Source organism: Muntiacus reevesi, chromosome 2 (assembly GCF_963930625.1).
Source record: "Muntiacus reevesi chromosome 2, mMunRee1.1, whole genome shotgun sequence".
In the NCBI taxonomy this organism is placed as follows: Eukaryota; Metazoa; Chordata; class Mammalia; order Artiodactyla; family Cervidae; genus Muntiacus; species Muntiacus reevesi.
This window is the reverse complement of record NC_089250.1, coordinates 264,979,872-265,040,819: the sequence shown is the minus strand read 5'-3', so window position 1 is coordinate 265,040,819 and position 60,948 is coordinate 264,979,872. Positions and strand designations below refer to the sequence as shown.

General features: G+C 53.7%; 2 protein-coding genes across 4 annotated transcripts; one reads left to right on the top strand and one right to left on the bottom strand.

Moving 5' to 3' along the window:
• Positions 1-261: 261 nt before the first annotated feature.
• On the bottom strand, positions 262-30,426 carry MARK4 (microtubule affinity regulating kinase 4). Of its 2 annotated transcripts, XM_065926304.1 has the most exons (18): positions 30,143-30,426; positions 25,162-25,362; positions 22,853-22,906; positions 22,708-22,756; positions 21,924-21,989; positions 21,771-21,841; positions 20,594-20,650; positions 17,488-17,724; positions 14,070-14,189; positions 13,517-13,616; positions 12,065-12,174; positions 11,798-11,957; positions 9,137-9,354; positions 6,717-6,820; positions 4,232-4,510; positions 3,997-4,076; positions 2,984-3,028; positions 1,382-1,591 (listed from the first exon to the last, which is right to left on the bottom strand). In XM_065926304.1, the coding sequence occupies exons 1-18, from the start codon at positions 30,191-30,193 to the stop codon at positions 1,527-1,529; spliced, it is 2,067 nt and encodes a 688-aa protein (XP_065782376.1). In that variant the 5' UTR covers positions 30,194-30,426; the 3' UTR covers positions 1,382-1,526. The 2 variants fall into 2 exon arrangements, with proteins under 2 accessions (XP_065782375.1, XP_065782376.1); XM_065926303.1 differs by lacking the exon at positions 3,997-4,076 and having other exon boundaries at positions 262-1,591.
• Positions 30,427-34,507: 4,081 nt separating this feature from the next.
• EXOC3L2 (exocyst complex component 3 like 2) lies at positions 34,508-56,969 on the top strand. 2 transcript variants are annotated; one of them, XM_065926300.1, is made up of 12 exons: positions 34,508-34,642; positions 38,753-39,291; positions 42,220-42,853; positions 44,440-44,551; positions 45,554-45,655; positions 45,739-45,839; positions 46,032-46,142; positions 47,610-47,745; positions 50,590-50,712; positions 51,179-51,334; positions 52,118-52,239; positions 54,457-56,969. In XM_065926300.1, exons 2-12 carry the CDS (start codon positions 38,769-38,771, stop codon positions 54,728-54,730), a joined length of 2,394 nt encoding a protein of 797 aa, XP_065782372.1. In that variant the 5' UTR covers positions 34,508-34,642; positions 38,753-38,768; the 3' UTR covers positions 54,731-56,969. The 2 variants fall into 2 exon arrangements, with proteins under 2 accessions (XP_065782372.1, XP_065782373.1); XM_065926301.1 differs by lacking the exon at positions 34,508-34,642 and adding an exon at positions 37,806-37,942.
• Positions 56,970-60,948: the final 3,979 nt, after the last annotated feature.

Here is a 60,948-nt window from a genome sequence, read left to right as displayed (position 1 = left end):
ATGCTGAAACTACCCGCAGTTCTCTGAGCTATAGCATGCATTCCCTCTCCCAGGCTTGTGCCCAGGGGATGCCCAGTACCTGGTCAACTCCTACTCATCCTCCGGAGCTCAAACGCAGCATCGGTTTCTCTGGAGTGTCTTCCCCAAACCCTCTCACTTTCTCTTCTGGCCCACCCCCCTCCAAAAAGCAATGGTTTCTCTAGTGTCTATCAGAACACACGTCCCCCATAGACAGGGGCTCCCTGCATCTCCGTGTCCAGCACTGGGCCTGGCATGGAGTAGGCACTGGTCAATGATTGTTTATTGAATAAATGTACTACTGGAGTAAGAAGTGGCTTAAGAGTCCAGTATAACATGTGGGTGAGTATGTGAGTGGATGAACAGGGGTCCAATACAGGAACTGAGGCCTCGCCTCGTGGATGAGGCCAAGTCCCTTCCTGCCCTCTTCCACAATCACCCTTGACCCCACACCCCCACTGCTCCCATTCTGCAGATGAGAAAACCGAGGTTCAGAAAGGAGAAACCACTGGCCCGAAGTCACACACCTCCTCTTCATCTCACTTGCAGGTGAGGGCAGGGAAGGAAAACCCCAGGGTCAGCGTGGGGGAGGGGGGACTCTCCTAAGTTTATTGGGCATCGGGCTGCAGGTGTGGGGGCTGACAGGAGGGGGGGGGTGTAATAACTTAAAAACCAGAGGTGAGAGCGACAGCTCCTCCAGAGATCTCTGCAGAAGGGAGGGTGTGGGGGTATTTACAAGGATTTGTACAAAGTGCCCCGCGCCAGCCTGGGGCAGGAACGTGGGATTCGAGCAGGAGGCGAGGGGCAGGGGAAGGAATCTGCCTTTCTGACCCCCACTCCCGGGCCCCCCCACCCCCAATTCTTCAGTCTTTAGGCTCAGCAAGTCTTCTTGTCCCTGCCCAAGGCCTGATTCTTGAGCTGTCAGGGAATGGACGTTTCCCCAGTTTTCTTTTCTGCCCCACCCTGCCCCCAAGGTCTCCTCAGGTGCCCCATGGCAGGTGAGGGGGACCGGGTGGGCTGGGGGCTCCAGGAGGGTGCCAGCTCCCCCCTGCGAAGCCCCTTTGCTCTTCTCTCCTGCTCAGCGGGCCCCGGAGAACACAGAGGGGACAACCTCTGCCCCCAAATCCATTTCAGGGAAACGGAGGTGATGACAAAGGGAGAATCCCCTCCTTGACCCCCTTTCTCTGTCGAAGTGAAGGGGGCGAGGAAGAGGAGGGGACTCGGGGCCGTGGCGGCTTAGAGCTCGAGGTCGTTGGAGATGCGGGTGACGAGGGTGCGGAAGGCCAGGGCAGTGCCCGCCACGCGGCGGAAGAGAACTCCCCGCAGGCCCGGCCGGGGCAGCTGGCAGACCTCCACTTCGAAGTGGGACAGGGGCTCGGGCCCGCCCGCACCCCCGTGCAGGCAGGCCAGCAGGAACGGCTGTGGCTGGCGGCAGCGGCAGCGGGCGGCCGCGGTGGCCTGGCGCAGAGCAGCCATCAGGGCCTCGGGCGGGCGCGAGCTGGTCAGTTTCACACTCCAGGGGAATCGGAGCAACCGGGGGGCGGTTTCCGTTTGATCCCAAGGTAGATGGCAACTGAGGTGGGAAGATACGGTGGGTTAGAGATGGGAGAGAAGAGGAAGGTAACCCACAGTTCCCACTTTGGGACAGGCTCTCCTAGACGTCTTCTCAAAACCTTTTTCTCCAGGGACAGTCTTTCCACTGTACAATTAGCTGTCCATTTGGAGACTGTATTTCCCAGCCTCCCCTGCAGCCAGCTGTGGCCTCGTCTCCAAAGGCCTGGATGCGCGTGGACGTGACCGTGCAACTCCGCACCACCTCTTTCAAAGGAAACTGTATGCCCTGGACTCTCCTGCCCCACCTCCTGTGAGGCTGCAACACGAGCTAGCATGGACTGTGAAGACGACAGGGCTCTAGGAAGAGGATGTAGGAGCCTGGGTACCCGAAGGATCTCACATAACAGAGTGGCCCTGCCAGTCTGGCCTGGACACACGGCTTGTGTGAGAGAGAAACTTATTCCTGTTTGTATTTTGGGGTATCCTCCCTATAGCAGCTCAACTTGTTTCCTAATACATCCTCCTTCTGGTAATAATCATTTTTCGGTTGGAGAACCAATTCTCACTCTAGACTAGGGATTTCTCACACCTAGGAGCAGTACTGTCTTCCAAAGGACATTAGTAAATTTCTGAGGACTTTTTGATTGTCAAAATGTCTTGGGAAGGGAGTGCTGCCTGCATTTATCAGGGTGGGGGGATGGTTCAGGAATGATACACATTCTGCAGTGTGTGAGAGGGCCCTGCCTGACAAAGAAATGTCTCTCCTAAAATACCAAGAGTGTTCTCCTTGAAAAGCATCGCAGATCTAGTCTTTCTGGTTTAGGTTGGGCAGCCTCAGCTCTCAGCGCCAAGGGTGAACACGTGGCTCACTTCCAGGCAAAGAGAGCATGCCACACCTCTCCCCCCACTCTGATTGGTTCAAAGATGAGCATGTGACCAAGTCTGACCAATCAGAGTACTCCACCCTTCTGGTCACAGGCATTGGTTTAGGGATGGACATGTGACCCAATTCCAGCCAGTAAGATTTGGTCCTGGGACTGTCGGCCCTGCTGGGGAGGCTCCCTATTTCCACTGAGGTTTCTATACTGGCCCAGGGTTGTTGTGGCAACCGTTGTGCCTCACTGGATGAGGGGAAAGGTGGTGTGGTGTCAACAGGGGGAGGAGTGGGTTATAGATGGGAGAAGCTGAAGTTAAAGATGGTCAAGGGATGATGCTCAGGGATGGAGGTGGACATGAGAGGAAATCAATGTGGGGGTGCATAAGAGGAGGTGGCAGAGAAAAGAGGGTCGCAGGAGCATTCCAGGAAACTGGCCTTGGAGGATGAGGCTCAGGCCCCAACCAGGGGCCTGGTGGGGGTGGTGAGAAGTACTTACACAAGAGGGGTATGAGGCAAAAGGGGAGGCACACTCACCTTGTGACCTCAGGTCCCCCGATTCTCTCAGGTTCGTCTGTGACCCTACAGGAAGGGTGGGGGGATGAGTGTCTAATATGGACATAAGCGGCCCCCCCCCCCCCCACTCAATCCACTGCCTCCAGGACGCAGGGCAGCCCTTGCCTCAGCCCTGGTTCCTCCCTGAGGGCTGGAGCTGGTCTGGGGGTCAGGATTTGATCTCCCTCTCCATACCCAGAAGGGGAGCCCATTCAGAAATGGTTAGTGCAGGTTGGAGGAAAGATACTGAAGAATTTGGAAGACAAAAGAGAGGCGGGGTGGGTAGAGACACACCTACATATAGGAGACAGAAAGACAGACAAACCCCTCCTTCAGCCTGTGCTCAAATGACACCTCCTTAGTGAGGCCTGCTCCATTTAAACTGTACCTTCCTTCCCCATACCGTGACACGCACATCACCACCACCACCACCCCATCCCAGTTCCTTGCTCTATTTTTCTCCTTAGTACTTGCCACTACCTGATAGTCTATATATTTTATTTATTGTTTACTGTCTGGGTCTCCTAGTAGAATGCCCTGGGCAGGGATTTTATCCCTCTCGTTCACTTTATTCTGGGCTCACGATGGTGCCAAGCACACAGTAGACACGCAAATAATAAAAATGATAGAAAACACTTTTAAAGTATTTTCTGAGGCAACATTCAAAGCTCAGTCCATGTATCACCTCACTTAGTCTGCACAACAACCCTATGAGGAAGATACTGTTATTACTATCCCCATTTTAGGGAAAAGGAAAGTGAGGCCCAGAGAGGTTGAGTCATTTGCTTAAGGTCACTCAGCAGTGCTCAGGGTCTGAACCCCGAGTCTGGCTCCAGAGGCCATACTGTTGTTTACTATCTGAGTGAATGAACAACCAGAGCCCACATACAGACCCCTACCCAACTCACAGTGCCCCCTCCCGCCAGGCCCGCGCACGGGTCAGACATGCAGACGGGGAGGCAGGATGGGTGACAGCAGAGGTGGAGGGGACTTACTGATTTTGGATCCCTGTGGCAGAGAGGCGCCCGAAACGCAGCGGTTAGAGTTCTGCCGTTTAGAGGGATCGAGGGTAACCCTGTAGTGTGAGGAGGGAGGTGAAGGGTGATGGAGGAAGAGGAGGAGGAGGAGACGGAGATGTCGGGGTACAGGAGGCAGAGTAGAGCAGAAGACAGGTTAGGTCCCATCAGCCCTCCATCCTTCTCCCTGCCCCCCAAGTCCTATGGGGCTCACCTTCGGGTCAGTTTGGAGGTCAGCTTGGTGAAGAGGTTGGTGGTGGGGCGGGGCCGCCCAGTGGGCAGGGGTGTGGCTTCGTGGGCCAGTGTGGGGGAGGCGGGGGGCCCATTCTGCACGCCCCCACCTCCCCCGCCCCCTGCCCGCCTGTCTCGGACCTGGCCACCGTGGAAGGTGCTGCGGATGGTGGAGCCGCGTGCCAGGCGGCTCCGCTCCCCTGATGGGGGAGCCAGGCTGTGACTGGAGGGGGAGGCGGGGGGCACCCGTGGGGTACCCGAGCTGTGGGAGAGAGGTACAAGTTAGGGTGGAGCCTTGAGGCAGGCCAGAGTCCTCAGTCCCTCTGATTCTTCACTGGTCTCTCCTGAGATCAGAAACCTCTACCAGTCTGGAACTCAGAGACAAGCCTGCCATGTAGAGTTGTGCAGGCTGTGCATATACAAACTTAGCATTATTTTTCTGACCCTTCTCACCTCCTAAATCATTCTTCCTTCAAACCATCCTTTCTTCAAGCTTTGTCCCCTCCAAACCATCCCCTATCCCAACTCTCCTCTCTCCAAACTTGGCAGTTGAATACATTCAGATATACTTTTAAATGAATCCCCTGATACTTGCCATCCAAACCTCAGGAACCACATCAACTGTGCAAACACTTCGCTATCTGAACTTTCATTATTCAAACGTGGGAGAGGAATAGATGTGAACATCAAGGAAACTTACCTTCATCATGAAAATTTTCAACAGGTAAAAATAAAGAGGAAGGACCCCTCCCTCTAATTCTCAAGATTCTGTGTAGGCAGGGGTGGCTCCATTATCCCAGGACCTTCCCCAGGCCCTCTGACCCTCCCAGTCCTCACAGCAGAAGTGAGACCTCCAATTAATATCCTTCTAGGGACCCCAGGACCAGCCAGATCTCAAAGAGGGAGCCCTGACTGGCAGATACCATTACCTCTCACCCAGAATCCATACACTTTGTTTTACTCTTAGTAACCAAACCCCTGAGAGTATAAACATTGCACATGGCCAACCAGCCAAAGACTACATGTCCCAGCTTCCTTTGCAGCTAGGGATGGTCATATGACCATGTTCTGGCCAATAGGATGTAAGCAGAAGTGCTCTGGCCCATTTCTGGGTCATGCCTTTGAACAGAAAAGCAGTTTGCACTCCACTGTCTCTCCACCCATTTTGCTGGTTGGGAAATGGTGGCCACGGGTGCAGTGGCCTCAGATCCAGAGCTGCAGTCTCATGTTAAGATTGGTCCTGAATCCTTGGAGGACCCTGCCTCCTACTTCTGGATAGTTGCATCACAGAGGACTAAACCTCTACCTCACCTACTGTGCCTTAGGGTCTCTTCACTCCTGAATCTATAACCTAACTATATGCTATCTCTTGGCCAGGACTTGGAGGTCATTTATTATAGGGATTAAAAGTACAGACTCTGGAGTCAGTCTGGAATCTTTGCTCCCTGACTTACCAGCTGTGTGGCTTTGAACAAGTTACTTAACCTATCTCTGCCTCATTTCCTCAGTTGTAAAACGGAGATACAGGATTGATCTCACAGAATTGTTAGGGGCACTCAACCAGCTGATGTACACAGGCCCGGCCTACGGTTACTGCTTGATAAATGTTGGCTATTATTATTTTTATTTAGTAACCCCCAAATAAGTTCTGACTCATCGAATGCCTACTGTGTCTCAGACCCTGTGTGAGGTACAGGACACACCTGATCTCCACCGGGTCCCTCTAAAGAGATTGGAGGCAGACAGAGAACATCGGCTCCATTTCACATAGGAGGAAAGGGAGGCTCAGACACCTGCCGATGGTCATCTTGCTCGAGGAGTGCAGTGGCAAGATTCGGAACTCAGAGCTGAATCACTACTTCCAAACACTCCATTACCCTGCCCCCACCAAAGAGTGACATCTGCATCCCTTTATTGGGTGTTTCCCAGAGTGCACCTGGGTATCACGCCCTCTAGCCCTGATGGGTGGGAGTGTCATGATCCTGAAGCCCGCCCCACTCTGGGACTTGAACTGTGATGTGAACCAATTCATTCTCTTTGTATGCTCCAGGCAGCCTGCACTGGTTTCCCTCACTTGCCAGCTGAAGGCGCCTGAACCAACTCAGGCAAGTAAGTTTGAAATCCCGCCAGCTAGAGGATGTTGAAGCTGTGACATTCTAGGGCTTCTCTCCAACTCTAAAAATGGATCATTCAAAAAAAAGAAAAATGAATTCAGGTTCCCCAGGATCGTGGGCAGAGAGTGGGGCAGACTGCTTTGCTGCTGCTGCTGCTGACTAATTAAGGGGGGAGGATTTTTCAGGGGGGTCTGGGACAGGGAGGACATGGGTATATTCTGCCAAAGGAACGGCAGACATGCAGACTCCCCCGTCCCCACACCACCCCTCCCCATATGTCTAACATCTTAGATCAGGAGGCCCTGCTCACCTATACCACATCTCTCCTTCCCCGTTGCTGCCCTCCCTTCATACCTGTTTTCTTTGCCATTTGGCAACAAGGATGGGCGTTCAGCCCCCGGGCGTTCTGTGCAAACGTAGGTGTTTCTGCGGGTCATCATGCTGGGAGGGAGGTTGTTCTGTAGGAGACAAAGCCAGGAGGAGAGTGAGGGGGCAAAGGGACACTCCTTAATCCCTTTTACCCTCTCTGGCCTCCCTCATTAGGAACGAGGCAGGGGCCTGTGTGTGAACCAAAAGTGAGTAGGTTTACTTTGGCTAAAGACATGAAAGGTCAATGGGTCATGCCAGCAATGCAGGCTGAGAGTTGTGGGGGGCCTTGGAGCTGGGGGGAGAGAAGGTCACGGAAAGTTTCCAGGGGGCAGCCTTACCCACCTCTCCTCTCCCAGGCCTCCCCCACCTCTAGCCATATCAAACTTTTAAAAACATACTTATTCGGGCCATGTTGAGAGGCACGTGGCATCTCAGTTCCTGGACCAGGGACTGAACCCAGGCCCCCTGCATGGGAAGGCAGAGTGATGACTGCTGGACTGCCAGGGGAGTCGCATCTCTCCTCCTAAAGGCCTTTGCACAGGCTGTCTCTTCTGCTTGGGTCTTCCTCCTACCTTTCCCTCTGACTCACTCCTAGGGATCTCTCAGGTGTCAGGTCATAACATATCCCCGCTCTGGGCCCTGGTTGAGTCAGCTGCCTTCTTTGTGCTCCCATCTACAGCCTTGTATTGTATTGGCCACATTACTTTGTACTGACTGCATCTGTTCATACATACTTCTCCACCCTGCATTGCACTGAATTGAGGACAGGAATAGTGTATCAGGATTTTGTTGCCTCATAAAATGTGCTGGGAAGTGATCCTTTATTCCCTCTGGAAGTCTGCCTAAGATAGGCATTATTTCTTCTTTCGATGTTTGGAAGACTTCCACCAGTTTAGAGCCATCTGGGTCTGGCATTTTCTTTATGGGGAAGTGTTGAGACTGTTCAGGTTTTCTATTTCTTCTCGGGTCAGTTTTGGTGTGTCTCTAAAAGACATTTGTCCATTTTGTCTGAACTGTCAAATTTATTGGCATAAAGTAGTTCCTAGTACCATCTTTCTTTTTATGTCACAATGACGCTCTCCTTTTCACTTCTGATACTGGTAATTTGTGCTTGCTATCTTCTTTCTTCTTCTTTTTTTTTTTTTTAAAAACTGAAGTATAGTTGATTTACAATGCTGTGTGCTTTTTTCTTAATTAGTCTTGCTAGGGGTCCACTGACTTTATTAATGTTTTCAAAGAATTAACTTTTGGCTTGTTGATTTTCTCTAGTGTGCATCTGTTTTCTCCTGTATTGATTTCTTCTCTTTATTATTTCCTTCCTTCCATTTTTTGGGGGTGGGGGTAATTTGCTGTCCTTTTTTAGTGTCTTGAAAGTGTGGATGTATTTCAACAATAACAACAGCTTTCATTCATTGAGTGCTTACTGAGTCAGGCACTGTGTGAAGATGGCACAAGATCCTCCCGACAACCCAAGCTCTTTGATGAACTCATTTCTCAGGGTGGCACAGAGAAGCTCAGAGAGGGGAAGTCACTTGCTCGAGGTGACAAAGCTCATCAATGTAATGCACACACTGGTCTATGCAGCTTCCGCATCCTGACCACCTTCCTGTAACCAGCCTCCACCTCTGTCTCCTGACATTGAGGATATTTTGGTTCTCTCAGCTTGTGTTATAGCATTCTAGGGAGCTGCAGAAGCAAGAAAGCCAAATGCTACATTCCCCAGAAACTCTTCGCAGCCCAGGTTCTGGGTATGAATGGGATCTGGCAGCCTCTGCTCTTGTGGAGATCTGGGAGGTGGAAATGGGGTGGCAGCCACCTTCCTGCCCCCTCTGACTTCTGCCCACACAGGCAAGACAATGGGATGAGGGTCTCCGCTTCAGCAGGGCAACAGTGCTGGTTCTCCAGACCTCTGGGCAGCAAGAGGTGGAGGATGACGTTTCTGAGGCTTGCATCGTAGCCCTGACTGTATGTTCTTGAGCTCAGCAGAGCTCGAGGGGGCCTCAAAGGCACGCGCTCCCTTGGTGGGTCAGCTCTGCCGTGGTAAGGTGTCTCCTGTAGGTCCTGTCCCGGGCCTGCTCCTCCAGCCCTTCCTACGGTGGTTTAAGCACCACAGCTAATTCTCCATAGTAAATCCTTCAAGTTGAAAGCACAGAGAAGTTCTTTTGGACACTGAATCCTAACTTATACACAAGAATCGAGTACAAGCTCAGGCAGAGAGCGCACTCAATACACGTGTGTCGAGTGAATGACCGAAAGGAGGTAACAGAACCCTGTGCGGTGGTCTGGTGGACCAGGAGGAGTGGGAAATGACGGAGTGCGAGAAATGTGACCCAGCTGACAGTGACAGGCTGGGCCACAGGCGGGGGGCGGCCCGGCTGCCATCCCCCCAGCACCCCCCAACTCACAGGGGTGCTCGTGCTGTCCTTCCGCCGCTCTGGGATCTCTGCCTTGTTGGGGTTGTGGGCGCTGCTGACCATGGGGCTGGAGGGGGGCAGCCCGCGGCTCCCACTCCCCGCAGCACTGCAGCTCGCCTTCCGGCCTGGCAGGCGCTCCTCCTTCAGTTCCGCCTCCCCCGTGCTGGTTGGGCTGCGCTTGGGGTGCAGGGGTGCAGGGGATGGGCCACCTGTAGAGGGAGGGGACAGTGTTGTGCTGGTGTCAGCAGAAAAAGCAAAAATCTACTCTGGGTGATCCTTAGAACCTCAGGATTCCTCGTACGGACCGTTCTGACAATGTCTAAGTGACATGTAGTCACAGACTCAGAGGCGCCACATAAATGACGCAACACATGTGCAGGTTATTCACTAAATCCTACTTCTTTTTTCTTTTTTTCAGGCCAAAAGATTGGCAACAGCCTGAACACCCCTTAATATGGGAATAATTATATAAGTCAAGATATTGCCACCCAGTGGAATACTATGCAGCTATAAAAAATGTTCACATACAGAAAGATCTTCAAGATAGACTGTGAGGTAGAAAGGGCAAGGCTAGGTATGAGGTCTACAGTGGGCTATCATGTGTTAAAAAGAGGAGAAAGTATATACCTATCTATATCTATTTATCTGTACTTGTTTATAATGAATGTTGCCCAAAGACTATCACTTCTATTAAAACAGGAGAATATCTTTATGGTATATTAATATATTAACATTGTATTTATACATCTTTATGCATTTTCATATCTTTCTCCTTCTTTTCACGTCTGTCTCTTTATATATTTATATATGAATAAAACTTCTCCAAAAGAGTTCATATAAAACTGGTAACAGTGGCTGTTTCCAAATGGGGCTAGGGGCTGGGAGAAGCGTGTAGGACAAAGATGTTTTTACTGTCTGTGCTCTCTGCACTATTGAGTTTTGAAGGATGTGACTATTAATTTCAAAAACAAAACAAATTTAGTCCCTTTAAACATCTTGGAAATTTATGGTTTTAGAACCCAGGGGTTAAGGAGTTCCAGAACTTCAGAGAGTCAGAACTTCTGTGTGTTAAAATTCAGAAAACTTAATGCTCAAAAGCCCCAGAACCATAACAAGCTCTACAGTGACAGACACAGGACACCCATCAACCATCTTTCATCCTACAGACCCTGGAACCCAGAAGGTCTCCATGTGGATTATTTTTAAAGGTTACCATGTTCTAATCACAGATTGTTGGAATCACAAGCTTCTCAGGGTCTTTCTGGGCCAATCTCGGTATAGTATAGGTGGGGAAAAGGAGACCCAGCGAAGAGGACTGGCTTGACCATCCAGGATACTTCCTGCTCAAAACTAAGCTTCCCTGACTTCCCTCTTCCTGTACTAGTGCCCGTCCCAGAGTAAGGAACTTCACTCCCAGGAGAGAAGTAGGGATGCAAAAATAATGGGAAGTTGGAAATCACCTTGGCAGTTATTTAACTATTAAACATAGAGTTACCATATGACCCAGCGATTCCACCCTTAGGTACACACCCAAGAGAAATGAAAACAAAGAGCCACACAGAAAATTACTCACAACAGCCAAAGGTGAAAACCCAAATGACCCTCCACTTATGATGCATAAATAAAATATCGTATATCCATGTGATGGAATATTATTTGGCAATAAAAAAGTGGATCTATGATATGGATGAATCTTGAAAACATGCTAAGTGAAAGAAGGCAACCACAAAAGGCCACAGATTGTATGATTCTAAGAAAGGTCCAGAATAGGGAAATCTATAGAGACAGCAGATTAGTAGTTGTCAGGGGTTGGGGGCTGGGGTGGATCATAGATTTGAAGTCGATGGCTAAGGGCTGGAGAGTCTCCTTCCAGGGTACTGACCATGTTCTAAAGTTGGCTGTGGCAAAGGATGCACAAATCTGTGAACACACTAATACCACTTAATTGTATATTTTAAATGGGTGAACTGCACAGTATGTTAATTATTTCTCAATAAAGCTGTTAAAAAATATAGTGAAGATGATTAAGATCAGAGTGTAGGTAGAGACCTCTTTAAAGTTCCCATGTCTCATTTATGGTGGCAGTGGTCGTGGGTCTATTTTCTGCAGGAGATGAGATTTCTGTTAGTTGAAGAATGTAGGGTGCAAGCAGGTGTCTCCCCAGCCCCTCCCCACTAGTAAGTGTGGAAGAGAGGCAAGAGGGCAGGCTTTCAGCAGCCTTTTTGTACAATGTGTCCTCCTGTGTCCCAGTCAAGTGGATTAATTCCGACTGGACCCTGATATCAAGTGGATCAAAGAGATTTCACCTACTATTGAGCTGGCCTCTAAAACTGAGTTGTAAGAAGTTAAGAGACTGGGGAAAAGGTAAGGCAGGATATGAAGAAAAGAAAGGAAGAACCAGATGAACAAAGCAGCAGCAAGACACAGAGTGTCTGTTCTAGGGTTGGCTGCTTTTCCAGTGTCTAATCCCTTCCTGAGCCTGGCTGCCTCCACATCCCATGCAATGTCCCTGCACCTTTATAAGACGTTTCTCCCTTGGTTGCAGTTGGCTCGAGCTGGTTCCTGCTGCTTGCCAGCCAGAGCACCCTGACATCATGCAGGTCGGGGCCTTGGGGCCAGGCAGGGATGTGCACGTGCTGGGGCGATACTCACAGAAGTCACTGTGCCTGCGCTGGCGGTGGTAGGTGGAGGAGGAGCCCCGCTGCCCTTTGCTGTGGCTCGTGCCTTTGCTGGAGCTTGTTCCATTGGTGGTGTCGCTGGGCGCCCGCACCCGTGCCAGGGCCAGCCCCGGGGCACCCCGGTCCCCACCCTCCTGCAGGAAGATGACAGACGAGGAACCTCAGCCCCTCCCCCTCTGTCCCAGAGGTCTCCCTCCACCCCAGGTATCGCGCATCCCGAATGTCCCTGACGCCTTCTGACCTCAGTCTTCCTGCCCAGCAGGAGGTAGGTGGCGGTCACTTCGTTGTACTTCTGGCTGGTCAAGGCCTCTTTGATTTCTTCCCGCGTGTAGCCCATACCCACCATCACCTCTGGGAGAGGGGGATGGAGAGGAGGTTCAGTCTCCCCAGACCCTTCCCTTCCACTCTTTTCTGCATCACACAGTAATGCCTGCACTTTGGTCTGTCCAGTAATCATTTCCCCTCTGCCAGCAGCACCCTGGTTTTCCTTGGAAGAATATTTCTTCCCTGCTCAGATCCCCCAGCTGACTCCTGCCTGCTCCAAACCCCAGGGGCAGGCATATTACTCAGGTCTGGCCAATCAGAGTGTTCCATCCCCAAGGCCACACTGATTGGCTCAGGGTGGGCATATGACCCACTCCTGGCCAATAAAAGAGTGGTCCATCCCCAAAGTCAAACTGACTGCTTCAGGCGTAGCCAATGGGTCCCACCCTACAGCTTCCATTGGAACATTAGGAACGTGGCTTCTCCTCCTGCTGAGGTGTCTGGGCCACTGGGATATGCTGCTGTCAGTTTGCTCCTGCAGGGAGAGCTGCCTGGGAAAAAAGTCACCACTGAGAAGATTCCTAACAACTGTCTCTGAGCACCCGGATCCAGCTGTGCCTGAAGGCAGACATATCATGGCCTTTTCAGTTATGTGAATGAAATAACATCACTATTAGGTTAAACCACATGAAACTGCTCATACTGATATTTTCTGAGCTATGAAAATGGTGATTTCATATGGATCAACCAAATATTATTTTCTGGTTGAAGCCAGAATGGCTTGGGTTTTCTGTTACTTGCAACTGTGAAGTCCTGATTAACACAGCCAGATCTGATGGTGGCTTCAATTTCATCAGCTGCAGAGTGAGGGTTTACTAGATGGTTCCTAAGGGGCTCTTCCAGGGCTAATGCTTTAGGGCCAAGTGTTCGTGGGCTCTGGGCTGAAGGGGTTGGGACTGAAGGGGTGGTGAGTGAGGCAAGTGCCAAGGTGGGAGTTTTTCTCAAGCATGCAGATTACTGATGGCTTTGTCCAAACTCTCCTGGAAGTCACCTGTGAGTTCTTGTGTGTTAACAGTCAAAGCTAACACAACAGTACTTATTACATGCCTACTATGACACAAAGCACTTGTTACATGCCTAATGTAAGTGCTTTATATAAATTCATTCATTTAACATTCATAACAAATTTACAGGACAGGTTCTATGATGATCTCACTTTATAGACAAGGAAACAGAAGCACAGAGAAGGGAATCCACTGGCCCAGGGTCACACAGCTAGAAAGTAGCAGGGCAGGGACCAGAGCCCAGGCTTCTCTGCTCTCCCCAGGTGCCTTGCAAAGTTCGCTGACGGACTAACCAAAGGGGTTGGTGCTGGGAAGCTCCCGCTCCGGGCTCCACAGTCCCCGGCCCTGCTTCCCCTGACCCTCACCGATTCGCTTGGTGTCCCCGAAGTCCTCCTCGGGTTCTGTGTATGGCTTCAGCTCCTCACCCTCATAGCCGATGTTGATCCATTTGTCTTTCATGATTTGCTGCAGGATTCGGGAGCAGGACACGGAAGGGGAAAGAGAGAGATGTCAGAAGACACTGGGATATAAACATAGCTCCCAAATGGGGCTCCTGCCCTGCCTTGCCCCCCACCTCCAAGGCCCAACACCCCAGAATCAAGGCCATCCTGAGAACTAGCACCTCTTCTCCCAACCCCCAGCCCCCATCTGGAGCCTGCCGAAGCCACCCTTCCTCCTCTGCATCATCTGGGCCCCCAGCACCCTGTAATCATCCTAGGAGCTCATTAGCTAATTACTGGCATGTCGGGGAGTGGGCGAGGCTGTTGGGGGGGCAGTGGCATCAGGATGAGTCTAGGAGCCTTTTCCTGGGCTGCCCGTCTCCCATCACCTTCCCGTGGCGGATTGGACAGGGGAGAGGAACCGCGTCAGGCAACAGGGCTTCAGTGGGAGGGGTGTGGGCCTGGGGGCTGAGCTCACCTCGAGAGTACAGCGCTTAGCTGGGTTCAGCACCAAAAATCTCCGCAGGATGCTCTCACAGTCTGTTGACATGTAGAAAGGGACCCGGTACTTCCCTCTGAGGACTCGCTCCCGCAGCTCCTGGGGGGATGGGGTTACTGGGGGAGGGGTCCACCCCACCTCCCCAACCATCACACACACACACACTTTCTCTTCCTCTTTCTCAATCGGCCGACAGAAGTGACAAGGCCTCTAAGTCCTAGCCCTGAGGTGGTGGGAAAAACCCCACCACTTTCTCTCGATCTCGGTTCCCATCTGTAAAATGGGAACACTGTTACAGATGCAGCAGTTTTCAAATAGGTTTTTTTTTTTTAAAAAAAAGCAATATAACTTTTCACTCTGAGGGAATCTTACAGAGTGGGTGAGTTCTATGAGCCAGATAAGAGGGGAGATGGGCCAGTAGTTGGCCTCTGGGGCCTTAGTTTTCATATTTGTAAACAGGGACCACAGCGCTCACTTTCCAGGCCAGGGGAGGAGTGAGTTTAGAGAAGTGAATGCCTAGCACGAGTCAGGCCCAGAGCAAGTGCTTTTTAATACTAGGTTTAGGGAACTTCTCCAGGTAAGAAGCTGCTTTCCAATGCAGGAGACGCAGGTTTAATCCCTGGTCTGGGAAACTAAGATCCCACATGCCACGGGGCAACTAAGCCCACTTGTCGCGACTAGAAAGCCTGCGTGCTGCCGCAGCTGAGCCCGCGCTGTGTGTAGTCTGCTCTGCAGTAAGAGGAGCCCGTGTGCCACAACCAAGACCTGGCACAGTCAGAACTAAAAACAAAGGGAAAGACTAGGTCCACAAAAGGGGACGAGAGGGGGCATCCTGCCCGCCCCCTGCACCTGTCTTTCCAAAAGGCTATGAGGCCCTGGCAGTCTCCAAGAAGGAACTCTGATTTACATGCTGACTTTTTTTTTAGGGCTTTTTAGGAGGGCCCTGCCAAGGGTACAGAAGAAAAAAACAAATACCATGCTCCATGGCATGGCAGACCGGGGGGAGCACCTACCATCCTGAACAAAGAACTGGGAGAGAGAGAAAATGGAGTGGGAGGTGAAGGGAGGAAGGGGTGTCTCTGGGTGGAGCTCTGTGCCAGGGCCTGGGCTGGGAGTTCCCTCGGGGTGCCTTCTCCTAACAGGGCGGGATGAGGCCTGGGCCTGGGGAGCCTCCTACACTGCACATTATCACAGCCCGGAAGGTCGTGAATATTTCATAGTGATAAGTATCACTTTCAGAGCCCTCATCATGAGCCAGCTGCGTTCTAAGCGCTTCACACGTATGATATCTATGCTCACAAGGATGCTGTGGAGCAGGGTCATGACACCCATTTTCCAGAAGAGGAGACTGAGGCCCAGAGAGGTTAAGTCACTTGCTCTGGGTTTGTGCAGCCAGAAAGTGGGGCCAGGGTTCAAAGCCAGGCAGTCGGGCCCTGGAGCCTGTGCTGTGTAACCACAGCTCCACACTGCCTCTGTCGTGTGATGCTGCGAAGTAATCAAAGGGGCACTGACCCCTCCACCAGGGCAGCTCCCAGGGGTGACACTGTGGCCTGATGCCAAGTCCTGGTGAAGGGCCTCACACACCCAGTCTGGCTGTAAGTGTCCCCACAAGGAGAGGTTCAGAAAGAGACTTGTACAAGGTCACTTAGCAAGGAAATGACAGAGCAGACATGGCTCCCAGCCACATGCTTCCTTCACCCAGCAAGGCCTGGGGAGCCTGGTGGGGAAACCAGGACAGCAGGAAGTGATGAGAGCCTGGGGTGGGTGAGATGCTGGCCTGGCCCTTTGGGAAGATTTCCTGATTTCATGCTTGGGGCTCAGAAAGATTGTTATCTGATCTCACCAAGTCCTCACTCCGCTGCTATGAGGCTGGTGCTTCAGGGTCCTCACTGAACAGAGGGGGAGACTGAGGCTCGAAGAGGTTGGCTGATTGGCTGACGCCACGGTGACAATGGGCCCCTCCGACTCATCACTCAGGGCTCTGCTGGCCTGTTCTTGGCAATGACTTCCCCGATCCCCTGACTGCTCCTCACGGCCACTTTGAGCAGGCCTGAGCATTCCTGCCTGAGTTTTGGAATTCCCACCCGAAATGCACCACCTGGATCCAATCAGGAAGAAACGGGGCAACCCAGACCGAGGGAGGCTCTTTCTGCAAGATGACTGGCCTGAACTCATCACTGCTGGCCGCAGAAGACAAAGAACCGCCGAGGAGCTGTTCCAGATGAAAGGAGACTAAAGAGACAGGACAACCGAACGCAATGAGGGCACTCGAGGGGACACTGGGGAAGGAGGAAAAAGTAGCTGCCGAGGATATTCTTGGGATGACTGATGAAACCTGAGCACGGGCCGTGGGTTAGAGCTGGGGACTGCATCAGCGCTGGATTTCCTGAGCGTGATCGTGGACGGAAAATGCCCCATCTCAGGAGATCCCGGCTGTACGCAACCTTCAGAGGGGGAAGGGATGTGGTGTCTACAACAGACTCCCATGTGTTCCATCGGGAACTGCAATGGCAGGGACAGCACGAGCGTATGCAGACACATAACATGCAGCACACGTGGCCACGGGCTGGCAATCAGCGCATCTCCCAAAAAGGACCACTGTCCTCTGTTCTAGTCTGACAACTTCTCTGTTGATCAGCAGGTTTCAGAATAAAAAATTCAAAGGGAGGAAAAAAAAAAGAAACAACCCAACACTACAACTCACCCCACACTTCCCACCCCCTTCCATAGAACTGGCCAGCATCTAATGTGCTATATATTTTGCTTATTATTTTATTTTCTGCCTGGCTCTGTTGCAAGAATGTCAGCATGAGAAGGATTTTTTTTTTAAGTGCACCATTCAGTGGTTTTTCAGTACATTCACTGAGCTGTTGCAGTCATCACTCAAATCCGTTTTAGAACATTTTCATTACCCCCAGGAGAAACCCTGTCATCCAACTCCCCCCGCCTCCCTCGTCTTAGGCAACCACTGATCTGCTCTCAATCTCTGTGATTTGCCTGTTCTGGACACTTCACAGGTATGGAATCTACCACGGGGGGCCTTTTGTGACTGGCTTCTCCCACTCAGCCTGTTTTCAGGGATCACCCAGGGAGCAGCATGTCTCCTTTGTTCACCCCGTGTCTGCAAAACTTAAAATAGAGCCCGACTCGTGGATGGTAAACAATAACTATATACTGAGTGGATGGGTGAGTGAACAGGATTTGAATCCAAGCTTGCCAGCTGCCAAGCCCACTCCTGAACCCCGACGCGATCCTGCGTGACCCCCGTCTTGCCTTGAGAATTCGGCCCCGCCCCTCCAGGCCTCTGCAGGGGAGGGATCTGGGGGATGGGGGCTGTGAAGGCTGGAGACCCCCTCCCCAGGGGAGTCAGAGCCCCTGGGCCAGCCCCGCCCAGCACCTTGAGGTTGTGCCCGTCGAAGGGCAGGGAGCCGCTGACGAGCGTGTACAGGATGACGCCGAGGCTCCAGATGTCCACCTCCGGCCCGTCGTACTTCTTGCCCTGGAACAGCTCCGGGGCGGCGTATGGGGGGCTCCCACAGAACGTGTCCAGCTTCGAGCCCAGCGTGAACTCGTTGCTGAAGCCAAAGTCGGCAATCTTGATGTTGGCCTCGGCGTCCAGCAGGAGGTTCTCGGCCTGCCAAGCAAGGAGGGCAGAGGGCGGATGTGCGCGGCACCAGAGCTGGCCAGCCTGCAGCGGCCGCAGCCTCGTCCCTTCTTCCTGTGTGACCTCAGGTAGTGACTTTCCTTCTCTGGACCTAGTTTCCTCATCCATATGACAGGGACAATCAGGACCTCACAGGGACGTGTGAGAACTAAGTGACTTTATCCGTGCAAAAGGCCTCAGACAATAGTTCGTGCCCAGTAAGCTCTATGTAGCGGGCTTCCCTGGTGCTCAGCAGTAGAGAATCCACCTGCCGATGCAGGAGATGTGGGTGCCATCCCTGGTCCAGGAAAATCCCCTGGAGAAGGAAATGCCACCCCGCTACAGCATCCTGGCTGGGAAATCCCCTGGACAGAGGAGCCTGGTGGGCCACAGTCCATGGGGTCGCAAAGAGTCAGACAGGACTGAGCAACTAAATAACAACAAGCGCTACATAATGTTAGCTCTTATTCTCCCATGTGGCCTGCAGGTCTGAAGGTCCTCAAGAAACCCCCTGCCACATGTATATTATCTATGGTGAAACAGATCACCAGCCCAGGTGGGATGCATGAGACGAGTGCTCGGGCCTGGTGCACTGGGAGAACGCAGAGGAGTCGGGTGGAGAGGGAGGTGGGAGGGGGGATCGGGATGGGGAATACATGTAACTCTATGGCTGATTCGTGTCAATGTATGACAAAACCCACTGCAATGTTGTGAAGTAATTGGCCTCCAACTAATAAAAAAAAGTTAAAAAAAAAAAAAAAAAGAAACCCCCTGCCTGTCTCTGAGTCTCAGTTCATCCAGCAGAAGAAAAAGGAGGATGGGCTGCTCAACACTTATAAAAATGAAAATCATTGTATACAAAACTTATTATGCACCTACTATGCACTGGGCTTTTAGACTATCCTTTATGAAACTAGCTACATAATGCAGGGCTAAAGTACAGATTCTGGAAGAACCCTAGCTTTGAATCCCAGCTCTACCACTCACTGGTTGTGACTTTGGGTGGATTACCAGCCCTCTTTGTGCCTCGGTTTCTGATGTGCAAACTGAAGGTCATTATAGCACCAGCCTCACAGGTGGTTTTGGGGTTCACTGAAAAGTGCTCATCACAGCACATGGGACAGAGTCAGCACTCAATAAATACTTTATATGCTATGTGTAGGTTTTTGTCTATTTTTGGTGGCAGGTGTTTGTGTATTTGCCATTTCATAGGCGAGGAAACTGAGGTTCAGGGGGGCTACCTCATGCCTCCCTGAGAGCATGAAAGTAGCAGAGCTGGAACCCAGAAGAGGCCTGCCATTTCCATAGCCCGAGTGTGGAAGGAGCCTCCACCATCCCTCTTCTTCTGGTGCGCAGACTACACAACGATGCACAAAAAACCCACCCTTCAGAATGCTGCCAGTGCCTGACCCCTGCCAACCTCCGCCCTTCCCCAACCCAGCGTGTGGGGCTTCCTCCTGGTGATACATTTCAGTACCACCCTTCAGCACCTCTGACCCAACAAAGGGACAGAACCCACACAGACACACAGCGAACCTCAATCCAGGGGCACCTCCATCTTGCTCAGGGGTGACACTCCCCGTCCTGGCATCTGAGGCTCCAGAGTTCAGCCCCACCCTCACTTCTGGGTTGCTCCTCCTGGTGGGTCCCCTGGGTGCACTAACCGGATCCCCGAGTCCCCTTTCAGCCACTTCCAGGACCCTCCACCAGGGGGCGCGCGTCCTCCAGGCTGTTCGCAACGGCTCACTCACACCCCTGCAGGGCAAACTCCCGCCCCTGAGGAGCTGCCTCAGGGGGCTGTGTGGGGGTTTCAGCAGCACAGAGGCAGTGTTTCGAAACTTCTACAGCAGTTTGACAGAACTTTCTGTTGTTTTGGTTTTTTTTTTTTACTCTAATAATAATCATCTTAAAAATCAGGCTTGTATTTTTTCTTCTATTTTTTTGGTCTCACTGGGTTGCATGCAGGGATCTTAGTTCCCTGACCAAGGATCGAACCTCTGCCCCCTGCGGTGGAAGCATGGAGTTCTAACCACTGGACCACCAGGGAAGTTCCTTGGGCTTGCGCTTTACACATCTCTTTTTCCTTTAATTTTTATTACACTTTACCCAAGTCCCTGTCCACAATGGCTTGGGAACTGAAGCCACTCAAACAAACCCAGGATTCTGCGGTGGAAACCGTGAGAAGCAGTTCCTTAAGTACTCAGCCCAGGGCCTGGGACACAGCGGGCGCTCAAGAAATCACCATCACGACAACAGGCAACCTGATTCGGACCAGACACATGTTTCTTTCTCCGGTCTGGGACGAGCACTGCTGAGAAAGGAGGCTCTCTCGGCGGGGAGGTGTGGAGCGGGGCCCTGGGACACAGCTCAGCCCGGCGGTGGGGCGGAGCAGGGGAGGCCCTGCTGAGTCTCCCGTCCCCGCCAGGCACTCGCCCTCCCTCTCAAGTTCAAAGATGCCTGTGACTCCGCTACCCTGGAGGCCGTGGGGCTCTGGGGCTCTAAGATCTCAATTCTCAGGCTTCCTGAATATTCTGAGGTCTCCGGAGACTCTGAGAGTGACGTTCCTTACTGGGTGCGCTCAGCGACCTCACCGGGACACGTGTCGCTGTCCAAGGCCGCTCGGGGACACTTTAGCTTCTTTCCCCTTTGTTCACTCCTCCTGTCCCCGCCCCCACCTGCTCCCTGCTTGGGCTGGCCTTGCTTTTTGCCACAGAAGCCTGGGGAAAAGTCAAGGGGTTCTGGATGCTGAGGGAGCAGCATGAGGAGGGAAGGAAGGGAGACGTGGAGGGCACGGGGTACCCCGGGGGACCGCGCGGGCCTGGGGACACGCAGGCGTCTGTGGGCCGAGCTGGGGGCTCACCTTCAGGTCCCGGTGCACGATGTTTTTCTGGTGACAGTAGTGTACAGCCGATACGATCTGCAGGGGAGCGGAGAAGAGGGCAGGTTGGTTACTGGTGGCCCCCAAAGCTCTCAGCTTCCCTCAGAGACCCCACGAACCCACCTGCGACCGAGCTCTGGACTCCAGGCCTCCCCAAGCACAGGCCGTGATGCTGGGTCCCCACTGAGCGCTAACTCTGACCACTCCCCACTCAGTCACGGCAGGAAATGAAGAGGGAGCTGCACCCACACTGCCTCCACCCAGACACTTGCACATCCCATACTAGACACTGGGACACCCTCCTGGCAGGGACATCAGCACCAAGGCAACAGGACTGGCCCCTCCTGACTTTCATGTCGAGAAACACACATGAGAACATCATACACCCAAACACAGACAGGCAGCCCCAACATACCAGGGCTTGAGCCCTGCGCACCAGTATAGCTGCGTCCAACAGCTGGACAGTCCCGGATCAACATGCTCGCTCTCTTCACCCACCAAACCCTCTTACATACCTGAGCATCCTCACTGCCACGCACCTGGACATCCACACTCCTCATCCACCTGAACATCCTCGTGCCATATACTCTCTGGCCCATCAACCTACATGCCCAGCCTTGAGCTCCCTCGCACGTCCTTACACACCCGAGCACCCTCACTGCCACACAGCTGAAACCACACAGCTGGGCACCCATATATATTGTGCCCTCTTACCACGAACTTAAGATACCCCCACTTGGGTTCCCCTCACCCATACACCCCAGCTACCATATGCACTTTTACCCAAAGAGCTACACACCTATATACCTGGACACCCATACTCTTACTTACACACCTCAGCACCCTGGTACCTGCGTGCCCTCTTAGGCACAACTCCTATATACTGGGCACGCCTTCACACTCACACACCGGACACTCGCCTCCCTGGGCACCTTCATGCTTGGTCCTCTCACCCACCCAGCTAGGCAGCTGCACCCCTCCATCTGAATATCCTCACACCTGGGTCTCTGCATGCCCATGGCCACCCAACTGTCCACCTTCACCCCCACCCCGACTTAAGCCACGCCCCCAGGTCCTTCAACAGCCCAGACTCACAATCAGACCCTCATCCCTGGGGACTGGGCGCCCCTCCCAGCCCGCCCGCAGCCATGACCCTGACCTGTCGGAACTTGGCTCGAGCCTCCTTCTCCTTCATGCGGCCGTGGGACACGAGGTAGTCAAACACTTCTCCTGCAGGGCAGAGGCCGAGTGGGTCAGGCGGGGGATGGGGGGGGGGGCGCAGAGAGCAGGGCAGGGAGGGGAGAAGCCTCACCAGCACTTGCATATTCCATCACCAGGTACAGGGTCTTCTCCGTCTCAATCACCTCGAAGAGCTTCACTGCAATGGCCAGGGGGTGGTGGTAGAGGGGTTAGGCGAGAAGAGAGCCCTCACCTTCCACCCGCACTTGGTAACTGCGCATGTGCTGACCACGATGCCCCTTACTCAAGAATAGTCAATGGCTCCCTACTGATGGCAAGATTTTTCCAAACTCCCTGACCCCACTTGACCACCGTCTCCATTTCCTCACAAGAATGTCAGCTCTGTGAGACTGGGGACACGTGCTTGTTGTATTCACTGCTGGGCCCCAGAGTCTGGCACATGAGCAGCCACTCAGGGAATACTCACTGAGTACATGAACAAACGGATAAATAAATGTTGCGGCCACATTCAGGCCAGGCCATATCCAGCTTCACTGGTAAAGACCTCACCCTCTCGGCTCTGACTAATGACGACAATGACAATGGATGTTGCTGATGACAATAATCAGAGCGGCTCCCACAGCTTAGCTCCGAACTAAGTGTTCTGCATGCACGATCTTATCCAGTCCTCACAGTGACCTTGAAGTAATAAGCCCTCTTATCACCCCCCACTCCAGAGGAGGACACTGAGGCTCAGAGAGGTTGAGTGACTCACCCAAGGTCACACAGCCAGGAAGCAGGGATATTGCTAAAACAGGTCTTTCTAACTACTATAGCAGCCAGTTCTCTCTTCCCCCTGATTCTCTTTTCCCAAGTGCCCTGGTTGGTATCCACTGAACCCACTCCCTTCTCCTCACCGATGTTGGGGTGGTTTAGGCCCTTCATAATACGGACTTCTCGGAACAGCTGGAAGAAAGGAAAAAGAGAAAGATGAGGATGCGGTGTTTCAAGGACCCTCTCCCCAACCTTTCCCCCGCCTTGCTCCCACTCCCTGGGTCTCACCTTTTGCAGGCTGCTGGGGTTCAGCTGGGTTTTGTCGATGATCTTGATGGCGACCTGGAGATGGAAGGGGGAAAGGTCAAGGTATCACAGGCCCTCGAGCTGGGAAAGGTTCCCTCACCCAGACACCCTAGTGTGTCCCTCCTTTGTCCCCTTTCAGAAACAGCCCTCAACCCGGGCCATTCTTAGTAGATGGGGATTGGAACCTCAAGGCCTTGGCATATGCTGTTCTCACCATGTCCAGGGAAGTATCCCCTATTCCATCATGGGGTCTGGTTGGGGCTGCTCCAGGGGCCTGTCCAGAGTGAGGGTGACCAAGACCCTGAGGGGGCCCCTTTAGGAGGGCATCTGACCATTCACACGGTGGAACAAGAAATAACAACCAGAGCTCACATGTCCCACATAGTCACAAGAGCCAGGCCCTGGGCTATGTGCTTTACAAATGACAATTCTTTTTTTTGGCCACCTGGCATGTGGGATCTTAGTCCCCCAACCAGGGAGTCAGCCTGCACCCTTTGCACTGGAAGCAGAGTCAACCACTGAACCACCAGGAAATCCCCTAAGTGAGAACTCTCTGAATCCTCCCAACAACCCTGTGAGGTTATCCTCATTTCCACAAATGGGGAAACTGAGGCACAGAGCTGTTCCACAACATGGCCAAGGTTATACGCCTGGGAAGTTTGTGGGCTAGGGTTTGAACTTATGCAGCTTGACAGAGTCAACCTTTAACACACTTAAAATCTATAGCTAGTTTTGAAAAGGCTTTGGGATAGTCATCACTGGGGAAAAATCAAAATGTTATTGAAGCCTCTTTATACTTATCTTGCAGTTTAGCTAAGTCTTTATTTTGAATTACACATTAGGGTACAACACTTCAAAAGTCTTAATCCAGCTTAGGTCTTCAGTTTTCTCAAAGAGTTTTGGGGTTACCCTCAGTCACCGCAGATCCACTGGATTACAGAACTCTTCCCCTGGGAGGTTCTGTTCCCTAAGAAACCCCTGGAGTCATGTTCAAAACTCACGTGAGGGGAATAATGCACTTTTTGTGGGGGAAGAGGGTCCCTAAGCTTCCTTTATATTTTCACAAATGGGTTTTTAATCTCAACAGGCACATTTTATGCCAGTATTGAGATGATCATATGGTTTCTGTCCTTGAATCTGTGAATGTGGCAAAGTACATGAATAAATTGTCAATTTGAAAAGAACTGTGCATTCCTCAAATAAACCCAGCTTTGTCACCACACAGCTTTCTTTAATTGATATGTCAGCGTCTATTTGCTAATATTTTGTCGAAGATTTCTGTATCTATATTCACACGTAAGACTGGCCTGCAGTCTTACGTCTCGCCTGGTTTCACTGTCACTGTTGAACAAGCACATAAACTCAGCAGCGGAAACTCTAGTCTCTGGAAGTAACTGGCACAAAACTGGAATGTTTGGTACAATCTGCCCATAAAACCACTGGAGCCTGGTATCTTTTGTGAGTGTGGCATAGACAGAGTGAGAGCAGGAGAAACTGCTTCCTGTCGCCTTCTCTAAAACTGAAGAGGTGTCCAGGGGTTATAAACATACCCCCTATCTGTTTTTCTCCCCCACTGAGGGTGAGTTAGAGACTCCTCTCCATTTCTGCAACACTGTTGCCACACCCAGTGTGTGTATATATACACACACACACACACACATGCCCACCTTAGAAGGCCGGGTGGGGAGGGGGCCTAAACATGAACAAACTTCTTGCATTCTCAATCAAGATCACTGGAAGATTCCATTGAACCAAAGTCCCCCATTAAAACAGGGAGGTGGCCTAGGTGTAGGGGCTTCCCAGATGACAGCAGGGGCAGAGAACCCGCCTGCCAATGCAGGAGATATAAGAGACATGGGTATGATCCCTGGGTGGGGAAGATTCCCCGGAGGAGGACATGGCAACCCACTCCAATATTCTTGCCTGCAGAATCCCATGGAGAGAGGAGCCTGGTGGGTTACAGTCCACGGGGTCGCAAAGAGGCGGACACGACTGAAGCGACTTAGCATGCACGCACGGCCTAGGTTTAGGCACAAAAGCCACGTGACTTCGAAGGGACCCTGCACGTGGCTTGCCTGTGATCTGACTGAGATGATCCCACAATTCCAGGGATGCCTGAAACTAGCTCTCTTCTCCTACTTGGGTTGTTCTGGAACAAAAATCTGAGATGTTCTGAGAGTCAGAGATTTACCTACAGTCACAAAGCCAAGTGAGGGCCAAGCCTGACCTCCTCCCACCAAGCACCAGGGCTGCAGGATTCTGCCCCCAGCCCTGCCCCTCCCCTCACTCACCTCCCGACCAGTAAGGATGTGGCGGGCCAGCTTGACTTTGGCAAAGTTGCCTTTCCCGATGGTCCTCAGCAGGCGGTAGTTGCCCACGTGGGGTTGCTCCTCGGGACAGGAGGCGATGGAGTTCCGGCAGCGGGCACCCAGGGAGCGGCTGGACCAGGATGGGCCCTTGTCCGAGGAGCGGCCACTGCCCAGGGTGCCATGCTGAGTGGGGGAGACGGAGGATGAGTGGCAGGCAGTGCCCGTCCAACCCGCCAGTGTGCTGGGGCGGTTAACTCCAGCCATGGCCACTGCCCGCCCTCAAGGCCCTTTGCAAACCCACGGGAGACAGAGGCCTTTGGTTCCCCTATCCTTCTCTCCAAAAAGATGTCTCCAAGAACAAAGATGCTGGGGGCCCCCCAATTCTTAGGCACTCGGGACCCCAGACATCAGCTGTCTTCTTCTTTACCCCTCCCTGTGATCAGGCTACCCCTGCCTCAACTTCCTTTCCTAATTACTGGGACCTCCATCAGCTCCAAGATACTTTATTCTAATGCTGCAGCCCTCAACCCCCATATCTGAACTCAACCCTCTACCCCAACCTTCACTGCTCCCAACTCTCCATATTATCTATCTGTCCCCATCCAGCCTCTCAATTCCATGGCAAACCCACCTATCAACATTTCACTCCCAGTTTCCTGCTCCTAATGTTTTCTTCTGATCCTTACTGCCCCCAGTTCTACTCCAAACACTGTAACCAACCGTCTTTCATTCCCCCTGACACTGTAGGTCACACCCTGAACCTTCCTCCTGTAGGAAACTTTGTTGCCTCCTCGATCCGCCCCCCACCCCCACCACCGCCCAGTCAAACACTGCAGCTCCATCGACACCCGGACCCGCGGTCTCCCACGCCAGGCCACAATCTGTCCCTGACGTTCTGTTCCTGCCCTCCTGTCCCTCCTGGGCCTCTCCCCCCGCAGGTCACCTGCCTGCTCCTGGCTGCCCTGCCCTCATTGTGAGCCCCAGGGACTGAGACTCCCTTTCAGAGCTGGGGCCCAGGGTGGAGGAGACAGAGGCCCCAGCCAAGACAGCTCAGCTCAGGTCCTGTGCTGTCCCTGAGCCCCTCCCAGGGCTGGGGGATGGGACTCAGGAGGATGGGGAACTGAGGAAGAGAGAAGGCTAGATATGCGACAAAGAGGAGGGCCCAGGGCAGTTCCTTGCAGGGACTCTGCCAGGCCACTTAACAGTGACGGGGACCAACATCTAATGAGAACTGGTCATTAAGGCATCATCCCCATTTTATAGGTAGGGAAACTGAGGCTCAGGGCTGCGTGGGTGGCTCAGATGGTAAAGAATCTGCCTGCAACGCAGAAGACCTGAGTTCAATCCCTTGGTTGCAAAGATCCCTTGGAGAAGGGAATGGCTACCCATTCCAGTATTCTTGTCTGGAGATTTCTGGGACAGAGGAGCCTGGAGGGCTACATATAGTCCATGGGGTCGCAAAGAGTTGGGCATGATTGAGTGACTAACACTTTCACTTTCAACTGAGGTTCATAGCTGGGACCTGAACCCAGACCATGTACCACAGAGTTGATGTCTTCCCCTTGGACACACCGCACTGCCTCACGCTCCTGTCATTTTTATTAAGTGGCCTTTACTATGGGCCAAATCCTGGGCCTTAATGCACCTCATCTGCATTTAACCCCCACAGCAGCCCACTCAGGGCGGCACCAGCACCCCCATATTCCAGAGGAGAAACTGAGGCTTGCAGTGAGATGCTGCCTTGTCAAGGTCACACGGTTCATTCATAAGAAACAGGGAGGTAATGTTCCCCGTGAGGGACAGACAGACAGCCGCAGTGCTGGAGCCCTAGCCACCTGCCTGCAGCCCACCGTGCCACGACCCTGGCCTCCGAGGGGGGCCCAGTTATGATCCGCACTCCCTACACGGGGACCCCAGGGCTGAGGCACGGTCAGGACCTTGCCCAAGGTCACAGGGCAGAAGGAGCAGAGTGCCTAGGATTTGAACTCAGCTCTGCAGACTCCTGAGCCCCCAGCTCTTTCCCACATCCCCCGCTGGGCTGCTCACAACCCTGGGCCTCCTCCCAGGGGAAGGTGGGAAGGGAGCTGGAGATCCTGGCAGATAACAGCTCTGATTCTCACCCAGATAAAGGCTTGGAGAAGAATCCCCATTAGGTGGCACCAGGGGAGCCAACTGGGGCTGGGCTGGCATCCCACTGAAGGCAGCGTGGCTGAGGGACCCCTGCAAGGGACCGCTGGGGCAGTGGGTGATAAAGCCCCCAGGGGCTGGGGGCGGGAGCTAAAATTGGCCAGCACCAGCAGCTGGCCCGGCTCCCTCCCGACCGACCGGCTGGCGCCCCAACACTGGGCCTGTTGCTAGGGAACCTCCAGAGGCTGGGTGGTAGGGGGCCTGGAACTTGGGCATGACCCCACATGGCTGTCATCATGGGAGGCGGTGTCACGTCCAGGTGGCAAAGGAGGGGGGTATGACCTCGGATTCTAGGAGAGAGGTGACCCTCTGCCAGGACTGACAAGCAGGCCTTACAGACTAGAGTTGGGAGGAGAGGGGAGAATTAACCATCCCTGAAATTCCCCACACATCTGAACAAGAGGAAGAAGTGCTTGTGTGAGCCCTGTTTGCCGGATGAGGAAACTGAGGTTCAGAGAGGTGAGGTCACTTGCCCGAGGTCACACAGCTAGGGCGGGACAGAAACTAGATGTGAACTTATGCTTCTCCGGATAACCAAAGTCATAACAACAACAACAATAATAGCAGCTACAATAGGCCTGGCCCTATGCATCTTACTCACATTATCTCTTTGGCTCCTTTCACAACATCCCTAACAGGGAGGTGCTACCATCAATCCCATTTAGAGACGCTCCCTGGTGGTCTAGTGGTTAGGATTTGGCGCGCTCTCTCTCCCATTTAGAGGTGAGGAAACTGAGGCTCCAGGCAGGGAATGTGCCTGCAAGCCTGCACAGCAATCCATGACAGGCCTGCACTGAGGCTTCACCGCCGTCTGACTCGCACCCACAATAGCTGCAAACACGTGTGGAGCGCGTCCTGTGTGCCAGGCTTTGCCCCTATCATCTCGACTAATCCTCTGAGGAATTCAAGTGATCACCCCCATTTTGCAGGGCGGGAAACAGGCTCAGAAGGCGAGAACCAGCTATCTGAGGTCACAGGGCAAAGCGGCTGGCAGAGCCAGGCCTGTGGGCTCCCTGTCACAGCCTGGGGTGACCGGGGGAGTGGTGGTTCTCATTGGAGACTCTAAATCAGAGTCTGGCCCGGAGCATGATGGCTGGTGGTGGCAGTGGTGATGGTGATGAGGAACAGTTTTCTGAGGCAGGGTCCTGCGAGGCGAAGGGACAGAGACAAAACTCTCTGGTGGGCATCTAGGGTGAGGGTGGCTGGGGATTGGCAGGGAGCTGGCAGAACGCCCTGAGGGGAAAGCGATGAAGAACCCAGCTGGGGAAAAGTCTGGCATTGTTTGGTGGGAGAGTCTTTAGAAGCGCTGAGAGTAATCAGAAATCAGGGAAATGAGGAATGGGGGGAATCTCCCTGGGGTTGTTCTGGGCTGTGGTGTAGGGGCAGGGGGACCTGGGAATAGAGGGAAGGGTCCAAGCCATGGGACAGTGGAAGTCAGTGGCCAAGGATACCCGAGCCAGGGGCCTGGGTCTTGAGAAAACTCCTAGAAGTTAAAGAAGAGGGTTTCTAGGAGCAGTCCCTGGAAGCAGAGAAAGGTCCAGGGGCTTGAAATTCTGGGGAAGGGGCTTCCCAGACAAGCGGTGGATCCAAGGAACAAAGGCTGAGCCTGGTGGGAGGTCAGGGGCCTAGGAACCTGGGGAGAAGGCTCCCAGAGGACAGACCCCAAGAGAAGAGGGCTTAGAGCAGGGCAAGAACAGAAGCTTCAAACCCAGGAGTCTTCTGGAAGAAAGATCTGGGGCCAGGCCTTGTGAGCTGAGGAAGGGCTCTGACGCTGAGGAGGGGGCTTCCCTAGGAGGCCAGAACCCCTGGCAAGGAAGAGGGAAGCCCTGGGGACAGCGGAAGGGATGGGGGCCTGGAGCCTAAGGGGTGAGGTAGTATCCTGTGAGGAGGGGGGTCACAGGGTTGGGGGCTTGAGGAGGGGGCTTGCCTGAAACAGAGGAGTTGATACAGGAAGGATGAGGCCTGGAGTCAGACTGGTTCAGGGCCTAGAAATCTGAGACTGAGCTGGGGGGGGGGGGTGGCCTGGAAGTTGGAGGCCAAGGTTTCCTGGGAGAGGAAGAGACCAGCGAGGGTCCGGGGGCATCTGTGGGGATGGGAGGTGCTGAGGATCCAGAGACAGGGCTGCTTGGAAGATGGGGACCAGGCCTTGGAAGTGGAGAGACCTTGAACAAGCTAGCAAGGGCCCTCGGCCCAGGAAAGGTGGAACTGGCTTCCTGTGAGGGGGTGCCCACAGGAGCCAGGAGGATTCTGGAGGGCCGGAAAGCTGTGGATGAGAGGAGGGGATCACGGGGAGCCCGGCACCCAGATCCTGTCGGGGAAGGCCAGGGGCAGAGACAGCACCGGACCAGGCCTTCCTGGGTTGGGGAACGGGGCCCGGGCTGGGCCTTGGGGTCAGGAACCTGGCAAATCCGGGAGGGGGCCAGCTGTCGGATGCGGGCGGCCTGGAGGGGAAGGGGCTTAAGAACACGCCGGAGAAGGGAGGGGCTCCTGCGACGCAGGGGAGGGGGCTTCCTGGAGAGAAGAGACCCGGGCGGAAGCGGTCTGCAGAGGGACAAGAGAGGGGTCCCGCGAGGGAGGTGCCCCCAGGGGTCGGGCTGGGCTAAGGAGTGAGTGGGGGAGGGTCGAGAGGCCTGGAAGTCCGGGGGGGGGGGGTCGGGGGTGGCGGGCCGGGCTGGGAAAACGAAAGTAGGGGCTTGTGTGGCCAGGGGCACAGCAGGACGAGGGGTTCGGCGGCCAGACCCAGCCGGGGCTCCCCAAGGGGCCGGGCCCCACTCACCGTGTCCGAGTTCCGATCGTTGCCCGGGGCCAGCGCCGTCCGCGAAGACATCTTCTCCGAGTCCCGGGAGACTGGGCGGCCGGGTCGGGGGGGGCGGGGGTCCCGGGGTCCCCTGTCGTCCCCTCCCCCCCCGCCGGCCTGGGGACGCGAGCTCAAAAGCTGGGCGCCGCGGACACCCGGGTTCGCGCCGTGGGAGAGGGGGCAGGGCGGGGGAGGGAAAGGGATGCCGAGGGTCCTAGTGGCCCCGAACGGCGGGGGCCCGGGGCGCCATGGGGGCGGCGGGCAGGCGGGAGGGCGGGGGCCGGGGAGGGGGCGCGGAGCCGGCCCGGGCGGCGGCGGAGGGAGGCGGCGGAGGGGCCGGGGAGGAAGGGACGTCAGGGGGCGGGGCGCGCGGGGCGGGGCCGCAGAGACCCCGCCCCCTGCCGCCGGCACTTAAAGGCGCAGGCCGGGGCCGGCCGGGCGCGCTGGGGGCTGAGGCAGGTCTGGGCGCGTCGGCTCGGAGCAGGTTCTCACCGGAGAGCTGAGACTCACCGGAAGAGAAGGAGTGAGAAAGGCCGAGGCACGGTGCCAGAGACGCAGAGAAAGATAGTGAGAGGCGCAGAGACGGGGAGGCCCAGGAAGAGAGACACAAAGAGATCGAGAGACAAGGGTAGGGAGAAACACAGAGACACAAAGAGATGAACAGGCAGCCGGACGACGGAGCGGCCAAAAGACAGAAAGGCAGAACGAGGGAGAAACGCTGGGAGAGACTGACAGACAGACAGGGTGAGAGACGCAGACAGCGACAGAGACTGATCGATCCACGCACAGAGACAGAAGGAGGGACGGAGGTGCAGAGACCCGAGCAGAGAATGGAGAGAAAGAGGCAGGACTGACAGAGAAGCCCCCAAAGGCAACAACCAGGCCGGCGGCGCTTCCCTGTTCTCCCTCCCAGCCCCGCCTCCTCGCCAGTCCAGGAAGCTCTGGGGACCGCGGGCTAAGGATGCTTGCGGGGACGGTGTCTGGGCGAAGCCACTGAGGAACGGTGACCAACCTCTCTAGCAATGCTGCCTCCCACCTCCCAGAAAACTCCAGACCCCAAGGTTGTGGGTTGCAGTCTCCTTTCCTTTGCGACCCAGTTGAGGTCCCAGGACTCTGTGTCCAGCTCTCGGACTCAGGACAGGCACTGGCTCTTTCTGGGCCTCAGTTTCACACTTCTGTAAAGGGAGGGGGAGGATCTGCATGCTGCCTTCCTAGCGGGGCTGAAGTAGGTGCAAAAGAACCTGGTCCAAGTATTCTGCGAGGCAAACTGAGACCAGAGAGGTCAAGGGCTTTGCTGAGATCACACAGTGCCGTGGGGACCATGCGTCCCCTCCAGACCAGGGTGAAGTGAAAGGAAGAGGGACACAGTCCTGGCCTTGGATTCAGCCCTTGCCTGGGATCGATGTCTGTGTGAAGGTCTTCCTGAACCTCAGGTTCCCTTTCTAAAAAACTGGTTTGACAATGATAGCCTGCTGGAGCCAGCTCACAAGCTGATTGTTGAAGTCTCAGGGATTTTGGAGCTGGTTGTTAAACAGTCATTATTAAAAATTAAATTATGCAAACATACAATTAAATAAATTATATTTAAAGCAAAGATAATAGTCATCACGTCCTAATTATTTTACATTTTGTTCTTATGTGTGATCCTGAGGTTATTTACATCTATTGTATTCTATTACAGTGAAACTGCCATGTAAGGGGTGACGGCACGTCTCTTTTCCCCCAAACGCTTTCAATGATGTCACCCTGGTAGCCTGGAATTAGCCATGGTGGGAATATTTACACCATGGAAATTGGCACGAGCTACAAAGAAAGGTTTTCCGCCCTCACTCGGCAGAGAGCTGGTTGTAACATATTGACCTGTATATCACTGCTTGATACTATCAGCTACATCTACTCACAGAGGCTTCCTCTGTGCCAGGCTCTGAGCACTTCATCCTCATTGCTACACCATGAGATTGTACCATCATTGTCACCCCTGCTTACAGAGGGAAAACCACATGCTGAAGTCCACACAGCTGGTACGCAGCGGGGCTGAGATTTGAGCACAAGCGTCACCAAACTCCACAAAGTAGGCTCTTGGCCACTGTGGTTTCCTGTCTCTGGAGAGTAAAAGTAGCAGCCTAGCTCTGCGACAAATTAATGACACTATGCAAGGAAAGCAGCAGTTCTTGCGGGAACAGATTAGAGTTTCTTAAACGGGTGATATTATTATTCAACAAATGGAGCCTGAGGAGCCTCAGGGATGGTGGGAGGCAGAGAGGGAGGAGCTCAGAACGCTGTTCCGGAAGCTTTGGGATCTCAAGGGTTCTGCGGGATGGGGGGTGGGGTCTTGGGAATGGGATAGAGGCGGAATCCGCCCAATCCCTTCCCAGCCCTAGCGCTGACAGCTGCAGTTCTCTGAAACACCACACGAGGGCAGAAGATCACCTCCCTACACAGGTTGCCCACCACTCTTCAGGGCTCACCCTGGTTCCGTAGTTCCCAGTATGGTCCCCACCTCATTTCCCAGATGGGGAGACTGAGGGAGAAGGGAGGCCGTGGCATGGATAACCTTAAAAACTTATGCTCATCAAAAGAAGCATACAAGAGACCACTTATTGTATAATTCCATTTATAAGAAATGGGCTTCCCAGGTGGCTCAGTTGTAAAGGAATCTATCTGCCAATGCAGGAGATGAGGGTTTGATCCCTGGGTCGAGAAGATTTCCTGGAGAAGGAAATGGTAACCCATTCTGGTATTCTTGCCTGGGAAATTCCATGGATAGAGGAGCCTGGAGGGCCACAGTCCATGGGGTTGTAAAGAGTTGGATACAACTTCACAACTAAACAACAACAAATTTATATGAAATATCCTGAACAGGTAAATCTTTAGTGACAGAAAGTAGATTCAGGGTTACCAAAGGCTGGGGGAGAGCGCAATAAGGAACGACTGTTAACAGGTTTTAGGATTTAAGGGTTTCTTTTTGGGGTGGTGAAAATGCTTTGGAATTAGATAGTGGGGATGGTTGCCACAACCTTGCGAATATACCAAAAACCATTGACATACGCTTTAAAAGGGTGAATTTTATGTCATAAGAATTACAGCTCAATAAAAAATTAAGTTAAAAAAGAGGGAGAGATCCAACAGTGTCCATGGCCCATAACAAATGCTTGGTTCCAGCCCGGCCTGCCTTCTCATTATCATGGGTCCACACTGACTTGGGGAGGACAAAGCCTGTTTCTCCCCTTGCCCTCTCGGCCACCAAATCAGCGCCTTCCCCGGGGCCCTCTGCTGATAAATTCAATCCTTAAATGGAGGCCTTCAGACCTTGGAATCTTAACCCCTGATGCACTTATCCCAACCTAATGTCCCCAGAGCCTTCACTGGGGCTAGGGGAGAAGGAGTGATCCCTGAGCCCAGCTCCTGTCCCTAATGTCAACCCTACCTCACCCCAACCCCAATCGAGCTGAGGCAAGTGATCATTCTCTTAGGCCAAACACCTGGGATACTCTGCCTGGGAACCCAAAGGCCACCTAAGCCTAAAACCTAGCCTTGAAAGTAACCCTAATCCTGCATCTCACTCCATCCAATCCCCAACCCATTTCTAGCCCCAACCCATCTGCCCTCTTCATCCACAACGTCCCATCCTTAGCACTGCTTTATCCCCACTGGTGCATTCATTCCATTAACAGATCTTTACTGAGCACCTACTATGTGCCAGGTGTGTATTTAGAGCTATCACAATGAACAAGGTAAGCAAAATCTGCACTGAATTTATGTTTAAATGGGACAGTCAGAAAATCTACCAGGGAGCCAGAGGGACTTGATCATTTCAGGTTGTAGAAAGTGCTACCAAGGACCTGACAAATCAGAGCAGTGTCTCCGGGGAGGGAGGAGAGTACGTGGCGGGCAGAAGAGCTTTTGCTGGTCGGGAACCTCTCCTTGGAGGAAAGGATGCTGGAGCTGAGACCTGGGTAATAAAGAGAAGACAGGCGTATGAAGGCGTGGGGACAGGGGCTTTTAGGCAGAGAGAACCACAGAAGCAAAGCTCTGCCCAGGGCCACCCCTGAGGCCTCCAACCAGCCCCTGGTCCCAGCAGAACCTTCCTCCATGTCTTTACCTCAGAGCGGGGAACTCATGAGAGAATTTCGGGGCCCACAGCCAGCATGGGGTGTCTCCGGGGGGTACCCAGGATGGTGTTGTCACCTTGGAAGGTGTGAAGAGCAGACTGGGGGGGGGTTGCCAATTCCGGTCGGGGTGGATGAAGGTGGGGCCTGCCTGCAGCCTTGTCCCTCTTCCCAGCCCAGCCACAGCCTGGCCTAAAAGGGCAGACAGATAACAAGTCCTTCCCGCCCCTGGCCCCAGAGAGGGAGGGGTTTCCTGACAGGAAATTGACCTCCTCTAACCCCCCCTCCTCAGATCCAAGCTCTTGGCAGTCCTGCCTGAAGTAGCCTCAACACAGGACAGCAGCGGGGACAGAGGGACACTGACAAGGAGGTGAGTGTGCAGGAGGAGGGGAGTCACGCGCCCCCGGCGCCTCTGAATTGGGGGCTGGACCAGAATTTGGGAGATCGTGTGCCCTGAAGCCAGGAGAAGCTGGGGGCAAAGAGAAACTCTAGGGCCTGACCTGGTTGCGGGGGTGGGGGGGGTTGTCAGCCAGCAAGAGGCTGGGGGGAGGAAAGGGGGAGAGGAGGAGGCTGCAGGGCACACCATGGGGACTCTGACGATCCAGGCTTCCAGGGAGTCATGCAGAGCTTGGAAGCACCAAGGGAGAAGAGAGACACAATGTCATTGGGCTGGAAGCTCTCTGAGTTCAGGTGGGAAGGCTGAGGCCAGAGAGGGATGGGCAGTCTGCTCCGTCCCCAAGAGATGGGGTCCCAGAGATGGGAGCTGTGACCAGGGTTGGGATGGAGATAGAGCAGGAGGCGGGATGAGGCTGGGATTGAAGATGTAGGTGAACCTGGAATAGGCAGGTCTGGTGACCGAGTTGTTTGCGGGCAGGGTCTGGATTGGGGTTGTGTAGGACACAGCTGGTCAGGGCAGTTCCCTGATCATAGGCATGCGACTGGAGGTGATGACTTCTGCAAACAGGCCAGTCGGCCTGCAGAAGGTTCGGGGCATTGGGGAAAGGCTGGCAGCAAGGAAGAGGAGGAGGAGCCCAAAGAGGGAAGCTCTGGTGGCCAAGACATCCTGCGGGGGCCTAGAGGCTGGGGGGCTTGAGGGATCCCTCGGAAGTGAGTCAGGGGCCAGGCACCCGGAGGCCGACGAGGGGGCTGGAGGGGGCAGGATGTCGGAGTCAGGTTAAAGAGGTAGGTGCTGGAGCCAGGAAAGGGAACGACGTTGGGGTCAGTTTTGGGAAAGTGTTGCAGACAGGTCTGAGGATGTTGGAAATGATTGGGCGGGGGAGGGGTTCCAGTTTAGGGGTCTATGTCGGAGCTGGAGTAGGAATGTCAGATCTCCTTTGGGTGAAAAAAGATCTGGTTTGAGTGGTGCTGACTTCCGCTGGGGGGAAATCGAGGGCCCCTGTTTTGAGAGGGAGGTGGAGTTTTCTTGGGGGGAGGAATGATGGAGCCAGTTCTAGGGGATGACGGAGCCATTTTGGAGATGAGGCCTATGGAGCCCAGTTTGGAAGATGAAAGAGAATCAGTGTGTGTGTGTGTGTGTGTGTGTGTGTGTGTGTGTGTGTGTGTGTGTGTGTGTGTGTGTGTGTGTGTGGAGGGGCTGACACCAACTGCCCACAGCCACAGGGGTTCCAGGCAATGGTTGCCATGGTGACTGCCTCCCGTGGGGATCGGGGACCATCGAGACTGGACAGAGGCTAGGATGGTGTTTTGAGGAACAGGAGGCTTGAGAGACAATGGCTAAAGTCTAGAGGCTGAAGTCAGGGAGGAAAGAAGTGGGGTCACCACCAGCAAAGGAGAGGCTCGTGCCCACAGCCCAGCCAGCTCAGGGCCCCTTCAGCATCGGCCTCCTCCCAGTGCCCCTGCGCACCCCTACATCCAGTGTCCCGTCTTGACCCTGTCCCTAACCTGCTCCGACTCTGTCCCGGTTGAAAACAACCTATGTGTCTGGCCAGAAGAGGATGTGGGAACATCTGATACTTTACACATTTTGTCATAGTTGCACAGTGGAGTACAGCATGTAGCACTAATTAGAGCCACAGAGACAGGCATGGACAAATCTCACAAGTAAAATGTGAGGAAAGAAAAAGCAAGTTGCAGGGGATACATGCAGTAAGATAGTGTTTATAGAGAGTTTGAAACCACGCAAAGCAATGTGCTATTTCTGGGTACTAGTCTGGGTAGGCAAAGGGATGGCTTTCCTTGGGAGAGGGCTAGAGCGGGCAGGATCAGGGAGGGGTGTGGGACGCTTCAGTGCTTTTGCAATGCTTGAGTCTGTGTTCCCTGACCTGTCTCTAACCTGTGCACTCGGCGGCGAAAGCAGAGTCCTAACCACTGGTGCATGCTCAGGCACTTCAGTCGTGTCCAGCCCTTTGCGACCCTATGGACTGTAGCCTGTTAGGCTCCTCTATCCATGGGATTCTCCAGGCATAACACTGGAGTGGGTTGCCATGCCCTCCTCCAGGGGATCTTCCCGACCCAGGGATCAAACCTGCATCACTCACATCTCCTGCGTTGTCAAGCAGGTTCTTTACCACTAGCGCCACCTGGGAAGCCCCCTAACCACTGGACCACCAGGGAATGCTCTGCAATGCTTATTTCTTTACAAAACAAAAAACTGAACCCAAGAGAGCATATATTTGCATTAGATGCAGCTAGGATCGTAAGCACAAGGGTGTTTATTAAATCTGTTTTCTATACTTTTCTGAATGTTTGGACTATTTCATTGTTTTCAAAAGCGCCCTTCCGGAACTTCCCCAGCAGTTCAGCAGTTAAAAGACTCTGTCTTCCAATGCAGGGGGTGTGGGTTCACTCCCTGGTTGGGGAACTGAGGTTCCACACGTGGCCAAAAGTTAAAACAAAGGAAAAAGAGCCCTTCACAACTCCGCAGTGTCCCCGGGAGAAAGCTCAGGTCCTGCCTTGTGACTTCTGAGGCCCTGCCTAGCCTGCTTCTTGCTGACCTCTCCGGTTTGACTTATCTTTCTTCCTCCCGCACGAGAAATGAAGTCCTTGCCCCCTTCCTTTGTTTCCTGTTTGGCCCCCATTCATTCCCAGAGTGTCCGCCCTGGGAACTGAGGACGCAGTGGTGACCCAGACAGTCCTGACTCAGCCCTCTCGGGGCTCACAGCCCCATCCCCAGACAGTGTTGACCCAGAGTGGGAATATCAAGGAGGGGAACACCTGATTCAGCCTGGGTATCCTGGAGAGCTTCCTGGAGGCAGCAACATCTGAGCTGGGTCCCAAAGCCTGAATGGACCATGGAGAACAGAATTCTATGTAGAAGCAGATATTGAAGCCCAGAGAAGCCTGGAGGAAGAAGGAGGAAAATGTGGGATAGTGCTGATGAGGGATACAGATGGCCGGCCTGAATTTTGTCCTGAGGGCACTGGGGAGCCATGGAGGGTTAAGAGAAGGGGAGGGGCGGGTTTGAGCCCTAACAAGGGCCTCAAAGGTGCACTGGAGGACTAGAGGCTGGAGATAAGGGAGGAGGCTGAAGCAGAGAAGAAGGAGGGGGCTTGGACTAGGGTAGGAGCCATGAAGAGGGAGGAGACAGGGATGTAGATGGAATGGGCCAGACTCTGGAAGCTTCCAGCCCCACAGGGGCAGAGACCGGGTCTGCCTTGTCCACCGCTGTGTCCTCTGTGCCTGCACAGGGCTGGACTGATACAAATACCTAGTAAGTGTGTATGTGTGTGTGTGTATACATGTGTGCATGTATGTGTGTGTGTGGTAAAATCTATACAACACTAAAATTTACCATATTAGCCATTTTTAAGTGTATAGTTCAGTGGCATTTCATGTATTCACAAGGTTGGTCAAACATCACCACAAATTCCAGGACATCTCCATCCCTCTAAGAGGAAACCCTGTACCTATTAAGTGGTCAGGCTCCAGTCTCTTTCTCCCAGTCACTGGCAACCACTAATCTTTCTGTCTCTATGGATTTGCTTGTTCTGGATCTTTCCCAGCAAAAGTTTGCTGGAGGAATGAATGAGGTAGAGGTGACAGGAGTACTGACTGGATGGGGAGGAGACGAAGGTGCCTGAGAGTGTGAACAGGATGCCTGGGTAGATGGTGGGGTGTGCTCTGGGTCCCCATGCAGGAGGGGACCTTCCCCTCTCAGCCTGTTTCCTCCTGGAATAGGAGGGTCCCAGGGCAGGAGTGAGGTAGGGGAACGGTCTGAAGGCCAGTGCTCTGGGGAAAGAACCCAGGATCTAGAATCGGACAGACCTGGGTCTGGATCCCAGCTTTCTCCCTGAATCACCATTGGACGTTAGGCTCTTAAGAGCCTCAGTTTCCTCATCTGCAAAATGGGCATAGTGACAGTGCTCACCTCATGAGGTTGTGCAGATTGCAGGGGTGTGTAAGTGCTCAGACCAGTGCTTGGCACACACGTTTCAAAGTGCTGGGTACACAATGGCACTCTCATCAATGCCACCTGTCACCAACAATACCGATGGTCCATTTCCCCCCCTCCTGCCCCCAGGTCCTCTCCTGTCAAAATGCCCATCCTGAAGAGTCTAGGGGTGGCAAACTCTAAGGTGCCCCGGGCAGGGACACTGCCTCTGAGGTCCTCTCGGAACCCCTTTGAGGAAGTCTCAGGACTGGAAGAAGAGGAGGCTGGGGAGCTGGGGGCTTTGCCCAATGGAACGTCATGTCGTCGCCGAGCCACCCTGGAGAAGCTGGCAGGCCTGTCCCCCTTCCGGCTGGGCAAAACCCCCGGCCGGCGGGCGGGCAGCCCTGGGGATGGGCAGCCTCGCTCTTTCCTGGGCCGGGTGCTGTCACCAGGGATTCGCAGGAGCTCAGCAGATTTCGGCCTCCTGGCCAGGCTTCAGGGGATCCGAGCCCAGGGCGATGAGGAGGCAGCTGGAGAGGCTGCACGGAGACTGGCCTTCCTGAGACTGGGGCGCGGGCCCAAGCCCCGGCGGGCATCACTGGCTGAGAGGGTGGTGCCCGCAGGTGAGGCGGCTCCAGAGCCCCCGCCCAAGGTCCCAGAGCCCCCGAAGGTGAAAGAGCCCTTGTCAGGTGAGTTGGGAGCCCTGGCGCAAAGCTGGGAGAATCACAGGGTCTCTACCTGTGACATCATTGCCATTCACATCTCCAATTTCCATCCGCCCACCTCCATGGACAGGGCCAGCCCGTCCCTCCTGTGGTCCTAATCTCCATCGTCAAGCTCCAGCTTCAGCCCCATCTCCACCCCCAGCCCCAATCTGTCCCTTTCTCCACCTGCGTCCTTCAACCTTGCCCCGTCCAAAGACAATCAAATCACCAACTCTGGTCTCATTTCCTCCAACCCCCTCCCTGTCTCCAGTTTCAATCCTCTTTCCCTTACTCCTCTCAAATTCAACCTCAATCCCATCTCCTTTCAAAGTAACCACATTTGACCTTGACCTTAAACCCCTCCCTAACCTCCACAGTCCACCCCATTCCCATCCTTAGCCCTAATTCTGGCCCCAAACTCCAACCCCCACCTCAACCTACTCCTTCACCAATCTCTTCTTTTCTTCCATCCCACTCTGAACCCCAACCCTAACCACCTCAATCCTAAACCCCCAGCCCCAGCCTCCACCTTCAACTTCATCCCTACTTCCACTTACGCCCAAGTTTCATCTTCAAGCTCACGCCCATGCCTAATGTCTCCCTCCATCTCCTGGCTACATCCCCCTAAACCCACCTCCACCTGGGTTAGTTTCCTGTTAGTACACAAACTGGCTGACTTAAGACAGCAGACATTTATTCTCCTGCAGTTGAAGAGGTCTGAAATCAAGGTGTTGGCAGGGCCATGTCCACTCTGAGACCTCTCTGCCAACTTCTGGCACTTCACTGGGCGTTTCTAGCTTTGTATCTGCATCCCTCCCGCCTTCCATCCGCCTGTGGCCTTCTCTATCTTTACATCATGTTCTCCTCTGTGCCTGTCGCTCTTGGTGTCCAAATTTCCCTTCTTATAAAGACAACAGTCACACTGGATCAGGGCCCACCCTGTGATCCCATTTTAACTTGATGACCTCTGCAAATGGCTTATTTCCAAATAAGATCCCATTTTGAGGTATTAAGGGTTAGGGCTTCACAAATCTTTTTTTTTTTCTTTTTTTTTTTTTTTGAGGTAGGGGGGACAAACACAATTCAACTCATAACGCCACTCTAGCTGTAACCTCAACCCTAGTAGTACCCCAAACCCCAGTGTCTTCCTCAGTGGTTTTCTGGTTTCCAGTCACACTTATTCCAACCCCATCATCTATCTCCACCCTGAGACACATCCACACGCTTATTCTCAACCCATCCCTTTTTCCAATGCCATCTTTAACCTGAGAGCTATGCCCATGACAGCTGCCAAGCAGTCCAGTCCCGTGCTGTGGCCCGTCCCTTTCCTCTCATCCCACCCTCAGTCCCGTCCCTGTGTGCGATCCTTTCCCTCTTCCATCTCACTCCCAACCCCCAGCCCCAGGTCCATCTCAATGTCCCCCTTCAACCCCACTCACCTCCCCAACTTGCTCCTTCAGTTCTACTCAGATTCCCAGCCCCCATTTTCAACCTTAACCCAAACTCAACCTCTCAGTCCCAATCCTAACCCCCAACCTCCAACTTCAACTCTCCACATTCCTAACCCCAGCTCATCTCCAGACTTCTTCAAACTCACCTCCTTCTTTCCATCCTCAGCTTCCACCTAAACCCATCTCCAACCCCATCCTTACCCCAAAGCCCAGACATCATCCTCAATTCCTTTCCCACCTCCCTCTTCAGATTTCCAGTACCAACCTCACTCTCATCCTAAACTACCACATCCCAACCCCCACCTTCACCCCATCCTCATCTCCAGCCTTAACCCTGACACTCCACCCCAACCCCAACCCTGTTCCAATCCCCACCTTCATCCAGCCCCACCTCCAGCCCTATCTCTATTCCCCAACCCCCACCCCGGCCTCCCCCCCACGGACAGCCGTTGTTGCTCCAGCACCGGAGTCCCCTTTCTTCATCCTCTGATGCCTTCCACATCCTGCATCAGAGGCTATTTCAGCCTGGCGCCCTAGGGACTGGGAGGGCACTGCGGGTGAGTGGAGCCCCCGCCTTCTGGAAACGGATGGGCAGAAATAGCACTGGCCAGGAAATAGTTTCTCTGCCAGGGAGGAAGGGGAGTGGGGGGAGGTGTTGGGGGTAACCCTGGGCCACTGGGACCCTGCTTCGGCTTTCACTCAAAGGCCTCCCAACCCCTCAGAGGACTCCCCTCTCCTGGGGAGGGGGGTGTGAAATCACCAGAGAGCCAGGTCACCCCCACAGTTGTCTGCACCCCAAAAGCCCCACCTCTGGTCCTCACATCCTCCTCCCACCTCCAAGCCCCCATCTCTCCCGTCACCTGGATCTAACTGTCCTCCTTCAGCCTCTCCACTTTCCCTGATGTCTTTTTAAAAAATCTTGATGCACTTTTTCTATCCTATCCGCCCTCAGCTCCCCTGACCCCTCCCCATATCTTTTTTTTTTTTTTTTAATTATTTTTTTTTTTCCCTCCCCATATCTTAACCCACCACCTGACACTCTCTTCCCAGCCCTGACCCCTTACACAAGCCTTAATCCTTTCCTTCTTCCTCAACCCCTACCCTCATCTTATCCTCTTCCTTATTAGACACCCTCTAGTCTTTTGACCTCCTTCCCATATGCAGACTCCCTCTCCCATCACCAAACCCCCTCTTCCCTCCCCAACCCTCTCCTGTCTCCTCCGTTTCCTGACTCTCTCTTTCCCTCCTTCATCCTCTCTCCCCCATCCTCCCCACCCCAAGTCCTGACGCCTCTCCTCATTTTCTCTATTCTCCTCACCTTCCTCCCTTGACCTCCTCCTCCACGTCTGCCCCCATCCCCTCACCACCCCTAACTTTCTCCCCCTCGCCTCCCACCTTTTCCTATTCTTCTCCCCCTTCCGCCCGGTTTTCCAGTCCCTGATCGTCCGTTTTGCGCCCACAGTGTTGGAGATCCTGAGCTTGATCCAGCAGCGTGAGCTCGCGCGGGCCGACGAGCACATCTTGGAGCTAGAGGCCGAAGAGCTGGCGTCGTCGGGGGGCGGCGCGCCCGGGCCGCCCAAGGCCGAGGGCGCGGGCGGCGGCCGCAGGGCGCGGGACGTGGCTCTGCTCTACGAGGCCCTGCAGCGCGAGATGTGGGCGCTGGTGCGCGAGACGCTCGCGGGCCCCGGGCTGGGCGCGGGCGCCGGGGCGGGCGCCGTGGCGCAGCTGGGCCAGGTGTTGGTGCAGGAGGAGGCGGCCGACGGGCGCCGGGGACCCGAGGCTGCCCGCAAGCTGCGCGCCCGCTGGGCCGAGGCGGTGGCGCGCGCGGCCCGGGAGCGCCTGGAGGCGGCGGCGCCCGGGGCGCCCGGGGGCCTGGCCGGGCAGCTGGAGGCGCTGCGGGGCCGGCTGCTGGAGGACATGGGCGTCGTGCGGGGCCGCCTGGCGCCCTCCTACCCAGCCGGCCTGGGCGCCTTCGGCATCTACCTGCGCGGCTACCACGGCGCGCTGGCCGAGTGGATCGGGGCCGCCGCCCGCCGGAGGCTGCCGCTGGCCGACCGCTACGCGCTGCTACACTGGCACAACCAGGTGTACCCCAGGTGAGCTGGGGCCAGCCGTCAGCTGCCCCGAAGTCGCGTGCAGCGCCCCTCCCTCCACTCGGCCCAGTCCCGGCCTCTTCAGACCCTAAGGACCCTGGACTTTCAATCCTAGAACTTGAACATCTTTGACCCTTCCAGACTCGGCACTGGTGACATTTACAGGCCGAGAATCTTCTGGCTCAGCACGCTTTCCACGCTAGAATTCGGCAACAGGAAGCCTTCTGATCCTAGAACCTTAGTACCAGCCAGGAACCTTAGAATCCTCAACATTTGCACTCTTAGAATGTTAGCACTGCCCACCCTTCCAATCCGAGAATCTTAGCACCAGTGACCCTTGTCCTCCTGAAATCTTGGCACTGTTGACCCTTAGAATTCTAGAACCCATACAGCGCTCTAGCCTTCACTAGCCTTCACAGTGCTCTAGCCTAGGGCACTAGCACCGATGACTCTTCCAATCTTAGAACTTTATAGTTGATGACATTTTCAATTTTAGAACCTTGGCACTGATGAGCCTTTGAGTACTATACCTTAGTGGTTTTTTTTTTTTTTTGTCTGCCATGTAAGGCTTGTGGGATCTTAAATCCCCGACCAGGGACTGAACCCACCCTCAGCAATGAAAGCTCAGAGTCCTAACCGCCAGACCACCAGGAAATTCCCCATCCCCTCTTTGGATCCTAGAACTTTGACACTGTTGATCCTTCACAGTTTTAGCACCTTGAATTCTATAATCTTAGCATCTAGAACCTGAGTACCATTGACACTTCCAGTCCTAGAATTTTATAACCATCGAGGCTTTGGACCTTAAAACATTCCATTCGTGTGGCCAGAGGATGGAATACCATGATTAGTAATAACTGGGTCACTATGGGCTCCAGGGAAAAGGGATCAGCCACACCCAAACCACACATTGGAAGGAGAGGGAGTGGGTGGTTCCTTGTCAAAATCAGGGTGCTGACACCAGAAGAATAGTAAGGCAACAGTTACCCCCAACCCACATCCCATCTGTTCATGCCAACCGTCAGAGGGGGAGGCAGAATAGGGAGTCTGCGATGTCGAGATGTTAAGTCTGACTTGCAGGGAGATGGGGCTTCTGGCTGAGGGGATGCAATGAGCCAAAGGCTGGTGTGTGGGGGGGTGGTAGGAAAGTGTGGGGAGAGTGGTGGCATGAACAGGCCAGGGCATGCAGAAGGGCAGAAGCCAGGAGTGAGGGCTGACAGAGGAGGCCTACCAGGCGAGGCCATAGGGACTAGGGGCGGGGCCGTAGGGACTGGGGCTGGAGGTGGAAGGAAGCTTCTGTCCTGTGAACCTCTGGTGGGTGAGACCTTGCGTGCCAAATCGTCACGTCTGGACTTGATCCCTCCAAGTCTTGCCCGGACACCATCCATCAGGGAGCTGACTCAGAGCTGGAGCCAAGGGAGCAACAATTTCAGAGACTTCCTTAGAGGGATGAGCAAAGCTGGCCCCAAGGGAGGAAGGGAGTGGCTCGGGTCACAAACACAGAGAGGGTGAAGGGATGGGTGTGGGGAGGGTTCCAGTTGTCCAGCCCCAGCTTTCACAGACCCCCTGTCTCTTTCCTCCACCCCTAGAGAGGTCCTAGGTCTGGTGGACATGGTTGCTCTGGAGAACGGGGAGCTGGGGCCCCTTCTGTCGCCCGGCACCCTTCGTGGCTTGGAGGATGAATGTGTCACAGACGTGAAGGTACCCAGAACTTGGCATTGGTGATCAGGAAGTGGGAGGCACTCTCTAGAGAGGGAGGGGTTACACTGGGCTTGAGGGGGGCCTCTCCCGTCCCCCTTTCCCTATTTCCATCTCCCTTTTCCCTTTATGGACTTCTGAGTTTTGTCCTAAAGAGAGAAATTAAGCCCATACTGATCAATTCTGTCTCATGTTCAGTGTATCTCAAGCACCTAGCCGGCCATAGGGACACTCAGTAAAGGTTCAATATATTCGGACACTTCAAATTTTACAGCAAGACAGAGTCAGTCACAGGACCTCAGCTCACAGACCCAAGGATTCACAGAAAGAGGGCATCAAAACGTCTTTGCATATAAACAGGGCTGATAGCAAATAAACATGCTTAATAACTGGCCGGACAGAGTTACCCTTAAGCAGAATGGCCCTTCTGTAAACACCCATCCCCGCCACAGCTGTGTTTCTGGTCTAAAAGCCAGTCCTGCCTCAGTCACAGAAATCAGAATCTTTGCAACTCTAATTCTAGTTGCAATTCTGATTCTATTTAGTTCGATTCTAAACTTGAAGCTTTGAAATTTAGGCTAGAACAAGTCTAGATTCTCAGACTCACTGAACTGAAGACAGCGCAGAACTAGAGAATCAGAGATGTGTAAACCTGAGAACCTCAGATTCTTGGAATTCTTGACTCACAGAATTTGGAAACCCTGAGCAAACTGTTTTGTGGAACCTGCGAGCAGAGTCTTAGAATCATCAGATAATGAGAGAATAAACCCTCAAGCCCTCTGGCTATTAGATGGAGGTGCTTTAAAACCACAGGCTCTTTAATATCAGGCGCCAAATTGTAGGCTTAGGAATGGCAAAGGCTGGGGCAGTTTTCTGGGCCAGCCCCTCTCTGGTGTTACCTTGATGAGCTCACAGGTAGAGTCCAGACCTGCTGGGGCCTAAGGTATGGGGATCGTGGTGGGAGAGGCTCCAGGGGTTCTGACTCCTGTGTCTACCCTCCTCCAGGCTCAGACGCGGGCAGCCCTGCTTCGCGTGCTGCAGGAGGACGGGGAGCACTGGGGGAGCACGGAAGACTGGTCCAGCAACCTGGCCCAGGACGTGTGTGAGGTATGGGGCGGGGAAGAGGAGGGAGAATGAGGCGGGGTGGGAGACTGGGACCTGGCGCCCTCCTCACCCTCCGGACCACGCAGCTGCTGGAGGAGCACACAGAGCGAGCGCCCCGCATCAGCCAGGAGTTTGGGGAGCGGATGGCCCACTGCTGCCTAGGAGGGCTGGCGGAGTTTCTGCAGAGGTATGGAGGGCTGGGGTGGGGGGTGGGCACCTGGAACCGGGATCCAACAGAGAGAGGACAGATGAATCGAGTCAAGATGGGCGGGGGCGCCTCTGCAGGGATCACAGGTTTTGCAGGGCTGACTGCCCAGCCAGGGACCCTTATCCTGCAGTGCTCCATCTGTCTGCCATTTCCCCTTTCTCCTCCCACCAGCTTCCAGCAGCGTGTGGAGCGATTCCATGACAACCCAGGAGTCCGCGAGCTGCCACCCGACACCTACATCAGCAGGACCATCTCCCTGGTCAACTGTGGCCCCCCTCTGAGGTGAGCACATCCACAGGGTACCAGTCCAGGGTGACAAGATCAACTGGGGTGCCTGGATCCTGGGTGGGGGCTGCACGCCTGGCCCTGAGAGGCACATACAGGGGACCTGAGAATCCTAAACCCTGGGAGTCCTAGAAAGAACCACAGCATCACTAGATTACAGAGTAATGAAAACCTGGGGGTGTTAGAATTACAGGAACCTAGAAGCCAGATTCTAGGAATTACATTTTTTTAATGTTTTTTTTAAAATGTTTTTATCTTACTTGTATAGTTGATTTACAATGTTGTGTTAATTTCTGCTCTACAGCAAAGTGATTCAGTTATATTACTTCCCTTTTATTGACTTATTTTTAACTGAATTTTTAAAATCGGGAGTGCATTCAAGATACAATAGGGCATACAATGAATAGCTTCCCTCTGTTACCCTCTAGTCCAGTTATTACTAATGTCTCCCATATCTTTGCAGGGGTATTTGATACATTTACCAGTAAATATGTATATATATGCAGAGGCACACTTCATGCATATGTATAGATATGCATGCATATGCATATTTCATACATACACAAGTAAATATATTACTATTTGCATACATATTATTCCTTCTCTTACAAAAAAAAAAAAAAAGAAATACAGGAACTTCCCTGGCAGTTAAGACTCTGTGCTTCCACTGCAGGGGACAAAGTTTCAATCCCTGGTGGGGGACTAAGATCCCACATGCACATGCCTTGCATCATAGCCAAAAAAAAGGGGGGATGACTCCCCCAAAATACAAATGGTAGAATATTGAACACACTCTGTCCTTTTCCCTTTTACACCTTGGCGGTCTTTCTGTGAGCACCTGAAGAGTTCCCACATTCCTCTTTCATATCTGAACTGTTGTCCACTGTCTGGATCTGCCATCTTCCATTTAATCTGTCTGCAGTGGGTGGACAGTGGCCTCCACTCTTTTGTAGAGAAAAACTTGGCACAAGTGTGGAGACTCAGGGAATATGCTCTCAGTAGGGGGTCTGCTGGAATTTGGGCAGAAAGTGCCAAGTGCCCTCCAAACCAGGTTATTCTCCTTTCAGTGATGCAGATGGTCATCAATTGTTACAATGACAGAAAATGAGAAAGGTACAATTTTAGAATTATAGTCCTTTAGAATCACAGACTTTTAGGATGGAGGCGTCCCCACTCTCACCCAGAAAGCACCAAGAGAAACAAACCCAGAGAGACCACTTCCTCCCCACTACATCCCCCTAGACTCCCAGACAGTCCACAGAGCCCCCCAAATCCCCAACCCTCCAGACATCCCTGATATTTCTCACCCCAGGCCCTCCCCAGAGCCCCTGACTTTCACCAGCTCCCCCTCTGACCTGTCACCCCTGTGACCCACAAAATAGCGTCCGTCTAAGGGGAGACAGGTCCAGACAGTTGGGCTGAGATGTTGGGGTCCATGACTTTCGGTGCCATGGATCCCCGCAGGGCTCTGGCGGAGCGCCTGGCCCGAGTAGGGCCCCCTGAGAGTGAGCCGGCCCGGGAAGCGGCAGCCAGCGCTCTGGACCGTGTGATCCGACTCTGCCACCGCGTCCTGACCGACCTACTGTTCCAGGAGCTGCAGGTGAGAGGCGGTGGGCTGGGGTGGGGCCAGGGTAAGGGGGTGCCCCCACCTCATCCTGCAGCTCCTTTCAGCCCATGACTCAGTGTTTGGGAAGCAGAGGGGTTGGGGTGGGGAAACAGCTATATCTGGGTGGTTTAGGGGGGTGGGGGGTGCAGGAAGGAAGAGGCAGGAGGACATGGTCAGGGGGAGGATAGCCATCAGCAGGAAGGGGCCTTGGGACTGGTGGAGCTTTTCCTCACTGAGGTCCCCCCCAATCCCTGCCCAGCCTCCCCTAGTCCCGAGAGCCCCATTTACGCATCTCTGGGCTCCTGCATGTGCACAGATGGGATGAGGTTCAGAGACAGGAGTGGGGGACTGGTGGGGACACCTGTGTGTGCCTCTGGTTGTAATTTGTGTTTAGTCCACGCTGTGCATCAGGCTGTGTCGCACCTCTGCTTAGAACCCTCCATGGCTCCCAGCTCACTCTGGGCAAAAGCCAAGGTCCTCGCTGTGGCCCCCCCAAGGGCCTGGATGGTCTGCCCGTTCCCTCTCTGACCTCATCTCCTCCCGCTTCCCTCCTTGCTTATTCCACTGCAGCACATCCACCCGCCAGCCGCTCCTTAATGTGTCAGACACATTCCTACCTGCAAAGGCAGGTAACTTTGCACCTGCCCGTCCCTCTGCCTGGGCTTCCCTTCCCTCAATAGCCCCAGAGCTCCCTCTCTCACCTCTTTCAAGTTTTGACTCAAATGTCGCCTTCTCAGAAGGACCTCCTCTGACTGTCCTATTTAAAATAGAAGCCCCTTGAGACTCCCCCACCCCCCCGGCCCCGGCTCTGTTTGTCTCCAAAGCACTTATCACTACCTGCCATGCTATATCCTTTGCTTTTTTTTTTTTTTTCCCCCAATCTGTCTCCTCCCATTGGAATGTTAGCTTTTCAAGGGCAAGGATTTGTTGGAATGCTTCTAAAATAACTTTCTTGTAATGGAAAATTTCAAACATACACAAAAGTCGGCAGAATGACCTCCCGTGGACCAGCTCCAGCAAGTATCAACTCCACCTCTCCCCCCACCTCTCCTGCCCACTGGTTTCTTTTAAAGCACATCCTTGACATCCTGTCATCATCCATCAGCACTTCAACCTGTATCTCCAAAAAGATAAGGAATCCGGCCTTTTTAAACAAACATAATTCACTGCCACTCTCCTACATAACAAATGGAACAATCAGTCCTTAATAACATCACATATCAGATCAGAATCCAGATTCCCCCCAATGGCTTATGATGATCACACGCTTGGAGTTTTGTTTATCTCATTTTGCACTGTGTTCCCAAGAGTTCTCTGATGTGTTCCCAGTGATCCACGCAGGGCTGGGCCATGCAGGAAAGGTTCAGAGAATGTTTGTTGAATGACCAAATGGACAATGACCAAATGGGAATGAAAGTAAGTGAGTGTGGTGGGGGAATTAGGTACAGTCTTTATTCCAGGCCTGGCGGTACCACTTGTAGGTAGGGGGTCTGGGGCAAATGGCTTTCCCCTTGGGGTCTGTGTTTGCTCATCTGGAAAATGAGCACAGCCTTCTCAGATGGCTGTGACGAAGCAATGGGCTTGCGGCCATAAAGTGTTTAGCTCGAGTCCTGCCTCTCGAACACTGACCATTGTCATCTTCGTAAATGTAGAGTTCACAGCAACGGCAACACTTCGGGAATCGAGTGCTGTACTAAGCGCGTCAGCTCGTTTGATTCACACCTGCTTTCTAACAAAAGCCCACAGGCCTCAGTTTTGGAGGATCAGAAAACTGGGCTGAAAGAGCAGGAAGGGGGTGCAGGGCTGAATGGAATAGGGTACTGCTTCGGGCCCCCATGGCCACCAGTCTCAAAGGTGTCTGGGGACCGCCAGCTCCCAGTGTCCACCCAGCAGCAGCATCTGCCCTCGCTCCTCCCAGCCTCCATCTCAGGGACAGACCCACTCCCCATCCCACCTCTGGGATCTAGATGCCGCCCGCCCTCCCCAGACAGGTGACCGCCCACTACATCCTATGCATCTACTACCTGTATTCTCCTTGCCTCCTCATCCCTTCCCCCTCTTTCCAGACCCGCCATTTCTGCCTCTGTCTTGACCCCTCCCAGCCATCTCGGTGAAGCACAAAGCTGATTTGTTCCCTCTCCTGCTCAGAACCTTCCATGGCTCCCCAGTACCCTCAGGAGAAATCTGGAGATCCTCACACGGCCCAGGAGGCTTCTGTGCTCTGTTCCGTCCACCTGACCAGCCCCATCTGTCCACTGGGCAGTCATACACGACCTTCCCCCTCCTTGCCAACCCTAACTCCTTTTCCTGCTTAGACTGGCCCTTAGCTTGGTTTAATGCTCTGCTGCCTCTTAAGTAATTATTTTTGAACAAAGGTTTCCCAATTTTCACTTTGAATTGGGCCTGTAAATTATCTAGATGGTTTTGCCAGCCACATTGACCTTTCTGGCCCTCTGATCTGCAGGCCCATCTGAAATCTGAATCTTTCTCACACTGGCTTTCCCCTGGATTCAGCCACTCCCCCTCCCACTCTTTACTTGGCTAACAGTGACCATCTTCTGGGCCTCAGCTCTGGGGACCCCTCCTCCAGGAAGCCCTCCTTGACTCTCTATGCTGACGCAGCCATTCCTCTCTGGGTTTCCTAACCCCCTGAGAATGGGTCCGTCTCCCCTTCTGGACTGTGAGCCCCAGGGAGGCAGGGCTGGACTGTCTCTGGCACTGCTGTGTCCTCAGCACTGTGCAGGAGCAGAGTTTGGGGAACAAATATTGAATTGCTAAGTGAAGAAAGAGGGTGGAAAGGAGGCGAGCCTCGAACCTCTACCCACTCCGTCCCCCCAGCCGCACTTTAGCAAGCTGATGCGCAGAAAGTGGCTGAGCAGCTCGGAGGCCCTGGATGGCATCGTGGGCACGCTGGGCGCGAAGGCCCTCGCACTGCGCCGAATGCAGGATGAGCCTTACCAGGTGCGTCTGCCTGGGCGGGGAGGGGTGCGGGGTGGAACCCGGGAGGCCGTGGGGCGAGGGGCAGAGGGGAGCCAGAGTGCTCGGCTAGGAGAGACCTCTTCTAGGTGGGGAGCAACTCTATTAGGGAGAGATAGGTGGCGCTCAATCTGGGGTCTGCGCGGAGGGTGCCCACGGGTATCGGGGTGTAGCGGGGGAGGGGGTTGCCGGCAGGGTTGGGGCCTCTGGGAGGTGGAGCTCCGGAGAAAGCCGAGAGGGCTGGGATGGGGCAGCCTTTGGGGGCCGATGGGTTCGCGGGCTGATTAGGGAGCAGGACTGGGGTTCCCCATAAGGAGTCAGGAGGACTGCCGGTGGACTGGGGGCAGGGAGGGGTTCCCGTTGGGTACCCGGGGTGGGCGCGGGCGGGTGGGAAGCGGGGAGAGAGGGTCATCGGCGGCTCACACCCCCTCGCGGCGTCCCCGGTCCCCAGGCGCTGGTGGCCGAGCTGCACCGGCGGGCGCTCGTCGAGTACGTGCGGCCCCTGTTCCGCGGGCGCCTGCGCTGTGGTTCCGCACGGACCCGCAGCCGCGTGGCCGGGAGGCTCCGGGAGGACGCCGCGCAGCTGGAGAGGCTGTTCCGACGGCTGGTCAGTGCGGTCGGAGGGCGGGGGTGGGGGGCTCTGAAACCAGGAAAACCTTGGCTTCCGGGAATCCGGGGACTCGATAGCTGGGGGCGGGGGCTTAGAATGAGACCCTCACACAACTTGTACCCAACTGTAATACTCTGATCCCTGCCCTCTACGGGTCAAAAGTCAGCTTTCTCCCGGCGGCGGCGAGAGCTCACTCTGGGCTCAAATGGGAAAAATGGTCCCTATGCGTTGTTGTGGCGATTAGATCAGTTAAAGGGGCTTAGGACCTGGAATCCTGAACATTAGCTATTATTACGAGCACAGAGAGTCGCTAAATGCAATTGAAAGTCAGAACTTGAGCGCTCCCAAATCCAAGCTTTTAAAATCAGCAAATCTTATTTGTACCCAGTTATAATCAGCGAGACCAGAAGGGTCTCACTCAGGCTATCCCGAGAGTTTCTAACCTAGAGTCCTTGGAATTTTGTTACTTTGTGGGGAGACAACTGTAGATTCACATGTGGTTATAAGAAAGAGTGCAGAGAGAGACCTCTGGTATACTTTGTCCAGTTTCCCCAATGGTAACACTTTGTCCCTGAGCCCCAAATTATCTACAAACAGTAGATTATATTACGGACTTTCCTTCAAATTTCCAAAGGTCCCAGATAATCTCTGACTACAGCCCGCCCTCTGCCTGGTTTTACCGACGAGAAAACGGCGGGGCCTCCGGAGAGGGTGGTTTCGAGGGGGGTAAACGTTGACTGGGGGCGAGGGTGTGAGCCTGGGGTCCTCTCTTAACTGCAGGAGTCCCAGGCCTCGTGGCTGGACGCCGTGGTGCCCCGTTTGGCCGAAGTTCTCCGCCTGGAAGACACGCCGAGCATCCAGATGGAGGTGGGGGTGCTGGTGCGGGACTACCCGGACATCAGGTGAGATTCCCCACCCCCCACGGCCGCCCCGTCCCTTTCTGCGGGCGCTGCCGCCGGCAGGGCCGAGGTCTCCCGCGAGCCCTGGCATATCCGTCCGTGCGTTTCCTGCCTCTTGGGCGAGGGAGGGAGGCGGCGAGCGTGTCTGACGGCCGTTTCCTGCTGGAAATCAGGGCATTATTAATACGATTTCCCTCCTTCTGCCGCCGCCGTCGCTGCCGCCGCCGCCACCAGGGCTCACAAACAAACAAGCAGTCACAGGAAGCCCGGGGCAGGGGGGGCGCGGGGCCGCCCGGCCGGCAGGAAGGGCCGGCCCATCAGTTGAGCCGCGGGGGACTCGGGGACACGCAGGGGCGCACGGGCGCACACGCACTGGGATAGTGGCAGGGTCTGTTCAGGTCCTGATGGACTCTTTCCTTTCTCTGTGATCCTCTCTGAGCCTCAGTCTCCTCCTCTGATCCCTGGGGACAATAGTTCTCTTTTCAAATGATTAGCGGGGGATGATTTACCATCATCCGTGGTGACAGCAGTAACACCACCAGTTCTTGACTATTGAGTCCTTAGGTCAGACCTAAAACAGCATTCCACACACCCACTCTATAAGTTAGAGTTATTTTAGAATGAAAGCTATTTTAGAAATTCTTTGCAGATAAAAGGCAAGCACTGTTTTGAGAGCTTAGCACCATTGGAGGCAGGCAGAGATTAACCAGCTGACCCCAAATGTCGCAGCCAGCCAGCTGCAAAGTTTGGACTTGAACCCAGGCAGGAGGCTCTAAGCTGGTACCCCTGACCACCACACAACACTGCCACTTGCATAAGGTGGTGGTGGCAGGAGTCTTACAGCATTGGTCGGGCGGGCAGACAGACGTTCTGTATTCAGACATTCTGCATTCACGCGCCACGGGACCCTGGAGTACCGCATCAGCTGGCTTTAGGGTCAGGACTTGGGGCTGAAGGGAAGGACTCTGGAACTGATTCAGGATGGATAGTTCTGGTTGTGAGGTGTGGGATTTGTATCCTTGGGAAAGCAGAGCATCCCAGAGTTGCATGGCAGTAGGGGTCCCAGCATTCCTGCTGGACTGGGGTTTCTGAACTTGAATCTGAACTCGGATATACAGCCCACCAGCTGCTATCCAAGTTTGAAAGGTCTCCAGTTGGCCTGGGAGGAGGGGTTCCAGGGCTAGAGCTCGGAGGGCCACGTTTTGCAGCTCACTTGAGCTGGAAGGTTCTTGAGTCCCATTTTAGATGAGTGTTTGGGAGCTACAGGGATTTCGAATGTGGAATGTGGACAGGTGAAGATGCTGAGCTGGATTGAAGGGGGTGGTAAAGACCCCAGAACTTTGTTTGAAATGAAAGTTCTGGAAATGAATGTTGGGTGCAGGATATTGAATTGAAATATGGTGATTCTGGAGTTAAGTTCTGGATCCGGGAGCTGAGATCGGGTGAAGGGAAGGTTCCGATGTATTGCATTTAGGGGTGAGGGTTGTGGAATAGAGTTAGTTTTGAGCACAGAGTTTCTGGTGGGTGTGAGGGTCCCCAAGGTGAATTTGGAGTTCTGGGGGAGAATTTTGCTTGATAACAATTCCAGGAATGGGCTAGTGGTGAAGTGAGTGTTCTGAGGTTGAATTTGGACGAGAGTCCAAACAGAAGTGGTGGAGAATATTCTAGACCGGGTGTTGGGGTGAGGTGAGGGTTAGGATAGGGATGGGGGTGAGCACTTCCAGGCTAGATCTGAGTGGTGATGCGGAGCTGATGAAAGTGAAGATGAAGTTAAGGATTGCTACAGAGTCCAGAGCTGAAATAGGCATGAGAGCAGCAGAATGGTCATTCAGGAGTGGTCTGAGCTCAGCTAGGGGTGAAGATGGAAGGTTATTTTAATCAAGAGCTGAGATGGGATGAAAAGGAAGATTCTTGTGCTGGTTGTGGAGGTGAGGGCTCTGGAATCCATTGTGAGTAGGGGGATTTGGAACTGGTTGGGAGGGAAGTTCTGGAGGGGGGCTGGTGGGATCTAGGGGAGCCGGTGGGAAGGACATGATCTAGAGGGGTTGGTGGGGATGGAGGATCTGGGGGGAACTGATATGGAGAAGGAATCTGGAGAGAGCAAAGGGGCTGCAGAGCTAAGACAAGCTCTGGAAGAGACGGCTGGTGGGGTGGGTGTCCCAGGCAGGCTGGGAGTGTATCTGGAGGCCCCCATGCACCTGTCCCCTCCTCCACCCCCAGGCAGAAGCACGTGGCAACGCTCCTTGACATCCGTGGTCTGCGCCACACAGCCGCCCGCCAGGAGATCCTGGCGGTGACCCGGGACCTGGAACTCTGCGAGGTGGCAGCCCTGTCCCCGCCTCGGGACCGCGCCTTCTTTGCAGACATCCCCGTGCCCCGGCCACCTATCTGCCTCAGCCTCCCTCTCTTCCTGGGCCGCCTCCTCTCCCCGCTGGCCTGCCTGCCCTGGCCTCGGCCTCCGTCTCCGTCTCCATTACGGCGGCCCCAGGCCTGACGCTGAGGCTCTCCCAACCCCGCCTCGGTGCCCCCATCTTTGCTGCTGACAGACCATCCCCCCCTCCACCGACCCCAACTCCCAGCCTGGCACCACAGACCCTTGGGCTGGCAAGAACCTTAGCGGTCTTCTTCCCTCCCCCCAAACTCCCTGTTCCAAGGAGAAACCCGCTAGAAGGAGCAAGGACCTTCCCAAGGCCATGAAGCCCGTTCCCAGCACCACCTCCCCAGCCCAGCGTGGGGTGGGTGGTGTTTTGGAAGGCTGTACACAAATATCCCAGGCCCCCCCTTTCCCCTCACCTCAAGGTCTGGCCTCAATCCAATGTATTAAGGAACGTACGATACTTAGAATAAAGAGGTTTCTATTTAACACAAGGAAGGGCTGAGTCCCCAGTGTGTGGGGGGAGGAAGGACCGGGGGCAGGGCCCAGGGCCAAGGGCTTCTCACACACCCAAGGCCGGGCTAGGGTCCAACTCCTGGGCAGAGTGGTGGAGGCCGCGGGAGGCCCTGCAGGACAGGGGCAGCCATGCTGCCCCATTTACACCAAGTCCCCGAGCCTGCGTGACTCTACGGCAGGCCCTCGGCCTCTCTGGCCAGCGACCCTCATTTTGTCCATCCCCAAGTGCCTTCTCTCCTGGGCCCAGTGGTTCCACCTTGGCACACCCCCCACCCCCATCCTCAGGCGGGAAGCGGTATCAAGAGAGGAAGGAGGTTGGGGGCAGGGCTGGCGGCATCCAGGGCGCCCTCCTGGGTTGACGCAGGAAAATCTCAGGGTGGGAAAAATTCCAGGCTGTCACCCCCAGCCCCGTCACCGGATCCTGGTCCCCACGGAGACCTTGAGGTCACCTCCTTGCTGACCCCTGCCCCTCCGGCCCAGTTGGACAGGCTATGATGGATGCTTCCTGGCATGGCTTTTTTTTTTTCTTTCTGCAAAGTCGGAAGGAGGAGGCAGCCAGGGGTCAGAGTGGAGGCTGGGGTTGGAACCTCACGCACATTTGAACTCACGTTTGACGTCTGACGGTCTCTTGGAGCCCCAGGGCTGTGTGACGCCAGGCAGGAAGCTGACCCTCTCTGGGCTGTAGTTCCTTGTCCCTCTCTGAGGAACTGCTTAACCTCTCTTTGCCCAGGACGAGGTGAGATGTCCAGAGGATATATGCCCCTCACTTCACATCCTAAAGTGATACTTTCAATGTCATGGATATACAAGTGGGGAGTTGAGGAATGAACCGGCTGCAGTTTGTGGGCATTTAATGAGAGATGTATTCCTCTCAGTTTGGCAGGATTCTTTTTCAAGATTTTGGTGCGCCACTTAAAAATGGCTGTATTGAAATAGAATTACCACAGCAGAGAATTCATCCATTTAAAGTGCACAGTTCAGTGCGGTCACCTCTGCAGTCAATTTTGGGAACATTTCATCCCCCCTAAAGAAACCCTGCACCCCTTTAACCATCAACCCAACCCCTTGATCCCTCCCAGGCCCTGGTGACCACTGGTCTCCTCTTCTCTCTGGAGATCTGCCTGTTCTGGAACGTTTTTGTGTAAATGGGATCGCAGAATACGGGGTCTCTGTGTGTGTGTGTATGTGTGTATGGGCGTTAAGAACACAATGTGAGACCTGCCCACTTACCACATTTCTCAGTGCACAATCCAGTGGTGTTAACTACTGTCAGAATACTGTACCGCAGATCTTTGAACTCTGACCGTATGTTCCCTCCCCCTCCCCCATCCCATCTGTTCTCTACTTTGATGAATTATTTTAATTTTTATTATTTTCTATTGAAGAGTATAGTTGACTTACAACGTTATCTTAGTTTCTGCTGCACGGCAAGGTGATTCAGTTATACAGATCTATATACACAGTCTTTTCATATTTCCCAAGTGTGGTTTATTATAGGCTATTAAATATAGTTCCCTATGCTATATGGTGGGACCTTGTTGTTTACCTGTTTTATATGTAGTCATTTGTACCTGCTAACCCCAAATTCCCAGTCTGTCCCTCCCCCACCCTGACTTTGAGTATTTTGAATACCTCATGTAAGTGGAATCATGCAGAACTTGTCCTTTTTTGACTGGCTTATTTCACTTCACATCATGATTGTCACAGATGGAAGGATTTCTTTGTTAAAGGCTGAATAATATTTTACTGTATGGCTTTACAGCATTTTCTTTATCCACTCATCTGCTGCTGGACACTTGAGTTGTTTCCATATCTTGGCTACTGTGAATAAAGAAGTGATCTTTTGGGGGCCTGTCTTCTTTTACTTCACATAGTATTTTCAAGATCCATCATGTTGTAGCATGTGTCAGTACATCATTTCTTTTCATTGTCAGATAACATTCCCCTGTATGGCTTACCACATTGTATTTATCCATGTATCAGCTGATGGATGGACTTCTCAGGTGGTGCTAGTGGTAAAGAACCCACCTGCCAACGCAGGAGATGTAAGAGCTACAAGTTCAATCCCTGGGTCGGAAAGATGCCCTGGAGGAGGACATGGCAACCCACTCCAGTATTCTTGCCTGGAGAATCCCATGGGCAGAGGAGCTGGGCAGGCTACAGTCCATGCGGTTGCAAAGTGTCAGACACGGTTGAAGCAACTTAGCACACATGCATGCAGCTAGCTGATGGACATTTAGGCTGTTTCTACTTTTTGGTTATGAGTATTGTGTTCCACTTTTTTCCCTGGATTACAAACATTTTCTTGGTTCCCTGAGAAGTTCTGACCTTACCCAGAGCTTCATTCCACCTTCTTTTTTTTTTGACCTTGTTGCATGCTTGTAGGATCTCAGTTCCCTGACCAGGGATTGAACCCAGGCCACAGCAGTGAAAGCCCAGGAGCCCTAACCATTAGGCCACCAGGCAACGCCCTCAGTTTCCATTTTTGTAAAACGGGGAAGAGTCCTAACGGCAGCGTTAATTTAGCACCTACGGCATGCCAAGTCCCATGTTCCCAAGGATTCACTCAACAAACTTGCAGATTTGTAAACAGAGGCCCAGACGAAGGCAGGAGTGCCTCTAAAGTCACCATCCGGGGCTTCCCTGGTGGTCCAGTGGTGAAGACTCTGTGCTTCCAATGCAGGGGGCACGAGTTGGGATATTCCTGGTTGGGATACTAAGATCTCATGTGCTGTGTGGTGCGGTCAAAAAATTAATAAAAAATGTCAAACCACCATCCAAAGAGTGCCAGGGGCAAGACCCCACCTACTCACCCCAGGCTCGTGAGGAGACTGTGTGCGAGGCATCTGGCTCAGATCCTGACCCAGGGGAAGTGCTTGGAAAACCCTTAACTGATGGGATTCACACAGAGCTGATTTCTGGACTGTGGGACTAGGGCGGGGTGGTAACTGTTTATTGGGTACCTACCTATTCTGTGTGAGGTGCTCCCTGAATGTATTTAACATGCAGAGCACCTCGGGACTTCCCTGGGTCCCAGTACAGGGGGCCCAGGTTCAATCCCTGTTCGGGGAACTAGATCCCACCTGCCACAACTGAGAGTTCCCATACCGCAACTGAGACCCAGTGCAGCCTAAACAAAGACATAAATAAAAAAAAATATTTTAAAAATATTATCTCATGGCAGTATCTCATGGCACCGTACCCCCTGGCCCTGGGAGAAGCGACTAGTCCTCTCTGGCAGGAACCAGTCTCAGAGGTTAGCACAGTTAAGAGGCGGTGGCTGGGGTTTAAACCCCAATCAGATAGATTCCAAGAGGCCTCGGTCACTGTCTGCCGGCCCTGCTGTGCGCCAGGCCAAGCACGTGCCTAGCTCACTGTACCCGTGCCTTGCTGCCTGGGCCTGGGCCAGCCTCCCCGTCAACCCCTGGGAGATGGATGGTGTTATTGTTCCTGGTGCACTGATGAGGTCCCCAAGGCTCTGATGGACACTCTGATCACACAGCCAGGAAGTGGCTGAGCAGCGCCTTCCTGGGAAGGGGAGAAAGGAGATGCCGCCGGCTGGGGAGGGGACTATCCATATGGGCCACGGCCACGGTCCAGATGAGAGAAAGAGAGGCAGAGGGCCTCCAGGGGGCCATGTCCTCCCCTCGGACTGGGCTTGGTTCAGCCGGAACCAGGATCATTTGGCTTCATCAAAACGTGAAACTGCAGCCAGGACCATAAAGGCTCCAGGGCAGGAAATTCTGGGAAAGGGCCCGGGGTCAGCAGCCACCCCCGCCCCAGGGCTTCCCGCAGCCGCCCCTCCATCCCCACCAAGAGTGGGTGGGGACCCTCCTTTTCTGCCCAATGCCTTTCTGATGAGCTGCCCACCCAGGCCTGGTCATTTTGCTCTGAGCCCTGTGTCTAAGGCAGCCCCATCAAAGCACCCAGACAGTGTGAAAGAGGCCCCTGAGGTTTGGGGGGGAGACAAACGGTGTCCAGTGCTGACCTAGCAAAGCCCTTGAGCCCCTCCCAAGCCCTCCATAACCAAGCAGGTGGTGAAGCTGGAGGAGGCAAGCCTGGTTGTCGCTGTCTGCCAGACGAGGAGGATGAAGGTGGGAACCTACCGAACTCCCGCCCTGCCTAGGGGCCTCAGCTCCCAGGTTTCCTGTAACCTCCACCCCCTGTCGGGGCACCCGTCATCCTTGCCAGCCTTAACTGCTTTCTCTAATCCCTAGTCACCACTGAATCCCCATGCCTCTTCCCGGGATGCCACCCCTCTCTGGCTGTCTCTCTCTTCGAGACCTTGCTTCCTTCTGGAAGCCCCCTTCCAATCCTCAGGTCTCCATCTCTCACTCTGAGCCTCCCTGCCACCTCTCTGAGCCTCTGGAAGCTGAGTCCTGTCCCCACCTTGGTTCACCTCTCTTTTTGTCGCTATAAATTCACTCATTCTATCCATTCATCCACTGAGTGCATCTTGTACACCCAACCTTGTACAGGGTGGTACTGGGGACACTATAGTGACCTCAACAGCCTTGGCCCCGCCCTGCAGAACTGACAGTCCAGGGGGGAGACATGTTTGTCATCCAAAGTGGTCAAAGCTAGAGTTGGGGAGCTCAAAGAACTGGGGAAGTTCAAAGTTTCCCTGACTTTGTCTGGGAAGCAGGAAGGCTTCCTGGAGGAAGAGGCACCTGCTCTGAGATCCAACCTTCCACTGAACCACAGATATCATCTGGCAGTTCATAATACCCCAGAGGTCCCGAGGAAGAAAATGGAATCAATAGGTTCCCCCAAATTTTCTTGTAGTCTTGCCTAAAGAACTTTGTAATACATGGAGTGATTTTCAAAGGGAAATTTAAAATGCTCACACCCTTGAACCTAGGAACCCCACTTCTAGGAATGTGTCCCTTTGCAGTATTCTCGCAGGTGCAAGACAGACACTGCTACGCTGTTCAAAGTGACGACGACGATGGAAAACAGTCAATAGGTGACTAGTTAAATTGGGTCCAGTAGGTACAGTCCCCAGGGGAATACAACATAACTAATAAAAGATTGGAGGTTGACACTCTCATCTTATTCCCAAGCTCAGAAGGGAAGCACTTAGTCTTCCATTATTAAGTGTCATGTTGTTGTTGTTTAGTTGATAAGTCATGTCTGACTCTTTGCAACCCCGTGGACTCTAGGCTGCCAGGATCCTCTGTTCATGGGATTTCCCAGGCAAAAATACTGGAGTGGGTTGCCATTTCCTTCTCCAGGAGATCCTCCCAACCCAGGGATGGAACCCGATTCTCCTGCATTGGCAGGAGGATTCTTTATTGCTGATTTATCAGGGAAGCCCAAATATCATGCTAACTGTAGGCTTTTCATAGATGCTCCATATCAGAAGGAAGAAGATCCCTTCTATTCCCAGCATGATGAGAGTTTTTGTGTGGAAAGTAAAGTTTGCCTGATGCTCTTCCTGTATCTTTTAGGGTAATTAAACTATTTTCTTCTTTATTCTATTAATGGAAGATGGATTATTTAGATTGGTGGTTGATTGTTCAAACAATCTTGAATTTTTAAGGTTAAACCCACTTGATCGTGATGTATTTTTATTATGTATTGCTTGGTTTGCTTTCCTAATATTTTATTCTTGTTGCATTCATGTTCATGGGCATATGAAAAAGAATTAGACATGAACTGACACCTTTTATGACAAAAAGCAATAAATAAAGTAGGAATAGGAGGGAAATTCTTCAACATGATAAAGGCAATATATTTTAAAAATAAGTAATATTACATGCAATGGGGAAAGATTGAATTTTCAATCTTTTTGAAACTCCCTAAGATCAGAATTAAAATGA

Excerpts from the sequence above, each read along its gene's own strand:
- MARK4 (XM_065926303.1), bottom strand. The coding sequence starts at position 30,193 with ATGTCTTCGCGGACGGCGCTGGCCCCGGGCAACGATCGGAACTCGGAC. Across the intron at positions 12,175-13,516 it reads CGGGGACACCAAGCGAATCG|AGGTGATGGTGGGTATGGGC; the intron begins GTGAGGGTCAGG and ends CCCCTCTCCCAG. Across the intron at positions 4,511-6,716 it reads CCAAATGGCAAAGAAAACAG|CTCGGGTACCCCACGGGTGC; the intron begins GTATGAAGGGAG and ends TCTCTCCCACAG.
- EXOC3L2 (XM_065926300.1), top strand. The coding sequence starts at position 38,769 with ATGCCCATCCTGAAGAGTCTAGGGGTGGCAAACTCTAAGGTGCCCCGG. Across the intron at positions 47,746-50,589 it reads TACTGTTCCAGGAGCTGCAG|CCGCACTTTAGCAAGCTGAT; the intron begins GTGAGAGGCGGT and ends CCGTCCCCCCAG. Across the intron at positions 50,713-51,178 it reads TGCAGGATGAGCCTTACCAG|GCGCTGGTGGCCGAGCTGCA; the intron begins GTGCGTCTGCCT and ends CCCGGTCCCCAG.